This window comes from Garra rufa, chromosome 14, assembly GCF_049309525.1.
Source record: "Garra rufa chromosome 14, GarRuf1.0, whole genome shotgun sequence".
NCBI lineage: Eukaryota > Metazoa > Chordata > Actinopteri > Cypriniformes > Cyprinidae > Garra > Garra rufa.
The window spans coordinates 27,907,832-27,963,562 of record NC_133374.1 but is presented as its reverse complement, the minus strand read 5'-3'; the positions used below and the strand labels follow the sequence as shown (position 1 = coordinate 27,963,562).

The following is a 55,731-nucleotide window of genomic DNA, read 5'->3' as shown; positions in this document are numbered from 1 at the left end:
CAATCAACTATCGTGGGAGCGGCCACTGTCTGTGTTACATCACAACGACCAGAAGCTGAGAATGACCTGATTTTAAAAAGGGGATATTACTTTAAAAATTTAAAAAAAATACCACTGGGTGCATTTTTATCATTGTAGGGTGGTTGTGTGCACAAATTGCCAACACACATTTATGTTCAAACAACATGTAAAAGTTAGTTTTGCATCCGATGACCCCTTTAACCTCAGTTGGTGAAGAAAGCTTTCCGTTTTCATTGTCTCCTCACATCTGTATTGCTTCCTCTCTCCCCTCAGCTCTGGAGTCGCCTTTTTTAGCCTCTCAAGTAACTCCCACAATGACCTATAGTGGTCAGGAGTGAAAAGAAATTGTCATGATCTGGGCTGTGGGGCCTCCCTCAGCCACTTGGGGTCGCTGTTTTCCCTTCCCTACACTGCACTTCCTGATTACATTCACCTGTCTTTGTCATTAGCACTGATTCACTCACAGCTGTTCACTATTATCTGGTCTTTAAAAACTCTCACCTTTCACTCCTGCTTCATGGCTGCATTGTCTTCTGTCTCGTGTCATGTTTGTTTTTCATGCTCCTGAATTCCCGGACTTAAGTTATGTTCTAGATCTTGTTTATTTTGTGTTTTAGTTCTTAGTTTGCCGTGTTGGCCTTTTTGTTTGTTTAATTGTGTTATTATTAAAAATCACTACTTACCTGCATTTGGACCCAGATCTCCTCCCTACTCACCCGTGACAGAATGCAGCCATCACAGATGGGTCCAGCGGGGAGGAATTTTTTTTTCAAGGAGGCGGCGTCCCCCCGTTCTGTTCCCGAGACGGGGGGGATGTCCTTTGAGGCGGCGTCGGCCGCTCGATTTCAATTTATCTACGCCTGCCTGGCTGAGATGGACGCTTGTAGGGCTGAGACTGCGCGGATGCGTCCCTGCTTTGCGTTGGGGGCGGAGAGGCTCTTCCGTGGGGAGACGGCGGCGTCCGCTCACTCTGCGTCCGAGGCGGCGGCGTCCGCTATCTCTGTTCCTGACGCGGCGGTGACCGCTCTCTCTGTTCCTGAGGCGGCGGTGACCGCTCTCGCTGTTCCTGAGGCGGCGGTGACCGCTCTCGCTGTTCCTGACGCGGCGGTGACCGCTCTCGCTGTTCCTGACGCGGCGGTGACCGCTCTCGCTGTTCCTGACGCTGCTCACTCTGTTCCTGATGCGGCGGTGACCTCTCTCGCTGTTCCTGATGCGGCGGTGACCGCTCTCGCTGTTCCTGACGCGGCGGTGACCGCTCACTCTGTGCCTGACGTGGCGTTGACCGCTCACTCTGTGCCTGACGTGGCGTTGACCGCTCACTCTGTGTCTGACGCGGCCATGACCGCTATTTCTGCGCCGGACGCGGAGGCGACTGCGCTCTCTGTTCCGGACGCGGAGGCAACCGCGCTCTCTGTTCCGGACGCGGCGGTGACTGCGCTGCACGGGCCTGGCCCGCCGTCCCTCCCCCTGATTTGCCTTCCCCCGTTCCTCCACCCTCCAGACTTGTGGAACGTCTGAGAGCCGTTCCGTGGGGAGGGGGTAGTATCATGATCTGGGCTGTGGGGCCTCCCTCAGCCACTTGGGGTCGCTGTTTTCCCTTCCCTACACTGCACTTCCTGATTACATTCACCTGTCTTTGTCATTAGCACTGATTCACTCACAGCTGTTCACTATTATCTGGTCTTTAAAAACTCTCACCTTTCACTCCTGCTTCATGGCTGCATTGTCTTCTGTCTCGTGTCATGTTTGTTTTTCATGCTCCTGAATTCCCGGACTTAAGTTATGTTCTAGATCTTGTTTATTTTGTGTTTTAGTTCTTAGTTTGCCGTGTTGGCCTTTTTGTTTGTTTAATTGTGTTATTATTAAAAATCACTACTTACCTGCATTTGGACCCAGATCGCCTCCCTACTCACCCGTGACAGAAATAAGTCTAGTACATGGATCCAGCGTTACAAGTTTGTGCAAACACATTTGCAGTCCTATCTGTTTTGCTTAAGAAAACATGCATTGCGTTCTGAACGTTTTTTTTTTCCAAACATCAACAGTTTTATGGTGTGTGGTGGATTTGAAGAGTTAATTTGTGGTTCATAATGATGTAGAACTCTGCTGTGAGTATATAGCTAAAGATATAAAGTATTTTTTGTTGTGCCACAAAAAGTAGAACTCAAATGTGTTTATTCAAAGTAAATTTAAAATGTATTCAAATTTTGTGTATTCAAAATGCTTATGGATTTCAATTTTTTTTTTTTTCTCAAAACAGAAGTGCTACTTTGGCTGATATGTGGAAATGTTGTGCACAAGATGTCTTAAAATTGGGAAATCTGATTTCATGACCCGGTTGACTAGGTCAGAGAGCTAAACTCACTCCAAGCTACACTAATGAAGTGTCATTATTTGATAATTAAAGATCTGTATTTTCAGAATATCTGTAGTAAGTGTGTTACAGATCATAAGAAGTCAGTTGAAATGCCGGTAAATCATAAAAGAAATAACAAACTGATTTTGCATTTGGAATGAAAAAAGGAACTGTAGAGTCCCAGCCTCTTTTTGTTCCATAATTCTCAGAGGAACCATTTGCTGTTTCCTGAAATCATAGTCACCAGACTGAAACAGTACTGGGAATATTTCAAGCTGCGCTGTTCATTTCTCATTGGCTGGATAAGAAGAGTTAAAGATTACAGTTGGCTGACAGAGGTAATATGTTTTCCTGTATGTAGGAAAGGATGTATCAACAAATTCCACACCATAAAAGGAGGATCAGGGATGACCAGCACGGAGCAAACATCTATCCTGAATGGACACGAATTAAGTGAACTTTATTACAAATTCACAAGAGGAAAACAAAGTATGTTATGTATTGGTATACACTAAACTCTTAAACAGAAATGGAAGACCGTCCAGATCCAGCGCCAGTATGAGAACTTCCACATTTATACGGCGTGACACAGGAGGTAGGAGAAAACTCAACCGCAAATACTTTATTAATTTACTTTCAGTAGAATATGATTGGATAACGTGTTTGCTTTGTGTTATGAAACAATTTCTACAATGTCATCTATAAATTTTAAGCGAATGGTTACATTTTGGACACGTCTAAACTTCATGGTATGGATTTGAAGAGTTCATTTGTGGTTCATAATGATGTAGAACTCTGCTGTGAGTGTATAGCTAAAGATATAAAGTATTTTTTGTTGTGCCACAAAAAGTAGAACTCAAATGTGTTTATTCAAAGTAAATTTAAAATGTATTCTAATTTTGTGTATTCAAAATGCTTATGGATATAAAAAAAAATTCTCTCAAAACAGAAGTGCTACTTTGGCCGATATGTGGAAACGTTGTGCACAAGATGTCTTAAGATTGGGAAATCTGATTTCATGACCCGGTTGACTAGGTCAGAGAGCTAAACTCACTCCAAGCTACACTAATTACAGACATTATTTGATGATTATAGATCTGTATTTTCAGAATATCTGTAGTAAGTGTGTTACAGATCATAAGAAGTCAGTTGAGATGCCAGCAAATCATAAAACAAATAACAAACTGATTTTGCAATTGGTATGAAAAAAGGAACTGTAGAGTCCCAGCCTCTTTTTGTTCTATCATTCTCAGAGGAACCTTTTGCTGTTTACTGAAACCATAGTCACCAAACTGAAACAGTACTGGGAATATTTCAAGCCTCGCTATTAATTTCTCGTCGGCTGGATAAGAAGAGTTAAAGATTACAGCTGGATGATACAGGAAATATTTTTTCGTGTATGTTGGAAAGGATGTATCAACAAATTCCACACCATAAAAAAAGGATCAGGGAAGATCAGCACGGAGCAAACATCTATCCTGAATGGACACGAATTAAGTGAACTTTATTTCAAATTTACAAGAGGAAAACAAATTATGTTATGTATTGGTATACACTAAACTCTTAAACAGAAATGGAAGACCGTCCAGATCCAGCGCCAGAGAACTTCCACATATATACGGCGTGACACAGGAGGTAGGAGTAAACTCAACCGCAAATACTTTAATTTAGTTTCAGTAGAACATGATTGGATAAAATGTATTTGCTTTGTGTTATGAAACTATTTCTACAATGTCATCTGTAAATTTTGAGTGAATGGTTACATTTTTGACACGTCTAAACTTCATGGTATAACGTCATGTTGCACGTGACCTATATACTTCCGCTGCATTGCTGTATCGCAGCATGGCTACTCAAATGGCTGAAGAGGTACAATTTTAATACAACCATGTATTCAATTCAATTCAATTCAAGTTTATTTGTATAGCGCTTTTTACAATACAGATTGTTGCAGAGCAGCTGCACAAAAGTTTTAGGCTACTACAATATATTTAGTAGCTTATTAGTGGTGAATACTGTATGTTGAGTCGATGTACATATGATATAAATATTAAATCAGTAACTGTGTAATTAAACAGATGATGAACACTAATTGCAATGGTTATGTGCTGTAATCAAACTTGTAGGAAAATTATGTAGTGCTGTATGTTGTTTCAAGGCTGGCATCATCTGCGGTCCTCTGAGGGGTTGGCATCATCTCTTCATCTGAATCCGGGCTGAATCTTGTGTAAATCCTAGTTACCACGGGATGGAAATCCCGTGGCAAAGACAGAGAAACAGAGAAATAATTAGCGTAGCTGCTGTTCCAACTTCCGACCAAACAAAAATGATGGTTTAGCCCAAGCTGAAGAATATTAATGTGCATTTGATCAGATGTAACTGAAATTTCAACGTTATGAGATACATTATGTGAATGCTTGGCTAAAGAGATGAGTCTTTAATCTAGATTTAAACATAGAAAGTGTGTCTGAACCCCGAACGTTATCAGGAAGGCTATTCCAGAGTTTGGGAGCCAAATGAGAAAAGGCTCTCCCTCCTTTAGTGGACTTTGCTATCCTAGGTACTACCAAAAGTCCAGAGTTTTGCGACCTTAGGGAGCGTGAGGGATTGTAGCGTAGTAGGAGACTAGTTAGGTATGCAGGAGCTAAACAATTAAGGGCCTTATAGGTAAGAAGTAATATTTTGTAAGTGATACGGAACCTAATAGGTAGCCAGTGTAGAGACTGTAAAATTGGGGTAATATGATCATATTTTCTTGATCTGGTAAGGACTCTAGCAGCTGCATTTTGGACTACCTGTAGCTTATTTATTGAAGAAGCAGGACAACCACCTAGTAGTGCATTACAATAGTCCAGTCTAGACGTCATGAATGCATGAACTAACTTTTCTGCATCAGAGACAGGTAACATGTTCCGTAGCTTAGCAATGTTTCTAAGATGAAAGAATGCTGTTTTTGTAACATAGGAAATATGATTTTCAAAAGACAGGTTGCTGTCTAATATAACACCTAAATTTTTGACTGTAGAGGAAATAACAGTACATCCGTCTAGTTGCAAGTTGCAGTTTAAGAGATTCTGTGTACTGTTTTTTGGTCCAATAAGTAATATCTCAGTCTTATCTGAATTTAACAGTAGAAAATTATTGGTCATCCAGTCTTTCACATTTTTAACACACTCTGTTAACTTTTCTAAGTTAGAAGTTTCATCTGGTCTTGTTGAAATATATAGTTGAGTGTCATCAGCATAACAATGGAAACTAATCCCATATTTCCTAATAATATTACCGAGGGGTAACATGTAAATTGAAAATAGTAGTGGACCTAGGACAGATCCTTGTGGCACTCCATACTTTACTGGTGTTAGCTGCGATGACTCCCCGTTTAAATAAACAAAGTGGTAGCGATCGGACAGGTATGATCTGAACCATCCTAAAGCCTGCCCTTGAATACCTGTATAGTTTTGTAATCGATCTATGAGTATTTCGTGATCTATAGTGTCGAACGCAGCACTAAGATCAAGTAAAACTAGCAATGAGACGCAGCCTTGATCTGACGCAAGTAGCAAGTCGTTTGTGATTTTTACAAGTGCAGTTTCTGTGCTATGGTAGGGCCTGAAACCTGACTGAAATTCTTCAAAGATATTATTATTTTGCAAGAAGGAGCACAATTGAGCAGACACAACTTTTTCTAGGATTTTAGACATAAATGGAAGATTAGAAATGGGTCTGTAATTTGCCAGTTCACTAGGGTCTAGCTGTGGTTTCTTAATTAGAGGTTTAATAACCGCTAGTTTGAATGGTTTTGGGACATGGCCTAAAGATAACGATGAGTTAACAATATTAAGAAGCGGTACTTCTGCTACAGGTAACAACTCTTTTAGTAATTTAGTGGGTACAGGATCTAATAGGCATGTTGTTGGTTTAGATGTGGTGATAAGTTTATTTAATTCTTTCTGTTCTATAGTTGTAAAGCACTGGAGTTTTTCTTTGGCTGTAATGTAGACAAGAAAGTCCTAAAAGAATAACAGTAATGTTGCAAATCTTTGTTTAATAATTTCAGTCCCTGTTTAATGATCAAAGCGATGAAAACGTACTCGGTTACTAACGTAACCTCGGTTCTCTCTAGAGAGGGAACGAGTACTGCGTAAGAAGTATCTTACGCTAGGGGAAAATCCTTTTCTGCGAGATATTGAAGCCAAAAATTATCCTTAATTTTGAAATAATGTAAAGCGCGTTGCAGCAGCATACAGACATAGGCGAAACAGCTTGCGCGCCTATTGGCTGCTCTGCGGCAACTGCAGCAGCCTATTAGAGCGAGGCCTGACGCGACGCCAGATCCAATGGGGGCATTTCGCGCCCTTTGCGTCGCTTCGCGCCCTTTTCGTAGCTTCCCGCCTAAAAGGGCGTGGTCTAGACCTATAAATATCGCTCATAGGCAGCTATTATCTGGTTTTTCATCATCAAAGCAACCAGAGCGTGCGCATGCACGGCAAGATACGCAGTACTCGTTCCCTCTCTAGAGAGAACCGAGGTTACGTTAGTAACCGAGTACGTTCTCTTACAAGAGGGAACGAGTACTGCGTAAGAAGTATCTTACGCTAGGGGACCCAGTGTAAAACGCCGTGCATCGTGAGATCTGACACCAAAGACCCAAGGGCGAAAGCCCGGGGTTCATACAGTTCATAATCACCTATGGAACTCACAGGGAGTCCGGGGAAGAGGGAGGGGCAATGCCGCACTCTTCCACATAGTGCAGCGTCACTCAGACGCTAAGTAAACGTACATACAGGGCGGGGTTACGGCCTGAGCTGACGTAAAAATAAGGGTCTTCACACAGTTTGCTCAGACACATCTTGTGCTATCACTTTCACTGTCGACCCTAGAGCTGTGCTCAGTAGACGCAGCATTCCGAGCTGATAACATCAGGTCAGACAACACTGAACATCTAGACTGACAGCAATCTGGCCTGTAAGGCGGGAACCTCCAGGTTGTAAAACCTTATAAATGTAGACGGAGAGGCCCAGCCCGCCGCCGTACAAATATCTTGCAAGGCAATCCCACTCGACCACGCCCACGATGAGGCCACGCCCCTCGTGGAATGTGCTCTGACACCTAGCGGGCACTGCATGCCCTTGGAAGCATATGCCAACGCAATAGCATCAACTATCCATCTGGATAAGCTCTGTTTCGACGCGGCCAGTCCCTTGGGACGCCCGTAAAACGAAACAAAAAGCTGCTCTGTCTGTCTAAAAGCAGACGAGCGAGACACGTAAGCTCGTAATGCCCTGACTGGGCATAGGAGGCTCGCGTCCGTTTCCTCATCATTGACCGGTAGGGCTGACAGCGCAATGACCTGTGCCCTAAACGGTGTGTTGAGTGATTTTGGAACGTAACCATGTTTGTGTTTGAGTATGACTTTAGAGTCATTAGGTCCAAATTCCATGCACGTCGCGCTCACAGAGAGTGCGTGCAAATCCCCTATGCGCTTCACTGAAGCGAGAGCCAGCAGAAACACGGTCTTAAGAGACAGGTATTTCAAATCAATAGTCTGCAGAGGCTCGAATGGTCCACCTTTCATGGCCTCTAGTACCACAGAAAGGTCCCATACGGGGACTGTGGGAGGTCTGGGGGGATTTAGTCTTCTAGCTCCCCTCAGGAAGCGAATAACTAAATCGTTCCTTCCTATTGACTGACCTAGCGTTGTGCTCGAGAACGCTGTTATGGCCGCCACATAGACTTTGAGCGTGGACGGGGTTCTGCCCTTGTCCAGCAGCTCTTGTAGAAAGGAAAGCACCTCCATCACACCACAGTTAGTGGGTGACGAGCCGCGAGCTGCGCACCAGCCCGAAAACACTGACCATTTTGAGGAATAGAGCCGTCTCGTAGACGGGGCTCTAGCCTGCGTGATCGTGTTTAATACTCCTTTAGGGAGTTCATCATATATTCGCTGGTGGCCCAGACATGAAGGGACCACAGCTCTGGGTGAGGATGCCAAATCGAGCCGCTGGCCTGAGAGAGAAGGACTCTCCTCACTGGTATCGGCCACGGGACAGTGCTCGTCAGCTGCATCAGCGCTGGGAACCAGGGCTGGTTTTCCCAAAACGGCGTTATCAGCAGTATTGAACATCCTTTTTCGCTGACCCTCTCTATCACCTGAGGTAGGAGAGAGACGGGGGGAAAAGCATAGAGATGACGGCGGGGCCATTCGTGGGCCAGCGCGTCTCTGCTTTTTGAGCAAAATTCCAGACAGTGAGCGTTGTTCGGAGACGCAAACAGGTCTACTTCCGCTCTGCCGAATTTCTTCCACAGTAGTTGTACTGTCTGTGGGTGTAGAGACCATTCGCCTGCTGGAACATTGTTCCTGGACAGTCTGTCTGGCCCTATGTTTAGAAGCCCCGGCACATGCGCTGCTTTCAGCGAGCGCAGGTTGCGCTGAGCCCATACCAGGCGGCGTTCTGCAAGTCTGTATAGGTTTTTGGACCTGAGACCGCCCTGGCGATTTATATAGGAAACCACTGACATGTTGTCCGAGCGGACTAATACATGGTTTCCTTTTATTTGGGGACAGAAGCGCATCAGCGCGTTCTGTACTGCCAACATTTCGAGGCAGTTGATATGCAGGAGCTTTTCCCGTTCTGACCACTGGCCAAAAGACGGTCTACCCTCGAGCAGAGCCCCCCATCCCGAGGTGGACGCGTCCGTAGACACCACTTTTATTCTCGAGGAAGTCCCCAGGCTTACACCTAACTGGTACCAGTCGATTGCTCTCCACGGATTCAGGGCTGTGACACATTACTGATTGACCGTGATACGAAGCCGACCGGGCGCCCACGCTTGACGCGGGACGCGCGCTTTCAGCCAGAACTGCAGTGGGCGCATACATAGCAGACCCAGCTGCAGAACTGATGACGCTGAGGCCATGAGACCAGCATTTTCTGAAATTTTTTGAGCGGGACAGACGCGCCGCAGCGGAACGAGCCCGCTGTGCGCTGAATGTCTGCTGCGCGCTGTGGTGACAGCCGCGCTATCATTGACAGCGAGTCCAATTCTGTGCCCAGGAAGGAAGTTTTCTGACTGGGGGATAGTGAGCTCTTCGCCCAATTGACTCTGAGACCCAAATTCTCGAGGTGATCGAGTAACATGGTCGTATGCTGTACAAGCACTGAGCGAGACTGCGCTAGAATCAGCCAATTGTCCAAATAGTTCAGTATGCGCACGCCTTTCAGTCTGAGAGGAACGAGCGCTGAGTCCATGCACTTCGTAATGTACGGGGTGCCTGGGACAAACCGAACGGCAGGACTGTGTACTGATATGCCTGGCCCTCGAAGGCGAGTCTCAAAGATCGCCTGTGACGTGACGCTATCTGTATTTGAAAATACGCGTCTTTCAGATCCACTGACACGAACCAGTCTCCTTGGCGAACTTGCGCGAGGATTTTTCTGGTCGTGAGCATCCTGAACCGACGCTTCACCAACGCTTTGTTCAGTTGCCTTAGATCTAATATGGGTCTGTGACCCCCGTCTTTTTTCGGTACCAGGAAATATCTGCTGTACAGCCTCCCTTCGCTTTGAGCTTGAGAAAGGGGCTCTATGACCCCTTTGCTCAATAGTTTCGCCACTTCGGCTCGAAGCAGGTGTGCTGCTTCTGTCTGCATTGTGGTCTCGACGCGCGCTGTATAGCGGCGCGGACGTCGGTGAAACTGTAGCGAATAGCCTCCTTTTATAATGTCCAGCACCCATTTCGAGACCCCTGGAAGCTTTTCCAATGCGTTTGCATGAATAGCTAGAGGCTGAATACGAAGCGCGCTCCGTTCTTTCATTAACGGAGTGGTTTCGGTATGCTGTGGCACCAGAGACGTGCTCGTGACATTCGGGGCGTGGGGCACGCTGATAGCGGGAACTATTATGTCTGTGTGTGTATGTGGTTGTGTCGCAACAGGCACATTTAACACACTGCAAACACCGTTCGCCTGCATACACGTTAGTTTCGTTTGTACAGAAACCTTTTGACGTGCATAATGTGATGTCTGTGGGCACTGTGAAGCGCAATCGATCTGAGCCGATTTTATGTTCGCAGGGTCTGTATGACAGGTTGTGCTTGTGTGTAGAAATGAGCACTGGAGGAGTGGGCATTTTTGACTACACGTGAAACACCATCGGCCGTGGCCGGGACTCCAGAAAATACACTCTATTGGGGGTTTATCTGGGTAGCCGTGAAAACAACCTTTGTGTGCAGGCAAGCGGGCGACAGAACCGGCTTGTTGGCTGCAGCAAACACTGGAACAGTCACATTTAACACACTCCAAACATCGTTCGCTTGCATGGAGCGAATGCACGCTGATTTCATGCAAAACGTGCTCGTGATATTTGAGGCATGGGGCACGCTGATAGCGGGAACTATTATGTCTGTGTGTGGATGTGGCTGTGGGGCAGCGGGCACATTTAACACACTCCAAACAACGTTCGCCTGCGTAGAGCGAATGCACTTTTGGTTTCGTTTTCACAGAAACCGTTTGACGTGCATAATGTGGTGTCTGTGGCCACTGTGAAGCGGGCATAGTTACCACGTGTGAAGCGCAATCGATCTGAGTCGATTTTATGTGCGCTGTGCTTGTGTGTAGAGATGAGCACTGCTAGTGGGCATTCTTACACGTGAAACACCATCGGCCGTGGCCGGTTGTGAAGCGCAATCGATCTGTGTCGATTTTAAGTGCGCTGTGCTTGTGTGTAGAGATGAGCACTGCAGTGGGCATTCTTACACGTGAAACACCATCGGCCGTGGCCGGTTGTGAAGCGCAATCGATCTGTGTCGATTTTAAGTGCGCTGTGCTTGTGTGTAGAGATGAGCACTGCAGTGGGCATTCTTACACGTGAAACACCATCGGCCGTGGCCGGTTGTGAAGCGCAATCGATCTGTGTCGATTTTATGTGCGCTGTGCTTGTGTGTAACGTTAGAGATGAGCACTGGTTAGTGGGCATTCTTACGACACATGAAACACCATCGGCCGTGGCCGGGACACCAGACAATACACTTTATTGGGGGTTTATCTGTGTAGCCGTGGGAACGACTTTTGTGTGCAGGCAAACGGGCGACGGAGCCGGTTTGTTGGCTGCAGAAAAACTGGAACAGTCACATTTCCTGGAACTGGACGAGCGAATAACTTTGGTGGGGGTCCGGCAACAGCGGGACTCGTACACCGTCGTTTTCCCAGTTGTGCTAGGACGATTTCGGAGGCTCAGGTTTCAACTCAATCCTGGGCCGCGGGCCGCGTCTGGCGGGGCGGCGGCCAGACGAGAAAAACGTCAGAAAGCGTTAACCACGGGTGCCTCTCAGCAACGGTGAGAGACCATGTTACGCAGCGCTGACGCGGCTAGGCGGCGGCGAAAGCGCGGCGAAGCAGGTTTGACGTCTGACGGCAAGCTTTAGAGGGGAGGGCCGAGTTAGCACGCCGTCCAGCGGAGGGCAGACATAAGTGGGCTGCTATCGCCTCTTCTGAGCAGCATGCGCGTTCCTGCTTTGGCGGGAAACGGAAATCAGAATCAGAAACCTCTTCCTCCTTCATGGCCCCCCTCGTCAGCGGCGTCGATGGAAGCGGTGGCAGACAGCGGCCGCTTTACGTCCGGAACAGAGGCTGACGAGGTCGATGAAGCAGGCGGGCGAACCGGCGAGCTTTGTCGGCTGGGGGAAGTGTCCGGGGCCCGCTGGGCACGGCGCTTTTTACGGCGCTACACCGCGGCGGGCGGGGGAGCAGTCTCAGTGAAGAAGGCAAGGCAAGTCCTCAGAGTCACCATTGGCATCTGCACGAGCCGTATGAAGGCATCTTTAAAAAGACGCTTTGCTCTTTTTAGAGAAACAGTGTGTATCGCAGCGGCGACACACACTGTAGATTATAAAGGATATAGGCGCCGGAAAGCGCAGCAGGAATGCACGGAAGGCGGCGTGGCCAGCAGCTTCAGTGGCTCGTCCCGCTGAGATGCTTGCAGTCAAACGGCGGCTTCTTATCCGGCTCCAGCGATGCGTGTGCTTCGCTTGAAGGATGAAAAATCAGATAATAGCTGCCTATGAGCGATATTTATAGGTCTAGACCACGCCCTTTTAGGCGGGAAGCTACGAAAAGGGCGCGAAGCGACGCAAAGGGCGCGAAATGCCCCCATTGGATCTGGCGTCGCGTCAGGCCTCGCTCTAATAGGCTGCTGCAGTTGCCGCAGAGCAGCCAATAGGCGCGCAAGCTGTTTCGCCTATGTCTGTATGCTGCTGCAACGCGCTTTACATTATTTCAAAATTAAGGATAATTTTTGGCTTCAATATCTCGCAGAAAAGGATTTTCCCCTAGCGTAAGATACTTCTTACACAGTACTCGTTCCCTCTTGTAAGAGAACTATTGTGTTATCTGCTTGTTTATTCTACCGCTGATTCTGAGGCCTGATGCAGCCATTTTGCTTAGTTAAGACGATAGGTGTTAGTCATATTACGCTAAATGTCAGTTAGTCATGAGTTTGTCATTCTGGCGAACCACACTATTAACCAACCGTATAAAAAGCTAGTGCATTATTATTATTATTATCAATAATCTTCTTTTTTTCATAGACCGTTCCATTTGGTTCATTTCGTTCTCTTTTTTACTTCTGAAGCAGCTGTGCATACTTCAAAACATAGCATTAGCATTGTAGTAGACATGAAAGAGTTTTGTGTTAGACGTGTTTTGCTTATGTCATGTGATCGTGGTGTAGGGTCATGGGTTTATGTGGGAATGGGAATATCAGTCACCTGTTCAATGAGAGATGCTAGGAGAGGAGGTATTCTTTGTTGACCAAATCAACGTCAATGAAATATCAGCAAAGTTGTAGGAAAGACTTTCTGCCTTTTTTTTCTAAAGTAAAAAATATATATATTTTAAATGTTATTACATAAGTACAGAAAGTAAAAGGTTTGTGTGTTTGCATTTTATTAAAGGTTTCTGTCCAGTGCCAAGACAATCCGTATGGATTTAATGCTGTGATGGTGTTTGGAGTTGAAACCTATGGGATGACCCTGGGATGTATCCCAGAGATGACTGGATACAATCAATACCTCACTAGGTAAGACTATAAAATTAATAGAAAAAGGTGAATCTGATGAAGCCTACACTCGATTAACCACCATAGTACCATCATGCATTGCAAACAGTTTCATGTTTAAAGAAATAGTTCACCTAAAAATACAAATGTGCTGAAAATTTACTCACCCTCAGGCCAACCAAGATGTTGAGGAGTTTTTGAGAAATGTGAGATTAAATGAACAATATTATGGATTGAGTGCTTGTATTTCAGCTGGAAGCAACAGTTGAAGTGCTAATTGTTAATTATTTGATTTCTGTTGTTTTTTTGTTTTTTTTTTGCAACAGAAGTGGAAATGGCTTTCGCTCTGGAGTCATCAATGCAGACAGTTGGAATGATGGTAAGTTTTCATTTACTTAACTGTTCATTTTCTAATGAGCTCTTAGAATGTATGTTTGTTCACTATTTATCTGTAATAAACACTATGGAAACCACATTATCTTTTGCAATTCAGCTCAAGCATCTCATCAAATGCTGCCATTGAATGTTGCAGTGACTGCGTCTGCTATATCGGCCCCAATGAACGCCGGCAACCAACTAGGAGGTCGTCGTATGGACCCACCTTTCACTGGTGGTGAGACATTAGACATATTGCTATTTCTGCAAAGTGCCAAGATTTACAACTACTAAATGCAAACAGTATGGCACATTATCTAATGATGAAACAAATGCACTGATTGGTTCTCCTGGTTGCTGCAGTTTACAACGTACGTTATGGATGGGGAGGAAACGGGTCTCAGTTTTGTGAGAGAGATGAACAACGTGAGGAGGAAGAGAAGGAGGAGAAGAATTTGCGCCTAAAGGAGAAAAAGAAAAAAGCTGGAAACAGGAAGAGGAAAAGATCCCACCATACTTGTCGTTAGAAGACCAAAAGATCTGACCAGCATGTTTAAGAGATCAACTATTTCTCAAAGGCATTTAAAGGAATTCTATGCCTTGTTCTTTTTAGTTTACATATATTCTTAAGGTGCTGTCACATTTTACATTTAGCCAAAAAAAAGTGTTTGTTAACAAAATAGCTGCTATTTTACTAAACTAATCCATAGCTGCAGTGTTACTTTCTGTTCACACCAAGAATGAAGACTATAAATTACTCATACACTTTTGTCTAAAACTTTCTAACTATTTGACACACATTAGCTATTATTGTAGTAAATACTTTTATTCACATTTATCATTCTCCCCCAAAGAGCAATGGGTTGTGGGCAAAATCAGTTATACTATTTCCAGCAGAACTGATAGACCATCTGGAAACCTTTGGGTAACATAATACAATTTGGGACATACAAATTCTTACTTAGTATACAATTTAATACAGATATATGTAACAAGACGCACTTAACATTATAGGTACTGTATCTTTATAGTATTTCTTCTTGGTGTGAACGGGCCTTTAGTATGAATGGGCATTTAGTATTGTGTAAAAAACGGTACAGTCATAAATTTCACATTTGTGTTAATTGAATTTGGGAATTATCTGTTACTAATAAATATTAACAATATGTTACAGTAAAGTGAAGAAAATAATTTGCATGCACCTTGCAGATAAATACGATATTTTACATAAAAGATGTTTACATATAGTCCATGAGAAAAATAATAGTTGAATTTATTAAATAACCCCTTTAAAATGTTTACATACACTTATTTCTTTATACTGTGTTGTTACCTGAATGGTCCACAGCTGCAGCTATTACAGATGGTTCAAACGCTCACTCCAAAAGGAAACACAGAGCATTAAGAGGCAGAGGTATAAACTTTTTAACAGAATGAAGATGTGTACGAATTTTCTTATTTTGCCTGAATATCTTATTTTTTCATTTAGTACTGCCCTTCAGAAGATACAGAAGACACTTACGTCTTTCCCAAAAGACAAAATAAGTTACATTTAGCCTGATTTTTAAATTCAAAAGGTTTTCACCCCCCTTAATGCATCGTGTTTGGAGCATCAGTGAGCGTTTGAACCTACTCTAATAGTTGCATATGAGTCCCTCAGTTGTCCTCAGTGTGAAAAGATGGATCTCAAAATCATACCGTTATTGTTGGAAAGGGTTCAAATACACAAAAATACAGTGGGACCTGAAAGACTTTTCTGAAGAACCATAAACATCTTAAAGACATCTAATAGATGTCTATTTGACACCTGGAGACGTCCTATAGATGTATTGCAGATATGTTTAGCGCAAACACTCCAATAAATACATTTTGCAGATGTAAACACAGACATCAAAAAGACGTCTCCGTGATGTACGTGTGCTTTCAGGGATATAAAGTGCCAGCAAACTATAAAGACTCTGCAAAGTATAAAAACACACTTAAAATCCAGTGGAGGTGATGAGTGATGATCATTTATTAAAAGTGAGGGAAGAAAGCTTTCTGTTTTTATTGTCTCCTCATGTCTGTATGCTTCCTCTCTCCCCTAAGCTCTGGAGTCGGCTGTTTTAACCTCTCAGCTATCTCTCACAATGACCTCAGGAGTAAAAAAATAAATACATCTAATGGACCTTACAAGTCTTACAAGTTTCTGCAAACACATTTGCAGTCCTACAATATGTTTAGCTTAAAATCACATGCATTGACTTCTAAAAGGTTTTTTATTTTTAACATCAACAGTCATAATGCTTTTGGTTTGTGGTGGATTTGAAGAATGTACTGTAGGCCATATTGATGTTGAGTTGGGTGGCATTTGAAATCTAAGTGTAACTAACTAAAAGAACTAAGTGAGCAACACTCACTCCAAGCTACACTAACTAGTTTTTAAATCATTATTTGATGATTATAGGTCTGCATTTTCAAACATTATATAAGAATATTTGTAATAGAGAAGAAATGTCTGTAGTAAATGTGCAAAGATCAGCATGGAGTGTGTTACAGATCATAACAAGTCAGCTGTAATGCCTTCAGTTCATTGGTCATAACCAAAACCATGCCAAAATGGTTTTGACACAGGAACAAAAGCAGGAAGAGTCCTAGCCCTTTTATTTGCAGAAATGACAGTCATCAGACTGAAAGCGTACTGGAAATTTGACTGGGTTTATTTTACACTAGTTGGATATAAGGAGTTAAAGATCACAGCCGGCTGATTGAGGAAATAGTTTTTCCTGTAATTCAGAAAGGATGCATCCACAAACTCTACTCCACAAAAAGAGGAACTGGGAAGACCAGCACAGAACGAGGATCTATTCTAAATAGACATGAATGACTTAAACTTTATAAAAGCGATTGAACTTTTTACAAGTTTACAAGAGAAAAGAAATTCTGTTATGTACAGTTATAAAACAAAACTATTAAACAGGAATTTTCAAAAACAGGAACTTCCAGACGTACGGCGTGACAAAAAAGGTAGGAGAAAAGTCAACTGCAAATACTTCTTAATAATTTTCAGTTAAGTTTCATTAGAATATGAGAAGATAACATGGATTTCCTTTGTGTTGAAAAACAATGAATATAATGTCATCTGTAGACGTAAGTAAAAAGTTAAATTTGGGCGCCCCAATACGTCTGACGTCATGGTGCTAAATGGTGCCATGTAGTCCTAAAGCACTTCCGCATAGTGCAGCGATGGCGTTCGCAAGCGTGCAAACCGACAGGGTAACATTTTATTACAACCATGTAGTCCTAAAAGTTTTTTTTACCAAAATAGGTAGAAGAAGAGTAGGCCTGTTGAAAATCTTTTCTTAAATGCATGTAAAGAAATGAAGTGTCTTTTACTGCCGTTTTTAGTGTCTCACATGGCGTACGGCCATACGCATGGCCATCTGAGTTGATACGTTTTAGTACGTTTGAAATTATTATAGTGATGTCAATTGGTTTATATGCTTGATTTTTCTACTGCTGCTTCTCAGGCCTGATTTTGTGTGTTGTAGTCAAGACGAAAGTCACACTGCATTAAATATCAAATAGCGAGTTGAGTCTTTCCAGATTTACAAAACCAATGTTATGACTGGGGATCCACTCTACTAACCACCTGTATAAAAAGCTAGTGCAAAAGTATTGTTAATAATCATCAAACCTTCACAAAGATCATTCCATCTGTTTAATTTCTTTCTCTTTTTTACTTCTGTACAGTAGTGAAGTATCCCAGTGTACATACTTTTAAAACATAGCATTAGAGTATTTTTAGATGGCAAAACAGGCCTTTTTAAGAAAATGACAATTCAATTTTGTAAGGTTCTAATTTTATTTTTTATTATCCACTCATGATTGTTCGTTTATTTATGCTATGATATCTTGGATGATGTCACTAACATTGCATGCACAAAAATTATCTGTGATAACAGGGCCTCAAATATTAAGAGGTTTTGGCTATACTGTATGTCATTTTTCAGAGCAATTCATTTTTAAATATCTGCCTTTAATCAATCGTTTTAAATATGTCTGTGTTGTTATTATTATGTGTAATACCTTATTACAGAGGTCAAAACTGCTTTATGTAAGTGTATGTAAACTTTTTTAAATTTACTCTTATTTACTCTTGTGGACTATATGTAAACATCTTTTATCTGATATATGTTATTCAGGTCAGTACTAAATAAAAAATAACATGCATTTTGTATGATCCCTTTTATTTTGGTAAAATAATTCACATTTTGCAGATTCTGCAAGGTGTATGTAAACTTTTGACCTCAACTGTATTTGTTGCCATTATAGTCTTAGTGTGTGTTACATTTACCATTGTTTAGCGAATGTTTAGACGCAAAATCCAGTTATTTCAATAGGAATCCAGGCAGATATCACAATGTGTTCAAGTTGGTCATGTGAATTCACTGTGCCAACCAACAAAAACCTGTTTGGCTTTTGTGTGACTGGTGCATCATATGGCGCTTTTCCACTACACTGTACCAGCTCGACTCGGCTCGCCTCGGCTCGACTCGACTCGGCTCGACTCGGCTCTGTTTGGTTTTCCACTGTGTAAAAGTTGTACCTGTACCTCCACAATAGTACCTGGTTGTCATAGCGACGCTGCAAGAAACTGCCGTGATGTAATCTTCTACGCGACACACACCCGCTGTCTGCACCTCCTCGTTTGACCACGGCGTATTCTTCCGAGTTGCCATAATATGTAATGGATTGGATATGTCACGCAATCTCTGGCCAAACTTTTTAAAAATGGCGGGGTTATTCTGGATACTATTGCTGGCGCGTGCAATGATGACGCAGTGAATAGTGACGATTCTCTCTGACCAATCAGCAGTCTGCTGTGTTTTCACGTCACATTTTAGTATCGCCTTAGCTCGCCTCAGCTCGCTTGGAACCTCGCCGGAGGTGGTACGAAAAAAAGTACCTGGAAGCCGGTACAGGTACAACTTTTACACAGTGGAAAACCAAACAGAGCCGAGTCGAGTCGAGCCGAGGCGAGCTGAGGCGAGCTGAGGCGAGCTGAGGCGAGCTGGTACTGTGTAGTGGAAAAGCGCCAATACATAGCTATACTATTGACAACAGCCAAATTTACTTTTTTGCCTGCAAAATTTTGCAGTTAATGTTACTGTGAACATAAAGTCCAAGAGAACACATGTAACATCAATTTAATGACATAGCCATTGCTTTCAATGTGCTACACAGTTATTACATAAGTACTGAAAAACAAACCCAAATTCCATAGGCTGCGAATTTAAAGGCTTTGTGTGTTTGTGTTTTGTTAAAGTTGCCCGTTCAGTGTCAAGACAATCCATATGGATGTAATGGTGTGGTGGTGTTTGGAGACAAAACCTATAGCGTGACCCGAGGAAGTATGCCATCAAGGTAAGTCTATGAAATTATTAGAAAGAAATGTATATGACGCAGGCTACTCTATTAACCACCATAGCACCATCACGCATTGCAAACTGTTCTCAAATTTTTAAGTTGAGTTTGTTTCTTCATCAGAACAGATACTAAGAAATTTATGATGGATTTAATACTTGATAGATTTGTTACTTATAAACTTATAAATAATTACTTGTGGATTATTGTGATGTTTTTATCAGCTGTTTAGACTCTCGTTCTGACGGCACCCATTCACTGCAAAGCATTCATTTGTGACAAACTTATGTTTTTTTTTTCTATTTGCAACAGACATGGAAATGGCTTAAGTGCTGGAGTCCATTGGAATTATAGTAAGATTTTCAATTATTTATCTGTTCATTCTATAATGATTTGAGAAACGTCATCCAATGAACTCTTAAAAAGTCAAGTGTATGTCTAGTCCTTATTTATTTGTAATGAACATTTATTTGTATAGAAACCACATTATCTGTTCTCAGCTTGGGCATCTCGTCAAATGCTGCCAGTGACTGTTGCAGTGACTGTGTCTGTTATACTGGCTCCAGTAAACACCGACAACCAACTAGGAGTCGTCACATGGACCTACCTTTTATTGATGGTGAGACATTGGATGTATTAGTAGTTCTGCAAAGTACTGTACATTATCTAATGATGAAACAAATGCACTGATTGATTCTCCTGGTTGCTGCAGGTTATGTCTTACAACCAGGGGCATCAGACAGGGGGTAATAGTGGAACAGAGTAAAACCCATCGCGAACAAGTCAAGCCCCCCACCCCCCAGACCATGATGTTGCGATTGTGAAATGTCTCGCCTCATCCCCTCCCACCCCAAAAGTATTATTGCGATCGCAAACCCAGTGCACAGGCCCCAGTATTCCCAGCGACGCCCCTCCTTACAATCTGTTTACAGATGGATTAAAGGTTTTTTATGACACAAGGAGTTTTGTTTGTCCACTCATTTTCAATAGGAGATTTCACAAGTGCCTGAGTTGTGATTTTAACATTGTTATATTAATAAAAAATGAGAAATACCTTTTTTAGCCTGCACATTTTCTCTAATGTGACTAATTTTGTGTGTTCGCTAACAAAAAGTTTTTTGTGTGTTTACTAAGAAAATAAGCTGCCTTTTCATGATGCTAACCCTCAGTTGCAGTGTTAAAGCGATAATTCGCCAAAAAATGAAAAGTATCCCATAATTTATTCATCATCAAGCCGTCCTAGGTGTATATGACTTTAATCTTTCAGTCTTTCAGGCGAATACAATCAGAGTTATATTGAAAAATGCCCTGGCTCTTTCAAACTTTATAATGGCAGGGAATGGCTGTTGAGATTTTGAAGCCCAAAAAAGTGACCCCCCCAAAAAACCCACACAGCTCAGGGGGGCCTTCTAAAGCGAGGCAATACGTTTGTGTAAGAAAAATATCCATATTTACAACTTTTTAAACCGCAATCTCTAGCTTCTGATAACTACTATTTCTATGAGAATAGAAAAGATCAAACCACAACTTTGACAATAACGACACAGAAGAAAAATATCATTAGAATCACCTTCAGGGCAATTTTTACCGGTTTTTCCTCCTCAGGACTCGCAACATTTCAAAATCTCTGATAGCCTTTAGGGTAGGTACTCTTCAGATTTTGGTAGCCCGAAAATTTATTTAACTAGCCCAAATAAAAAAGACATTTTTTTTTTTAAATATACAAAATCAGATAGGAGTCTAAATATCAATCAAAAAAATTTTCAATACAGGGCTCGCAAAATCGCTAGCCCGACGTCCCAAGGATATTGCGTTTTCCAGTCGGGCTACCCAAATGTTTTATCTTAAAGTAGAGGGCTTCTTGCAGGTCCTTGAAAAACTCCTCAATTTAGTATTAAATTTAAGGCCATCAAAAAAGGTTTAAATATGTTAAATAGTATAAGAAAAGTCTTAATTATAATTTTAAGGGGTCTACAGTTGGCGACGGAAAGGCGAGAATCAAAACGCGGCACGGATGTCTTTATATGAATGTATTTGAACCGACTGTCCTCAGAAACGTGTCTTTGGCATTTTCATTTCATGTCTGATAAAACAGCGTTAATGCTGCTTTGTGTACAGCCGTTACTAGGGAAACCATAATATTTCAGCGCTTATTATATTTATTTAAAACATAAATATTACTGTCTTAATTGTTTAGATTTTTAGAAGGCACATTAACTTCTTTCACATTTACAACTCTATGTGTTTGTTGCATAAAACAAGTAAAACTTGCATATTTTGCTGATTATTGCTGCTGAAAATGGTCAATTCTTGTCATGTTTTGGGCTGTACTAGTCAGTCGGAACGGGAAAAACATTTGGAGTAATATAGGCTACCAAAAGTTATAACAAATTAAGGAGAAGAATGAAAAAACAGTTTGAGCAACAAAAGGCATTTGTGGTTGGTCAAACTGAACCAGGATTTCCAGGGCAAGAATCTCATTGACAACAATTATGTTTGTTCTTATCATTTCCAGTCAGGTAGGTGAAATATTAGGCTAATATCTTAATTAATACTGCTTGTACGTATCTTTAACACCTATTAACTTCAGTTTGTCAAAATACTGCGGCCTTTCCTGCTTACTTAGTCCTTCTCTATATAATTTAGCAGCGTCCACACATTTTTTCCATGTTTTTTTCCACAGCATAAATTAGCAGGACAATGTATTCAGCAGTACATTAAAGGAGTAGTTCACTTTCAGAACACAAATTTACAGATGATGTGCTCACCCCCTTGTCATCCAAGATGTTCATGTGTTTCTTTCTTCAGTCGTAAGGAAATTTTTGAGGAAAACATTTCAGGATTTCTCTCCATATAATGGACTTCTATGGTGCCCCAGAGTTTGAACTTCCAAAATGCAGCTTCAAAGGACTGTAAACGATCACAGCCGAGGAAAGAAGGGTCTTATCTAGCAAAACAATTGGTTATTTTCTTTAAAAAAAATTACAATTTATATACTTTTTAACCTCAAACGCTCCTCTTGTCTAGCTCTGTGTGTACTCTGTGTACAGATTAAAAAGTATATAAATTGGAAATGTTTTTTAGAAAATATCAATCGTTTTGCTAGATAAGACCCTTCTTTCCTCAGTTGGGATCATTTAGAGCCATTTGAAGCTGCATTTGGGAAGTTCAAACACGGGGGCACCATAGAAGTCCATTATATGGAGAGAAATCCTGAAATGTTTTCCTCAAAAAACTTAATTCCTTACAACTGAAGAAAGAAAGACTTGAACATCTTATATGACCAGGGGGTGAGTACATTATCTGTAAATTTTTGTTCTGAAAGTGAATTATCAACTATTGTTTATATCAGAATATCGCCAATATGGCCATCATCCGGGTAACTGACCAAACCGTGAAGTAATGCTGCGTTCCAGGCAGGTTTTTGAGCTCGTAAATCATGACTTCAAACCACGAGTCACGACTTTGTAGTGTTCCAGGCAAGTCACGCCAAACTACCTGAGCACATTTATTTATTTATATTATTATTAATTTTATTGCAACGTTATATTATCCTAAAGTCTATTTTCCACCGTGTAGCTACTTGCATACAAGTAAAGTAGCCTAAGTATCATATACCTCATCATCAGCAAGAAATCCATCAAAACATCGTACTTACGAACGATGATGATCTGGGTGGGATAATGATGAAACCGAAAGATCTGGGCAGCCAACTCTAAGAATGTACTAGTAGGGGACATGCAACATAAGCTTGATTTGATATACACTTTAGGGGGCTTTATGTATGGTACTGTATGTTCGGATAAAAATGAATTACACTGTCGAGGAGGTCTTAACTCATCTGAATTTACCAATGAACGGCATTACCACGCGGCGGGTGCTGCTAGGGGCGCTGTTTAAAAAATGTCACTTCCCCTCTTCAAGGGATGTTCATTGAACTGCAAGGATCGACGCAGACCTACTGAAGTGTGTTTACATTCTCAGTTATGTGCTAAAGTCAACATAAAATCGTTGTTTTCATTTACTCCTTTTAATGATGAAGATTAATCCGCGTAACCCTGAATCATCATCATTGATCAAACAGCTGTAAAGGTTCAACTGCGTTCAAAACAGTTGCAAAGAAGAGGACGGTTTTGCATTTTTCTTGATTTTTCCAGACATCATCATCTGCAACATGGATCGTCTGGCTTCTTTTGGAAGTAAGTACAACGTTAAGCAAACAACATATCTGATATTCGAGGGCAGGTAACAGTATATGAGAAAAAGGAACGGCTCTGACTTTAGTTACAGAATTTTACCATAGTAAACGGGCACTAAAGAAAATTACTTTGATACAACCACAGGTCCTTTTAAATAGTTTTCTGAGCAAAACATAATGACTACCGTACATTTTTATCATGATTTACAGAAGACATTAATTAAAATGTCATTCAGGCATATTTATAGATTTTTATATATATATATATATATATATATATATATATATATATATATATATATATATATATATATATTCTACAGCAGTTATTAATATTAGTTAATGTAAATTTTAGCATCTACTAATGTATTATTAAAATCACAAGTTGTGTTTATTAACTTTAGTTAATGTATTGTTTTTTTTATTAACTAACATTAACAAAGATGAACAAATATTGTAATAAATCTATTGTTCATTCATGTTAGTTAATGCATTAACTAATGCTAACAAATGACACTTTGTTGTAAAGTGTTACCCATTAAAAGATTATTTAAGGATCACAATGCAGCCCCCAAAAACTAATTCAATGTCGTTTTAAATCTTTACCAATCTTTGCTACTGTACTTCAAGCCACTAGGCTTTACCCATTTATCAGCGAGATACTTTTGATCATTTTTTATTCAAAAAGTTATATTTTTTTTATTTTTAATGTTTTTAAAGAAGTCTTTTCTGCTCCCCAAGCCTGCATTTTTTTCCCCAAGTACAGCAAAATCAGTCAAAACTTGAAATATTTTTACTGTTTAAAATAACTGTTTTCTATTTGAATATATATATATTTTTAATTAAATGTATTCCATTGATTTCAAAGCTGAATTTTAAGCATCATTACTCCAGTCACATGATCCCTCAGAAATCATTTTAATATTCTGATTTGCTGCTCCAAAAATATTTATTAATTTTAGTATGTTGAAAACAGCTGAGTAGATTTTCTTTAATGAATAGAAAATTCAGAAGAACAGCATTTATCTGAAATGGAAATCTTTTGTAAGATTATAAATGTCTTTATCATCACTTTTGATCAATTTAAAGCATCCTTGCTAAATAAATATATTAATTTCTAGAATTTCTTTCCAAAAAAAAAAAAAAATTATACCCACTCCAAGCTTTTAAATGGAATTGGGTATAATGTTACAAAAGCTTTTTATGTCAGATAAATGCTGATCTTTGGATCTTTCTTTTCTTCAAAGAATCTTGAAAAAACTGTTTTAAATATTGATAATAATAATAATAATATTAATACATGTTTCTTGAACAGCAAATCAGCATATTAGAATGATTTCTAAAAGAGATCATGTGACACTGAAGACTGGAGTAATGATGCTGAAAATTTAGCTTTGTAATCACAGGAATTAATTACATTTAAAAATATATTCAAATAGAAAACAGTAAAAATATTTCTAAATTGTACAGTTTTTGCTGTACTTTTAATCAAATAAATGAAGGCTTGGTGAGCAGAATAGTCTTCTTTAAAAAATTAAAAAATCCTACTGTTCAAAAACTTTTGAATGGTAGTGTATATAAACAAATATTGAAAAAAAAATATTTTAAGCAACATATTTTTTTTATTTGGCAGAATAATGTAATTACATTTCTCGTTAATTATGCTTTTCATTAATGTTATTCTTCAGCAATAACTTTAAAGCTATAATGTAGATCTATAATGTAACTTGACCTTGGTGACATATTATAATTGGCCAAATTCAATAGAATGCTTCTGTCATAACTGTGCTTTTTAAGCTGGAAACTATTAGCATGTTTTTGGTGTAGGATATGTGTCTATTGAAATGACAACTTCATTCTGTAAATAAATCTCTATCTCTTCAGATGATCCTTTCGATAAGCCTCCCTGTCGAGGCTGTTCCACGTATCTAGTGGAGCCTTACATTAAATGTGCTGAATGTGGACCGTCACCTTTCCTCCTGTGTCTGCAGGTGAGTCGCTGGATTGAGGGTCTCATTACTATCTGACTGCGTAAATCATACTGGCACGGTTAAGTCAATGTGTACTATATGATTTCATCTTTCCATTGCAGTGTTTTACTAGAGGATACGAGTATAAAAAGCACCAGAGTGACCACAAGTATGAAATCATGGTAAAAAAAACAAAACTTTGTATTTAAAAATTATTTCACCAAACATAAAAGGTTATTAAGTAATGTTTATAACTTTTTTTTTTACAAAAATGTTTGAATAATACAATTGTGTATTTTTTTTAACATGCCCAGTAACTTGTATCATGTCTTACTTTGATCTACTTTCTTTTAGACGTCAGATTTTCCCGTGTTAGAGCCTGGCTGGACTGCGCAGGAGGAGATGGCTCTGTTAGAGGCTGTCATGGACTGTGGTTTTGGTAACTGGTCAGTGTATTTCTTTGCATCTTATCTGCAACTATAGGGCTCATTTAACAGGACTTCTGCTAGTCCCAAAAAAGTTTTGGTAACACTTTAGAACAGGAAACGCATTCACTATTAATTCAATTCAATTCAATTCAAGTTTATTTGTATAGCGCTTTTCACAATACAAATCTTTCAAAGCAGCTGTACAAAAAAAAAAAAAAAATGTAGGCTACTACAATATATTTAGTAGCTTATTAGTGGTGACTACTGTATGTTAAGTCGATGTACATATGGTATAAATATTAAAAACAGTAATGGTGTAATCAAAACAGATGATGAACACTAATAGAAATGATTATGTGTTGCAATCAAACTTGTAGAAAAATGGTGTAGTGCTGTATGTTGTTTCAAGGCTGGCATCATCGGCGGTCCTCTGGGGGGCTGGCATCATCTCTTCATTAACTTAACAACAAACTCCCAATTTGCTGCTTATTAATAGTTAATAAAGTAGTTGTTAAGTTTAGGTATTGGGTCGGGTTAAGGGATCTAAAATATGGTCATGCAAAATAAGGCATTAAAGGAGAAGTTCCCCTCCAGAACAAAAAATTACAGATAATTTACTCACTCCCTTGCCATCCAAGATGTTCATGTCTTTCTTTCTTCAGTTGTAAAAAAAATAGTTTTTTGAGGAAAACATTTTAGGATTTCTCTCCATAAAGTGGACTTCTATGGTGTGCCCGAGATTGAACTTCTAAAATGCAACTTCAAAGGGCTCTAAATTAGGGATGCACCGAATGTTTAGCAACCGAAATAAGCGGAAAAGCTGAATAAATTATACCAAACAATGACATGATGTGATCAAATAGAGGCATGCGCTAATGCAGCAAACATGTCGGCAGTGTGGAAGCATCTAAAACTGTCCTAGAAAGACGTAAAAAGCATTACATGCACCGACAGAACAAGACTGTTTAGTATTGTATTGCATGTCTTCTATGAGAAGAGAAAGGGGTTGTTGTTGCTGGTTACTGCATGGTGACTGAAATCGCAAAATGGCCTTAAACCATTAGTAAATAAACCACAGAACATTATGTTGTCTAATACACGCACAAATTGTATTTATTCTGACAGGGTTCAAAGTCCAAAGCGAGAGGGAAATCTGTGTGATGAAAATCATTCATAAATCTGCTGCTGTCAGCAAAAAGTAGTACTGAAGTCTTCTTTCCGCCAAAATAAAAGTCAAGATTCATAAATGTTAGAATTGTCGCTCTGTAAAATAAAATAAAAAAAGTAACACCAAAATTATGATAACAATCATTACAACAGCAGTTTTTGAAGAAAACATTTTTAGGATTGCTCTCCATCTAATGGACTTCTATGGTGCCCCGAGTTTGAACGTCCAAAATGCAGTTTAAATGCAGCTTCAAAGGGCTCTAAATGATCCCAGTTGAGGATGAAGGGTCTTACCTAGCGAAACGATTGGTTGTTTTCTAAAAACATTTACAATTTATATACTTTTTAATCTCTACTCAGAGTGCACACAGAGCTAGACAAGACGAGCATTTGAGGTTAAAAAGTATATAAAAAAATTTTTTTATTATTTTTTTTTTTTTTTTAGAAAATAACCAATCGTTTTGCTAGATAAGACCCTTCTTTCCTCGGCTGGGATCGTTTAGAGCCATTTGAAGCTGCGGTTTGGAAGTTGAAACTCGGGGGCACCATAGAAGTCCATTATATGGAGAGAAATCCTGAAATGTTTTCCTCAAAAAAAAAAAAAATGCAGAAAATTTCCTTATGACTGAAGAAAGAAAGACATGAACATCTTGGATGAGGGGCTGAGTACATTATCTGTAAGTTTTTGTTCTAAAAATTTATTTATTTTTATTTTAAACTTATTAATTAATTCATTCATTTTAAGTTAAATTGTGCTCTGTTGGTAGGCTATAATGTCTACTAGAATGTTAAAAATGTTAAGTGTTAAATAAATATTTGTAAGTTTTTGTCTTTGAAAAGCAAGACAAAACTGTAAAAAAAACAAAACAAATATTGGCTATTTAATTTGTGCAATGGTAAAAAAAATGGGCAAAATACATGGGGGAAAAACAAAAAGCAGTGTTCGGTAATCGGCCTTCAGCCTAGTGTGAAATTTAGTTCGGCTTCGGCCAAGAATTTTCATTTCTGCACTCTAAATGACCCCAGCCGAGGAAATAAGGATTTTGAAACGTGTGTCCCCAGTGGAAATCACGCCCCTGTGTGAGTGGAACTCTGCCACTGAGTTGTCATTTGATGTCAATGTATGCCGTGTTGTACAGTATGAGACGGAGGCACCAGAATTGCATCTGACAGAATGTGCGTTGTAGCACGAAATATACTATAGTTCTTCAAAAGCAGATTGTGGAGACATTTAAATTGTCCACAATCACAAATCGTCAAATCACACACCCCTAATTGTAATGCAGTTTGTGCAAATTCGGAACAGAGGTTGGTTGAGAGGGGAAAAAAACGGCCGGTTCTGTGTTTCAGCAGAGCGCAATGTCAGTGACAGGGATTGATTGACGGCTAAAATCTAAAATCTGCATTAAAGTTAAGAATGTAAAGATCAAGTTTAATTAGTTATGTAATGTTTGAAAGAACGGCGAAGCTGTCACTGCATCAGCTCACAGCAGTCTGTGCAGTAGTTAAGCTAGCGAAAGTTTTGGAAAGAAATAAAAACAAGTCGCACCACAACAATTTCTCACACTCGCACAAATGCTCCCAAATATATTTTGAGGTTGCACAGATAAAATTTTTGGAGCATATGCAATTAAAACTCAATTTCGAGTCCTGTTATTGCTCATTTTTTTAGTTTTTGATTGCTTCTATTGTCCTCATTTGTATAAAAGCATCTGCTAAATGACCTAATTTAATGTCAATGTAATATCTGTGCTTTTCTTCAGGCAGGACGTGGCTTACCAGATGCGCACCAAGACCAAAGAGGAGTGTGAAGGACACTACATGAAGAACTTCATCAACAATCCTCTGTTCTCCTCCACTCTGCTCAGTCTCAGACAGATGGAAGATCATCTGTCCCGGACAGCAGACACAGCCATTCCCTTTAAGCGTAAGTGAGCTCCAGAAACACTAGCTGCAACTCTAAATGTGCACACACAATGTTTGAACACATTTCTGATCAGTCTAATGAAACATTAATTTGATACTGTAAGAACTGATAATCTTGTGGAGATTTTTAGTGTAATATTTACTCCTGCAATACACTTAATGAGCACTTTGTGCAGTCCCCTGTATTCACTCTGTCTGGGAGTTGAGGTTGAGACAGATTGGATTTGTTGTTATCAGTCAGACCATCTTTTCTGCAGGAAATCTGTTTTTGTTCTAATCTGTCGTTCTTTTAGTGTGGCTGTTTGTGATCGTCTTCATGGACTCAACAGCCCCTGCAGGCGCTGATTTATCACACTTTGGCCAGACAAATAAACAGCATGAACATTAGATGTGATTGTCTGATTTATTTAGTTTTTAAGGCACATAAACACACAGAGGCTGTTCTACAAAATTGAAAATGTGATGATTGATCTTTGCTTCTAGTATATAAATGTCTTTTTAGGCCATAGTAGTTAAGGGCTGTGTCTTGTGTCTCTTTCAGCCACTGATGATCCTCCAAGACCTTCATTTGATTCTCAGCTGTCCAGAGATATGGCTGGATACATGCCGGCTCGAGCAGACTTCATGGAGGTGACGAGCGATCTATGCTTAGTGTACTGTCTGTTGAAAACGTATTCATTTGTGCATTATTCAAATCAACCCCTTTCTCTCTCTTTTTGCCTCTGTGTGAAATTAGGAGTTTGATAATTATGCTGAATGGGATTTGAAAGATATCGACTTTGTTGATGATGACTCTGATATTCTTCATGGTAAGCGGAACAGTGCAGAAATATGACAACGTCTGTTCTCACATTTCACTGAAATGAAAGTGTTTCTTACGGTAATGCTTTGAAACACAGCATCACAGTAGCAAGGACTGCACTGGACAGAAGACATTTTCTTTTTCATTTAAATGATTTTTTTTTTACTTTTTGTTAATCAAAGAATACTGAAAAAAGTATCACAAGTTCCAAAAAAAAAAAAAATCATGTAACACTGAAGACTGGAGTAATAATGCTGAAAATTTAGCTTTGCATCACATGAATAAATTGTATTTTAAAGTATAATAAAATAGAAAACTCTTATTTTAAATTGCAATAATATATCAATATATTACATATGTTTTTTGCAGCCTGAATGTGCATAAGAAGCTTCTTTAAAAAAAAAAAAAAACATTAAAAACCTGTTCAATCTTTCTGAACTTTTGAACAGCAGTTCAAAATTCAGTTTATTCAGTTCACATAAATTAAGAGAATTTGCACGTATTAATGATTTTTTTCTTTGTAAATGTTAATAGAATCACAGTACAATTAATGCTGCTTTGTTTGTTCTTTTTCAGCACTGAAGGTTGCAGTAGTTGACATTTATCACTCCAGACTGAAGGAGAGACAGAGAAGAAAAAAGTAAGTAGCAAAACACACTTTGTACTGCCATAAAACAACCACTAGAGGGCCTTGTTTGACTATTCATTTCAATCTAAAATTGTAGCGCTGGTTTTATTTCCTTTTAAATATGTTTCTCAATAAACAAAATATATACAGTACTGTTCAAATAACTTCTAATTGAAGAATTTAATCAAATGATCACATCCACATGCAACCCACTGACATGATTTACTGGGTTCATCGTCTAGGTGTGTTAAAATGTAACATTATCCATAGCAACTAGTCAGCCAGGCTGACTTTCCCTTGCACAAACACAAACAGCTCTAGTGGTAACAGTAACAGTAACAGTGTGTAAATCAGCATTAATGAGCCCTGGCTGCCCTGTAAAGGACTAGTGGTATGTGTGTGAGCTTGACCTCAGCTCTGTGCTGAAGTGGAGACGCAGCTGTCGTCTGAGATCTCCCGCAGAGCGGCAAACAGACTAGTGACCCGCTGCTTTCACGCAACGTCTGAGACCAGCTCACCAGACGCCACTCTCCCCGAACACACACCATGGATGAGATGCTTTTAATGAAACGTCGCCCTCAGCTCATAATGCCAAGTGTGGTTAAATAAGCAGCAAACCAAGACTGTGCATTACAGTTGTTTTACCACGGTTAAGTCAAGTGTATTGTCTTCTCAATCCAATTGTCTGTGAAATAATAGACTGTATATGAAGGGCAGCTTAGACATAAAATGAACAAAAAATGAATTTATGATTGTTTTCAGGCATAAAGTGTGATGTGTTGCTTTAATAAAATGGTGGTTAAACCAGTATGATAATAATTAATGTTTAAAAAGTTGCGTTTTGTAGTACTGTAATAATCACAATATACAATTCATCTTTTAACAGTGATAAACAGAGGTGCCAAAAACTATAACATTAAATATAAAATATAAAACTGTAACATAAAATAATAAATATTTTTTAGGCGTCATCTTTTCTCTTTTCTATGGAAGCCCGTTTCTGCCACTGAATTAAAAATTTAAAAAGGCAATTTAGAGTTTCTGTCTCACAATTCTGACTTTTTTTTTTTTCAGAGTTGCTTAATAAAAAATTGCAATTCTGACTTTTTCTCGCAATTCCGAGTTTATATCTTGCAATTCTGACTTTGTTCTCACAATTCTGATTTCATATCTTGCAATTCTCACTTTTTGTCTTACAATTCCAAATTTGTATCCCGAAATTCTGACTTTTTTTCACAATTCCGAATTTGTATTCCACCATTCTGGCTTTTTCTCACAATTCCAAGTTTGTATCTCACAAATGTAACTATTTCTCACAATTCTGAGTTTGTATCTCACAATCCTGACTTTTTTCTCACAATTACGAGTTTGTATCCTGCAATTCAGATTTTTCTTGGAATTCCTAGATTATATCTTGCAATTTGGACTTTTTCTCAGAATTCAGAGTTTGTATATCGCAATTCTGACTCTTTTTTTTTTTTGTGCAATTCCAAATTCATATCTTGCCATTCTGAAATTTTCTCGCAATTTCAAGCTTATATCTCGAATTTTGACTTTTTTCTCACAATTCCAAGTTTGTATCCCGTAATTCTGACATTTTCTCACAATTCCGAGTTAGTCTTTTTCTCGCAATTCCAAATTTATCTAGCTATTCAGACTTTTTTTTTTTTTAGAATTGAAAGATAAAAACACACAATTCTGACTTTTTTCTCACAATTCCAAGTTTGTATTTCGCAATTCTACCTTCTTTTTTTTCTCAAATTTGCGAGATAGAATCTCGCAATTCCGAGTCTGTATCCTACAATTCTGACTTCTTGGAATTCCTCATTTATTTATTTATTTATTTATTTATTTTTTGTGAGAAAACTTGCAATTCTGACTGTTTTCCTCACAATTCAGAGTTTGTATCTCACCATTTCTGACTCTTGCTCTGAATTCTGAGTTCATATCTCTCAATTCTGACTTTTTTTTTCTCTGAATTGCTTACTAAAAACTCACAATTCTGACTTTTTTTCTCACAATTCTGAATTTGTATATGCAATTCAGACTTCTCGCAAATTCCGAGTTTATATTTCGCAATTCTGACTTTATCTTACAATTCTGACTTAATAGCTCGTAATTACAAGTTTATATCTCACAATTATGAGAAAAAAAATTTTTTTAATGAGATTAAAAAATTACCTTTTTGCATTTTTTATTCAGAAAATGGGAACGGGCTTCCATACTTCTTTGCATCAAATAAAAATTAAATAATAAATTTAAAGTGTTCTTTTTTTTTTTTTTACATTTAGCAACTTTTTATATAATAATATGATATATTGAGGTCCATATTTTTTTATATAACTTTTTTTTTAATGTCACTTCATCTCACTATGGCTACATTTATTTTAGCAAAAATACAGTGAAATAGAACTGGTTTCTATTTCAATTTTTTAACCATGTTTAACTTGTGTAAACTGTGGTACATTTATAAATGTCTTTACTGTCACTAATTTATTTAATCTAATGTGTACTTGCTAAATAAGGTACTGAACATACTGATCGAACAGTAGTGTGAAAAACTTTTCCAAAAAATTATTGAATTGCATTTTTGTTTTTCTGAGCAAAAAATAAATATCATACATTTTCCCTACTTTACAGAAGACACCCACTAAAATGTCATTCAGTAAAAAAAGTCATAATTACAATAAAAATCAATGTATGACATATTTAAAGACAAATTACTTTAACCTCAAATACTATAAGTCAGAATAAGCATGCTGTTTGAATTTTTACAAAAATATTGTGTTACACTGAATGACAATGTAACATTATTTTAACCAAAGTTTGACGTTTTATTCTCCAAAAACTTATTTGAAACCTTAAAAGTACACACTTACATTTACTGTGGTTTTGTACACACTTTAAGGCTCATAAGTCATGCTTAATATCACTTTTGAGTTGGATTTGCTTCTCACAAAATACAGTGTTAAATGTGTCAATTATTGTCTTTCAGGATCATTCGAGACCACGGCCTCCTCAACCTACGCAAGTTTCAAAGTAAGACCACGTCTTTTTCAAAACCTGTTGTTTTGCATCATATTAGCCGAACGCTCTTGCCATCTCTTGTACTCCGTTGTATATGTGAGGTTGTGAAGTGTGTTCCCCATGCAAGCATTTGCAGGTTGGTTTCAATACACAGGACCAGAAGTTACAACCGCAAGATAACCCTCCCTGACCTCCAATAACACAAGCCATCTGTGCCAAATGTTTACACTGAGCACCAGATCAACACTGATCCCAGAGCTGTTTTCGGCAGCTGTGATTGCCCCCCTATGAATAGTTTGGCAAGAAATGAACATTTCGACTGTAATGACAAAAGAGATTGCATCTTTACGAGCTTTTATTGATCCGCGCCCTCTGGGAACCGTGTCGCTTCTCTCAGTAAATAGAAACCCGTCCCTGTCTATTTCCCCCTGGACATTTCGGTTGGCCAGCCAGGTTTCGATAGGAATACGCTTATCCAATTATTTCCCCTTTGCGTGCAGTGGAAAAAAGCAAGGAAATCCAATCAGGTTTGCGTGTTTTCCTGAGACGTATTGAGTGTTTGTGATGCGAGGAGGGCTTTAAGTCGTTTTTATTTATCTATCGGCTCCCAGCCGCCCTCCTCGTCTCCCTGCACTCTCAAGACAAAAGCGAGGCGATAGTTACCGTGGAACTGCAGCCTTGTTGTCATGGAGACTGCGGGAAAGTATGTGTGTGTTGCGAGTGATAATGGAAGCAGTGGCCAAGACCCGATGGCTCGCAGCGGTGTTGGTTTATCCCCAATTCAAGAGAGCAAGACAGCTTGACCTGGCTGTGCACACACCGGCCGGTCTCATATCCCATCAGCCACTGCTGCACGGAGGGCACTGATATTGTAGTTTGATACATATTGACTGATGTATATACATATATGATTTTGTAGAGTGACAGGGAGAGGTTTGTGTTTCTGGGTAACATCTCGGCAAGCTAGCGGAGGCAGAATATCACACCTCACGCTCACCCACATAGCAGCTTTCTCTTTCTATCTCTCTCGCTCGGTAGCAGCAGGGCTGATGGCTGATAGTGCCGCTCGCTCAACCCTTCCACGCGAGCTGAGCTTCAGTGGTGGGTGAAGAACCATCAGGGAGACTTTCACAGGGCCGCTCGGCACAGCTGGACTCTCGATACTTTGCTGTTGGCATTTGCCTTTCAAACACAGCCAATCAAATATCAAATTAGCTGTGTTCCAAAACCTTGTGAACTCCCTACCTAGACATCATTTTAGGGCCTAAAGAGTATCCTTAAAGGAGAAGTTCACTTGCGGAATAAAAATTTACAGGTAATTTACTCACCCCTTGTCATTCAAGATGTTCATGTTTTTCTTTCTTCAATCGAGAAGAAATTGTTTTTTGAGGAAAACGGTTCAGGATTTCTCTCCATATAGTGGACTACTATGGTGCCCGTGAGGTTGAACTTTCAAAATGCAGTTTAAATGCAGCTTCAAAGGGCTCTAAATGATCCCAGCTGAGGAAAAAGTTCTTATCTAGCGAAACATTCAGTTATTTAAAAAAAAAAAAAAAAATACAATTTATATACTTTTTAACCTCAAGTGCTCACCTTGTCTAGTTCTGCATGTACTCTGTGTATTCCGATGTAGGACGACTTTGATGTTGAAGGATAAAAAAAAAATGAGATTGGAGGAGTTTTTCAAGTTCACACAGAGCTAGACAAGACAAGCATTTGAGGTTAATAAGTATATAAATTGTCATTTTTTTTCGCTAGATAAGACCCTTCTTCCTCAACTAGGATCATTTAGAGCCCTTTGAAGCTGCATTTAAACTGCATTTTGGACGTTTAAACTCGTGGGCACTACAGAAGTCCATTATGTGAAGAGAAATCCTGAATATTTTTTCTCAAAAAACATAATTTCTTTACGACTGAAGAAATAAAGTCATTACCATCTTGGATGACAAGGGGGTGAGTAAATTTAGTTTAGTTATTCAATGTTTAGTTATTTTTGTATATGTCCACAGACAGTTGGATTGACTGCCGATTCTTTCAGTTTTTCCCCTCCGTTTTGCATAATACACTGTTTTGTAGTCTTCAATTTGAGGATATGCTGCTCTGAGACTCACTTTATGAGCATTTTACCATATTATAGAAGAAAATATTTTGTCATATTATGCAGTTGAAGTCAAAAGGTTACATACACCTTGCAGAATTTGCAAAATGTTAATTTTACCAAAACAAGAGGGATCATACAAAATGCATGTTGTTTTTTTTATTTAATACTGACCTAATAAGATATTTCACATAAAAGACATTTCCATGTAGTCCACAAGAGAAAATAATAGTTGAATTTATAAAAATTACCCTGTTCAAAAGTTTACATACGCTTGATTATTAATACTGTGTTGTTACCTGAAAGATCCACTGCATTTTTATGTTTAGTGATGGTTGTTCATGAGTCCCTTGTTTGTCCTGAATAGTTAAACTGCCCGCTGTTCTTCAGAAAATCCTTCAGGTTCAACAGATTCTTTGTTTTGTTTTGTTTTTTAGCATTTTTGTGTATTTGAACCCTTTCCAACAATCTCTGCATGATTTTGAGACCCATCCGTTCACATTGAGAACAACTTAGGGACTCATATGCAACTATTACAGAAGGTTCAAATGCTCACTGATGCTCCAGAAGGAAGAACAATGCATTAAGAGCCAGGGGGTGAAAACTTTTGATCAGATCATGTGTACATTCTTCTTATTTTGCTTAAATATTATAATTTTTGTTTCATTTAGTACTACCCTTCAGGAGCTACAGAAGATAGTTACATGTTTTCCAGAAGACAAAATAAGTTAAATTTACCCTGATCTTCAAATTCAAAATGTTTTCACCCCCCAGCTCTTAATGCATCGTTTTTTTGTTTGTTTTTTCTGACGCATTAGTGAGCATTTGAACCTTTTGTAATAGTTGCATATGAGTCCCTCAGTTGTCCTCAGTGTGAAAAGATGGATCTGAAAATCAAGTCATTGTTGGAGAGGGTTCAAATACACAAAAATGCTGGAAAACCAAAGAATTTGTGGGGTTTGAAGGACTGTTTTTGGAGAACAGCGGGCAGTTTAACTGTTCAGGACACACAAGGGACATGCATTTTGTATGATTCCTCCTATTTTGGTAAAAGAATTGAAATTTTGCAGATTCTGCAAGGTGTATGTAAACTTTTGACTTCACCTGTATATATACACAGAAACTTTAAGAGGGGTAGTTCACCCAAAAATGAAAATTCTGTCATTAATTACTCATCCTCATGTCGTTTTCAAAACTGTAAGACCTTCGTCTCCAACAAATTTATTCTGTTCAACTTGTAAATTGAATGCAGTTGTTATGTTCTTGAATATGTAAGTGTCTACAAAAACAACAAACAAATGGGTTAGCCAAGTGTCTAAAAAAGCTCAAAATATACTTCAGTTTTTACACAATTGCTTTGTGTTCACCGAGCACATTGGCTTTCAAAGTATACTCCATTTTATAGCATTTGTTTGTTTCATTCAGATGTACTCACTCTCAAGCCATCCAAGGTTTATATGACTTAATTCTTTCAGACGTATACAATCAGAGTTATATTAAAAAAACGTCCTGCCTCTTCCAAGCAGTAATAATGGCAGTAAATGGGCATTGAGATTTTGAAGTCCAATAAAGTGCATAATCTATCATAAAAATGCTCCACATGGCTCTGGAGGGTTAATGAAGACCTTTTGAAGGGAATCGACGCATTTGTGTAAGAAAAATATCCATATTTAAAACGATATAAATCACAAGCACTTGCTTCCAAATTGCTGGAATGTTGTTTTCTCATGAACGCACGTACGACAGTTAGCGGAAGCTAGTGATTACCGTTTATAAAGTTTTAAATATGTATATTTTTCTTAAACAACTGCATCGATTCACTTCAGAAGGCCTTTATTAACCCCCCTGAGCCATGTGGAGTACTTTTTATGATGAATGGATGCACTTTATTGCACTTCAAAATCTCAACAGCCATTCACTGCCATTATAAAGCTTTGAAGAGGCAGAACATTTTTTAAAATAACTCTGATTGTATTCGTCTGAAAGAAGAAAGTCATATGCACCTAGGATGGCTTGAAGGTGAGTAAATCATGGGGTAATTTTCATTTTTAGAAGGTAGCTGTATATGTAGACAAGAAGGTTGTCAATGATCAAACTGATTGTGTTTATCTGTTGTGTTGTCAGTTTTGGAGAGGCGTTATCCCAAGGAAGTACAGGACCTTTATGATGTCATGCGCCGCTTTGCACGTGTGGCGGGACCCATAGAGCATGACAAGTTCATCGAGAGTCACGCCTGTAAGTATTTAACTCTCTTTTTGCACACTTGATGTATATGATGGCACAATTTTGGTCTATATATATACTAGACTCTCTAGTTTTCTTCCTCAGCTGACCCAGGATCAGTCTAGCCCTGTGTTTTGTGGTTTAATGAGCGTGTGCAGGACAGTTCGGGTTAGCTGAACAAGCCCCCGTGTCATTCACCAGCGCTGAGTCTGAGTTCAGTCTGTCCGCCCCAGTAGTTTGAATCAGTCAGGGTGAAAAGTTCACCGCTCCATCTGCTCTGTTTCTTTCTCTCTCTCTTTCTCTCACACACTTGTTCACAGTGGAGTTTGAGCTGAGGAGGGAGATCCACAGATTGCAGGAGTACAGGAGAGAGGGAATACAGTCCTTCTGTGGTAAGATGCACCCTCAGGAATGTCTCATGGGAGGTAGCCTAAATCAAAATGAGGTTAAAGGGATGGTTCAGCCAAGAATGAAAATATGCCATTGATTTACTTACTCTCAGGCCATCCAAGATTTGAGAGACCAGAGTTTCAGCTAAAATGTTTCTTTTTAACAGCAAATAAATTGTAAATTAAACACAGTCAGCAAGTGAGCATTTCACTCCGAAAATGACAGATCCATCTGAATATGATTCATACTATCGACCGTCAGCTTTTTGTTATTAAGATGTCACATTTCAAAAGCTTTGTTCAGAGCTGGTCTGGCATCTGTCATCTGGCCTGCAGGTGCTAAAGTGTACGAGAGAGTTAAACGCATTCGAGAGGACGAGCGGAGGAAGAGGAACATGCTGTGTGACGTCCTGCAGTACATTCACGACACTCGTGCCTGCCAGCAGTGGCTACACAAACAGGCTGCCATGTAAGAGCTTTTCCTTAATGCCACCATACTCACCCTCTACAGTGCCTTGCGAAAGTATTCAAACACCTTTATTTTTTTTTCCATTTTGTTATGTTGCAGCCTTATGTTAAACTGCTTTTTTCCCATATCAATCTACACTCTATACACCATAATGACAAAGCAAAAAAAGTTTGCGACAACTTTGCACATTCATTAAAAATAAAACACTGAAATAATTGCATTGCAAAAGTATCCACACCCTTAACTCAGTACTCAGTTGAAGCACCTTTACTGCCTCAAGCCTTTTTGAGTATGATGCAAAAAGCTTTGCACATCAGCATTTGGCAATTATCTGCCACTTTTCTCCTCGCCTCTTCAGCTCTCAAGCTCTGTCAGGTTGGATAGGGACTGGCAGACATTTTCGGGTTTCTCCAGAAATATTTGATTGGGTTTAAGCCCAGGCTCTGGCTGGGCCACTCAAGGACATTCACAGAGTTGTATATAAGCCACTCTTGCTGTGTGCTTAGGGTCATTGTCCTGTTAGAAGGTGAACATTTCACCCAGTCTGAGGTTCTAAATGCTCTGGACTGGGTTTTCATGAGCATGAGGCTGCTACCTCCACACTTTACTTTTAGGAGGGTACTGAGCATCAGCTTATTGGTCACTAGTCTAACCAAAGCCGCCTGGGAGCTCTAGGAGGAGTCCTAGTTGTTCCAAACTTCTTCCATTATGGTAAATGAAGGCTGCAGGCCTCTGTGAACCTTCAATGAAGAAGAATTTGTTCTGAACTCTTCCACAGATCAGGGGCCAGTTGCATAAAAGGTTTAGACAGACTTAAAAGTTAGTCATTCATTTTTTTTTCTTTAAGACTGATCAAATTTTTGAAAATTTAGTTACATAAAAACTTAGATTAGTCTAAGTTGGATCCAAAATATAAGACTGATTACCCCTTAGTTATCTGCTAGCTGGTCAAACGAGTTCTTAAGACACTGTCTTAACATAGAGACTAAGTTTATGCAACTGGCCCCAGTTCTTTTGACTTCAGGGCTTGGTTTTTGCTCTGATATGCCTTTTTAGCTGTTAGACCTTTTATTGAGAGGTGTGTGCCTTTCTAAATCATACCCATTCAAAGGTTAACGTCAGTTGAAATGTAGTAACATCTTCAAGCGATTTGAGTGCTCCTGAGCTAAATTTGTAATAATTAGTCTAGCTTGTTTTCAGTTAATGAATGGAACATCATAGTGTGCCTCCCATCCAATAAATCGCAATAAGCTTTATGCTTTGTTGCTTTTGATAAGTCTTATATTAAATTTTCTCCATTTTATTACAATATTCAAACAATAAATGCCTTTTTGGCACAATTTATGTGAAGTGACAGATCGCTGTAGCGCCTCAGATCAGAGAAGCATCAGTGAAGCGCATGTAAACTGATTGTCTCCTCCTCTTCGTACAGTTTCAGCATGAAATAAACATGAATAAACATCCGAACGTATGTTAAATGAGAGTACAACTTACCAAAATCCATATGCCATATGCTAAACAATGTCATATAACATCCCATTTACCTCAGAAAAACATATTTGGTGACCATAAACTTGTTAGTCAGCTAAAAAAAATGTATTATATATATCGATTTTTATTTGTATTTTTTTTGTTTGTTTGTTTTGTTTACTGTTCTTAAATGTTTAATTTTTATGATAGCCGCCATTTAAATGTTTATATTTCAAAAAACGAATTGGAGTAGAAATATAATTAGAGCAATAAGATAATTACAGCATTAGTTGAGAAGTTTTTTCCTTGAGAAAATTGAGAATGCACTGTACCATATATATGTAAAAAAAATAATCGAAATCAAATCATAAATCAATTCAGAAGCTTGTAAATCGGAATCGAATTGAAGTGTCAAATACCAGCCCTAGAAACCACTATGGCGTTGAACACAAAAATGTTGTAATAAAATTATAATGTAAAAAAAATAAAATAAAGATTTGCTTTACTCTTATATTTTCTGTGGAAGCATTGCTGTTTGGATCATGTGACACTGAAGACTGGAGTAATGATGCTGAAAATTTAGCTTTGATCACAGGAATAAATTACATTTTTTTTATATATTAAAATAGAATATTACTGTATTTACAATATTGCTGCTTTTGCTGTATTTTGGATCAAACAAATGGTTTCTTCTTAGTGAGCAGAAGTGACTTCTTTTTAAAAAAAAAAAAAAACATCAAAAATCTTACTGTTCAAAACCTTTTCTCTGGTAGTGTATGTGATTCAGGATTCTTTCTGTCTAACCAATTTGTGGGTTTTTGGCTGTCAGTGTGCTAACTTGAAACTATATTTGTTATTGGTATTCAGCAAAAGTACACAAAGTAAAAGTGAACGATGAATCAGGCTCTTAATTTATATTTTATTTTGCTGAGAACCCCAAGAGCCCTAGCCAGTCTTTCTGAGACGTTTCAAAAGCATTTGTGTGATGATGTTTTGCTTTGGCTGAAGCGGCTGTTGACTGACTGTGTTTCTCTCTCTCGCAGAGATGCTGGAATCACCCCTGTGGTCACCACTATCACTACCTCAGGTACAGTGCTGCTTATTTCCTCCATTTTTCACGCTACGTCTCCTCTCCTCCACTCAAGTCTCCTTTTGCAATCTCGGTGATGTCCTCTTCAGCCGTGCAGCCGCGGGCTCAAACACATTAATCTATTCTCTGAGATGCACCGCTGTAAATACGCGCAAGAAAAGAAGAAGCCACTCACATCCCTTTGTATTTCTCTCTCTTTTTGTCACTTGACTGCACAACTAGGACATATTTGAATGCATGTGTATCTGATCCAAGTTTTTGGCTTTACGTGAATATTCAAGGGAATTTAGTTTTTGCTGAGACTGGTAAATAAAGAGAGTAGTTTATTTCTATTAATAATTTGTAAATCAATTTATTGAAATCCTGATTTATTGCAAAGCTCCCAAACTCCAATTTCATTATAGATAGATAGATAGATAGATAGATAGATAGATAGATAGATAGATAGATAGATAGATAGATAGATAATAATTATATAATATTATTATTACTAAATTGTCAAGATACAAACATTTTTTATTTATGCATCAAATGCCATAAGATAATTCTTTATATAATCTCTAATAAGAATAAATATAGCTGCAAGCAGCAATTACGGGGCCAAGCACTCAAAGGGGAAAATGAGGAGCTAAGGATGGCAGGAAGAGCAGACCAACTGCAACAATAAGTAAAAGGAAGCAATTTTAAGATGATTTTGGTCAAAACGACAGAAAAATGGCGTAGAACGCCTTCTGATATTATTTAATGGTGGCGCTGTTATCAAATGGATGTGGTGTGTTTAGTGTGAGGTGACAAAGGCACACACAAAGTTTGGTGACATTATGTCAAAGCTTTGCAGAAATAAAGCCTCAGAGTCATTTTGGCCTCAAGCCTAAAGTTTGTAGAGGCGCTGTACGAAAATGGTTTCATCTATCAACATGAAATCCATAACTTATTGACAGCACAGTCTGAAGATGATCTAACTCGATTTTGGTGAAAATCAGACGAAAGGTCTAGGACTAGTTCGAAAAAGTAGGTTTTCAAAATAAACCAAAATGGCGGACAGGAAGTTTCACCAACTGTGGCATAGTTGGTATCTATGTTGTCGGCATGACCCAAGGAATATTTTGAGACTAATTTTATTACAATAGGCTAATGCGATCTACAGATATTAGCATTTTTGTCCATTTTATAATTGATAGTTAATGAATGGTTTATTACTCTTGACCAATAGGGGCGCTGTTACCAAATTGATGTGGTGTAATCAGTGTGAGGTGGTAATGCCACATAAAAAATTTGGTGCAAATATCTCAAAGCTTTGCAGAGATACAGCTTCAGATGCGCTTTGGCATTTTTTTGGCAAATTCGTTGATGCGTTAAATGAAAACGGTTTTGAATACCAACATGAAATCCATAACTTTTTGTCAGCATGGTCTAAAGAGGATCTGAGTCAAATTTGGTGAAAATCCGACTAACGGTCTAGGAGGAGTTCGAAAAAGTAGGTTTTCTACATTCATCAAAATGGCGAACAGGAAGTTAGGCCAATTTTGGCATAATTGGTATCAATGTTCTCGGCCAAGGAATATTTTGAGATCACTTTCATTACAATAAGCCATTTCTCACATAAGTTATTAGCATTTTTCGAAATGTCCTTATAACTTTTGACCACAAGGTGGCGCTGCCACCAAACTTTTTGAGTATTGTCAGGGCATGGTGCTGAAGATACATACTGAGTTTCGTAATGATACGTCAATGCATTCGTGAAATATAGCATTTTATAACAAAATTCAAAATGGCCGACGCCCAAAAAGGCTGACATGGGAAAATTGGATATGGTTCGACTCGACATGCTCCTCCGAATCTAACGGGTATATATATATATATATATATATATATATGAATATGAATGATTTGAGGCTCTAATAATAATAATATAATATAAATAATATAATTATTATATTATATATAATATAAATAATAATATTTATTTATGCATTAAAAGCCAACAATTAATTCTATTTATTTTTATTTGTTGTTGTTGTTGTAATGATTTGGGGCTCTAATAATAATAATAATATAAAAATATTAGTAATAGAATATTATTATTATTATTAATACTAATTAACCTAATGGAAAATATTTTTTAACTTTTAAAAATTGTTTTATTAATGCATTAAAGTTTAGGTATGGAGTAGAATTAAAGGATCTAGAATATACTGACGCAGAGTAAGGCAATAATATGTGCTTTATAAATACTAATAAACAGCCAATATGCCATTAATATACCTGCTAATAAGCAACTAGTTAATAGTGAGAATTGGTCCCTAGACTAAAGTGTTACCAAGTATGTTTACTGAATGCAGCCAGTTCTTATAACATGTAAGACATCTGTTGCCAAGCTCTCTTGATGATGAGAATCTCAATCGTCTGATCCACAGGCAGAAGAAGCGCGCCTCCTCTCAACCTAACAGGACTGCCTGGCACCGAGAAACTCAACGAGAGAGAAAAAGAGGTTTGAAAATCTTGATTTTGCTTCTGGCACCAGCCCATTTTGAAGACATCTGCCTCATTGATGTGATATAATGGATCTTAAACGATTCTCTCATCATCTCCCTCAGTTATGTCAGGTGGTTCGTCTGGTGCCTGGAGCGTATCTGGAGTACAAACAGGCCCTGCTGAACGAGTGCCGGCGGCAGGGGGGTCTACGGCTGGCGCAGGCCCGATCGCTCATCAAGATAGATGTCAACAAGACACGCAAAATCTACGATTTCCTTATCAAAGAGGGCTACATCAATAAGGCTTAGTGTTGATTGAACTGCTGCAAGGACATCTGATAGATGAAGAATCATACTCGTCGTGGATCATTCATGTTGAGAATGAGCAATGAGAGATGACAGGTTCCATGTGCTTACAGATCTGCACCTGTTTGTTTTGAAAGACGGACGGGTGCTTCTTTAAAGCTGTGTTTAGGACTATATAAGTTAATAGTTGTGTACAAAAACTGCTGCTGTTTGCCACTGAGTATCTCTCACTGTAACATTAAAACAGTCATTTTATTTCATTTTTATCTGTCTATGTGCCCTTAACATTGATTCATTTTTTAACTCTGGAATTGGTAGATGAATATCAGTCTTTGAAGAACATTTGAATCACAAAATCAACTTAGAAATAAGAAATATAATGAATATATAATATTATAATATTATATTATAATATATATATATATATATTGTATAATATGCAATTACACTACCTTTTTTTAATCTTTTTTTAAAGAAGTCTCTTCTGCTCACCAAGCCTGCATTTATTTGATCCAAAATATAGCAAAAATATTATTGTATATTATTGTGAAATGGTTTTTATTATTTAAGATAACTGCTTTCTATTTGAAATAATTTTACTCAAAGCTAAATTTCCAAAAGCTTAAATTTAAAGTACTAATAAAACGGGATTCTTTTCATTGTTTTCCTTTTTTTTTTTTAAGGAAATTACAGAAATGAATACTTTTATTTAGCAAGAATGCTTTCAGATGATCAAAAGTGATGATAAAGACATTTATAATATTACGAAAGATTTCTATTTTAGATAAATGTTGTTTTTCTGAAGTTTCTATTCATCAAAGAAACCTAAAAAAATCTACTGTTTTTAACGTAGTAATAATAATAATAATAAATGTTTTTTGAGCAGCAAATCGGCACATTACAATGATTTCTGAAGGATCATGTGAAGAATGACAATGCTAAAAAAATCAGCTTTGAAATCACAGGAATAAATTACATTTTAAAATATATTCAAATAGAAAACAGTTGTTTTAAATAGTAAAAATATTTAGAATTTTTGCTATGCTTTGGACCAAAGAAATGCAGGCTTGGGGAGCAGAAGAAACTGTTCAAAAACTTTTGACTGGTAGTGTATTATATTGTGATTTTATAATCATACTGCAAAATATACAACAGGCAATATTTACTGCACTGCTTTTATATTAAAATTACTTTTACAGTAATGCAAGTTACAAGAATTACAAAACCCAAAAGTATAATGACTTCTAATGTGCAATATCTTATTTTGATTTTTATTTTGAGGTGAAATATGATCCAAACAGGTTTTGTGAGATTCACCCTTAGTGCTGGACGACGCACCAGTTTGAACGAAACCGGTTTGAATTTTAGACATGGGATGAATTTTTAAAAACCTGTATACACCTTATTCTTCAACATAGAAGCCCATACAGGTATGTGCCAAAAAATTAGAATATCAAGGGAAAATCCATTTATTTCTATAATTTTTTCAAAAAGTGAAACTTGTATGTTATATTAGTTCACAAAGTGAAATATTTCAAACCTTTATTTGTTTGACGGGGGTCCTCGCCAGGCATTTACACCAGTGAAGCGCCGGTTGATCCAAAACGGTTACCCGCTGTTACGAGTCATCCAAAGATATTTCTAATGATATTCGGGTCGCGGTCGGTCGGGTCATTTGAAATAAAGATGCCAATTAAACCTGTGTAATTTCTATAATACTAGACACAATTTTCTGTGAAATACATAGACCTACACTTTATTGGCTGAATAATATTTACTTTTTGAATGTTGAGGTTATTAACTGTTGAATAAATGCTGACGCGGGACAAAATGCCCGATTTCCAACACGTTGAACTGAGCAATGCCATTGTACCATTTTAATAGGCTACTTTTAAACGCATATAGCTCAGTAATGTCAGCTTTATGTATTTTCTGAGAGGGGTGGGATTTTTGTTGGGAAAGTCAAGGGAGAGACGCACACTTCGATTAGACTGGATAAACACATGCAGCATCTTAATTGTTAAAAAAAAATGGTATAAATGTCTCGAATATTTTGATTATGTCCAATGCTTCTCTTTCTTTTTGGAATTATTAGACACATTTCACTATGTCTTTTAAAAGGCCTAGGTCTGTTTAATTTTCTTAATTATAAAATGCTTGTTTAAAACCAGGGATTAAAAACGAATTCCAAGTAAAAACTGTATTTTTTCTTTACATTTCCAGAGAGCGAAACGAACAAAATTAAACATTACTTAATAAATTCAAGGCACTATAATTTCCTTATTCATTTGATACAACTATTATAGCTATACAATTTATATATATATAAAATAATATTATTTTGTCATATTCGTGATTCCTGAATTTATATATGAAAACTTCGTTTTGAAGTGCATTCGTTATGTTTGTATAAGAAAATTCGTTAACCTAGTCTATTAAGTTGATTTCATATTCTTGAAAATTTTTAGAAGTTAAAAGTTAAGAAAAAAGGAATTAGCTTGTAGTCTATATATATTTAGGGCTATAGGCTAATCTTTTTCTTAACTTTTATTACACTGTAGATCGAAATAAAATAATTCCTGATCATATTTAACATCGGAGAATCACTGACATAATTTAGAGCAAAGACTATAGAATACCCTTAAAGGGACTTTGTTTAGAGTAGCCCACTTCGAAAACGAAACTATTTAAATCTGTATAAAGGAAAGAAAATACATCACAACAAGAACAATCTGTATTTTTCTTGTAATCAAGAACATTTCTTTTGACAAAATTACCTAATTAATGCCGAATGATGTTTGACAGGGAACACATCTCCACTGCATAGCCTCATATAATCGCTGGTGTCAGTCGCAAATATAAAAAATGCAGGTCAGGAAGCAGGTCGGGTACAATATTTTCTTCTTTTCTTTTTTTTTTTTTTTTTTTGCGGTCCGAGTTGCGGGCGGGTTAGTTGAAAACGTCGGTCAGGTTCGGGTTGTTTATACATTGACCCGTGCATCACTGATTTACATTTGTTAACAACATTTATTGTGATCTTAAAGTTATATTTAAAGGAAAATAAAATTTCACTCCTCAGGGGCCCTCCCCCCCACTTGGGGCCCTGGTAATTTAGGACCCTTTGGGACCCTTTGGGACCCTTTGGGACCCTTTTCACCCAACTACTGCAATGCACTCTGGGAGTCAGTGAGTAGCTATACTAAGTCAAGAGTAAACCTTAAGTAAAGGATCAAGTAGCCCCTACAGTTCTTTTTTAGTTGCTAGAACTCTCATGTAAGTAAACTATACTAACTAAGCATTTGTCAGTACAACATACTATTTCTATTTCACTTTACTTAGGTTTTTTTAAGGCAATCGGTTTGCATGCTTTTTTTAAGTAAGCCCAACTAATTAGATTTTACAGTGTTGTTTAACTTGAAGCGGCAATGTAGACCAATCGGCTGCTTCTATTTGAAGATTAATGACACATGAACTATTAAGGCTTCAGTAGCCTGCTGTGACCTGGTGCAGTTGGTGGTCATTCTTGGCGCGAGTTTGAAATCAAGTTACGCAAACCAGTAAATGAGATATGAATTATGAAACAAAAACAGATTTGAATTACACTCTTTTCAGTGTTTTTACAAGCCTGTCCGTCTCAGTATACTGTACAACGCGGCATACATTCACGTCAAATGATAACTCAGCGGCAGGGTTCCACTCACGCAAAGATGTAATTTCCACTGGGGACACACTTTTCAAAATCCCGTTTGTGTCCTCCCACTTTCGAAAGGTTTTGTTAAAGTAATCTCTTGTATTGTAGAATGCACGCTCAGCACCGCCGAGTTTCGCTTGATCGTTAAAACGAAACCAAAAGTGAAACGCACACGCGCATTCAAAAGCAATTTTAATACCCCACGTTTAGAGAGCGACTCCCCAATGCGCGAAAATTAGGCTACATAAAATATCGAAGCTGTTATTAGTATGTGGGCTATTATAGGTTGTGTAATTGTCTATAGCTCTAGATCATGCTTGAAAAATTCGGTCTCTGTTTGCACTTTGAATATTGAAGATGGTTTAAAAATGCAGTGGTTGTCCGTTGCTTAAGGCGTAAAATAATTTAAAAAAAGGCTTTCAAAATCAGCCAATTTGCTAGTAAAGCATCAGCAATAAGAATCGGCCATGAAGAATCAAGATTGGCACATTACTAAAAAGAAATTGGGTGCTCCTAAATTTTTTCCAAGTTCCAACTTGCACCCCTAAATGTGCATTGAAAATTGACAGCTCATAAAACTTGCTAAAAAAATCAAAATGTTGATAACACATAAGCAGTCTTTCAGAATGCTCTCAATTACATATAGATGCATCCTGTATGCATTAATGAGTGTGGTGGCGTTTGGGGTGTTGCTCTGGGATTGGTGAATATGGGGCTGGGAGGGAAAAATGACAGTATACTCACTACAAAAAACTAGACTACACCACTGGAGCAAACCGTTCACAATGCTTTAAATACTGAAAGAAAATCCTAAACACTGAATTGAGGGTAAGGTTTTATATTAATGTATCTCTGAGGGGAACTGTCTTCAGAAAAGTTTAGATACTGTAGTATTTTCCTTTTCATCTTACCTCCATATATTGCATAGTAAGAGCCGCTCTCCTTTGTTTACAGAAAACGTTGTATCGCTGCTTGTCCCACAAGCGCCACCTTCTGTCAGAGAATACATTTGCGTCTCATTCAGTCAGTCTGCTTGTGGGTTTTTTCATGCAGGTATGTTTCATGTATTATAATTTCTGTCTGAATAATTTCAGACCATTCTGTTTTGCTTTAAATTTTGAAATTATACCATCAAAAACTACTCTTACTATGCATGTTTGTTTGTATAAGCAGTGGCCGTGAAACCACTACTAACCCTTCTTCTGATTACTAATGTCAGAAGAATATGTTGTATTACAACTTACTGATGCATAATTATAAATGACAATTTTTTTGCAACAGTTGTTTCAGACCTACTATAATAATCAAACATAAGTATGTTTTCAAACTGGCTAGTTTGAATGTGAAGGCTGAAAAAGTGTCAAACCTCAGGTGACAAAATTTACACCGGTTGAGTGTGAAATCTATTACCGTCGCCTCTCGCTCTGGTGAAGCGGCGTGACGAGCGAGAACCGTGACTGACGCTAGCAGCATTAGCGCACATGGACGGCAGCAGCAGCAAACATCAGGCTTTAGCAAGCTTATCACACGTCAGCGACCTGATTAACGCTCCAGATCCCACCTTTGATGATAAGCCCCTGCCCAAATGAGAATAAGCCCCATGGAGAAATGAAGGCCCGTTTGATGGCTAAAAGGCGTGGAGTTTGGTCCTCATTCCTCTAGGTGATGTCTTCATGAAGCGTGGAGGTCTTACATTATGTAGTTTCTGAACCTGAACTGCACAGTGTTCGTGAAAGCGTGATGGGGCACAACAGATTGTTGAATTCTGTGTCTTAAATTTCGACTTCAGTCTCATTTGGCAGGCCAGGATGATATACTGGCAACGTACAAGAGCGTAGCATCAGATTGGGATGGCAAACTGTAATGTCTTTGATCCGTAAAGCGATTGGCGTGTGAGCGAACGGACGTTGACTGGCAGCAGAGCGGAAAGCCGGCAGATTCAAGTGTGTGGGAGGCAGATCTGCTGTTTTGCATGCTCATTCCCTCATCAAACCACACAGCCTGTCTTAAAATGAGATCTGATGCCTCCTCATGCACTCCATTTTCACCCACAGTTCACAGTCTTCTGCCTTTTAGTTCAATGCCCTTCTTAAAAGAATAATTTACCTACTGAATCAGGACTGATGCTTTGAAATCTCCACAGAAGTGCTATAAAAGTACTGACGCAGGAGCCGGTGTTCTACGAAGAGAAGAAATTGTTAAACAAAGTCGTTTTTTTTTCTTTGCACACAAAAAGTATTCTCGTAGCTTCATGTCATTATGGTTGAACCACTGATGTCAAATGAACTTTATCGATGTCCTTACTACCTTTTTGAGCTTTGAACGTGTCAGTTGCGTTTCTGTCTATTCAGGGTCAGAAATCTCTCGGATTTCATCAAAAATATCTTAATTTGTGTTCCGAAGATGAACAAAGGTCTTACAGGTTTGGAAGGACATGAGGGTGAGTAATTATTTGAGAATTTTCACTTTTGGGTGAACTGTCCCTTTAATCTGTAACAACAGGTTCATGCTTGGTTTACATGACTGCTGAGGTTTGTGGAGATGTGTGTTTCTGGCAGATTTGTCTTCTTTTCCACAGCCCTCAGTGCTTGTTTTATAATGTTCTCTCACCACTTCCTAATCGTCTCATTTTTATGGAAATTACATCAGTGCTCTGAGGGAAATGCTCCCAGCGCCGTTTACCTCCCTTTTTCTCTTCTGTTCTATTGATTTGAGGCTATAAGCAAAGCATTGTGTTCTGTCCAAAGAACTGCTCTGATCACTGGAACAGCGGTTTCCTACCTCAACAGATTTCTACAAGCCGGTTCTTCTGGAGGTCAGAGGCGAAAACTCACTCTGTTGTACTGTGGTGAAACGCTACCTGATCTCATGACGAAAACGTACCTGTGGGAACTTTTTCGCAAGATGTTAAATATGTACAAATAAGTACATATCACTACAGTTTAAAACAGAAATGAACACTAGAGGTGGTAAACAGCGAGCACCTGTAATCGTTTTCATACGCAGTTATGATTACAGCTCTATATGTTTCACTTTAGGCTTAGGTTTGGGGGAGGGATTATACAGTCATGTAGCAATTTCAAGACCACTGGGGTTTTAGGGTGTGTTCACACTTGTAGTTTGGTTCGTTGGTCATGGTCCACTTAGTGTTCACACTGGCATTTTTGACAGCGAAGCTAAAGATACCAAACTTAAAGACATAGTGATGTGTTCACAACCTGATTGTTCGGGTTAAATGAAGTATGTAACGGAACTCACCGAACACTCCAAACAAAATGAAAATGTGTGTTTGACTTAAAGCAGTGCTGCAGGTGTATGACATCAAAGTAACTGTGTCAAGTAACTGGCAAAATAATGGAAGTGGCTCATACCACAGACGAGACCATGGACGAAAATTCATGAAACGCTTTATTAGACTGTTTTTCAAGACTGCATGATATAAGAAACTCATTTAAAAATCATAATGAAGCACAATGCTATTGTGAATTCACAAACGTTATGATTTAATTAAATGCATAAGTAAATAAATTAATATGTGCTTTTATTATTTACATGCATGTAGGTTACATACGTGCATCTCAGAGTGGCTCCACAGTAAATGCTGCTCCACACAAACTGTTATCATTATCATAACTCCATCTCTGCATGTTGTTGTGAGTTTGGGTTTATTATAATGTTCATCTGGGAATGCAACATGCGCCATTTCATCAAATTTGAAAGGTAAATTACTTATAAACCTAGTCAAACAGGAGAATACATAAATGTCTTTCTCAATATGCTAACTGTTCATCGCGATTTCAAAATAAAAGCCCTCACTCTGAGTTAACATGTTTAGATGTCCACGTTCAAGACATTACAGTGGCTGTAGCTTTCTGTCGTAAAGAAATAGCCTAATATTAAAGATTAAGTGAACATTTGACTTAGATGTTGTTTAGTCAATATTAAACATGGGGGGAGTAAACTGTAAAAACATTCTGCAGTCATTTGTTATAATGCGTAATGCACATTGTCTCTATTTTTTGTAATATATTATGTATTTTAACAGTTTTGTTCAATAAAACCTGATTACTTGCTTTGGAAACTTCATTTAAACTAATTATTATTGCCTCATTGCTATTGAATATTTTTTTAAGTCATTTTATAAGCTATTGTTCACTTATGTCTATTTTTATCACTACAAAAATTTTTATTATCATTATTGATTACTCGATTACTTGACCAATTACTCAATTATATCCATTATAAAAAGCTACCCCCTGGGGTCCTAGATGGATTCAACTTTCCTGCATTTTACTTATGCTCTAGCTTCTGCACTACTCACTTACTCTTGAAACTTGAGAGTGAGGTACTGCAAGTATTGTTGGTTCTCACAAAATATATTTCTTATGAAGCTGCTATGGGTAAAATTCTCTGAAAAATGTCTAAATGTAACCAACTAAGTGTCATGAAAATGTAGGTCAGATTAAGCGGGAAGAACAGCTGGGATCCAGCTAAACAGGTTAAACAACAGTTTGGCAGCTCTGGGAAACCAGACTGGTTTAAACGGCTCTTTCCTCATCCCTGCTGAAAAAACTGACTGTATTTTGAATAGAGTTTGGTGAGAGTTATTAGAAGAGGGAAACGTCTTTTTAATATAAAGCTAGTAAATTTAATTTTGATTTTGAGTAATCAATTACCGTAAGCAAGTTTATATCTCACAGTTCAGACTTTTTTTCTAACAAGTCTAAGAATTGTAAGGTTTAAAATCAGAATTGTGAGATAAATGCAGAATTGTGAGATATAGGCTAAGAAGAAAAGACAGAATTGTGAAAAAAAAAATAGTGATATTCATTTAGAATTCAAAGAAGAATCAATTGTGATATAAACTTGATATTGCAAGAAAGTTAAAGTGTGAAAAAGATATAAACTTAGAATTGTCTAATATAAATTTGCATTAAATAATCCCAGCTGTTCTTCCCGTTTAATAATATAAAGTTTATATTGCAATTCTGATATATAAATTATGTTTATATTTTGAGAAAAACATGAACTCAGAATTGTGAAACATATGCAGAATTTCACGATGTAAACTTGCAGTTGTGAGAAGAAAAGTCTGAACTGTGAAATATAAACTAATAATTGCAACAAAAAAAAGTTGCAATTACCTTTTTTTGTTATGGAATCAAAAACAACTGAATTATGAGATGTAAACTCAGAACTGTGTGATATAAATGTGCACAAAATAATATAAAGTTTCTGAGATTAATATAATATACTACAATATAACAATATGAAGTCAATTTTGAGATATAAATTGGGTTTGTATCACAATTCTAAGTTTCTATTTTTCATTTCAGAGAAAGCAAAATATGAACTCAGATGTGAAATACAAATGCAGAAGATGTAAACTTGCAGTTATGAGAAGAAAAGTCTGAACTGTAAAATATGAACTCATAGTTGCAAAAAAAATTGCAAATACCTTTTTTTATTTTGTAGCAGAACCAAAACAACTGAATTGTGAGATGTAAACAGAATTCAGAGAAAACATGAAAAACATCATAATTTTGAGATATAAACTCAGAATTGTGTGATATATATTTGCATTAAATAATATAAAGTTTATATCCCAATTCTGAGATATAAATGGAGTTTATATCACAATTCTGAGTTTCTATCTCCCAATTCTGAGAAAAAAAGTCATAATTGCAAAAAATGTACTCAGAATTGTGATATGTCTGAGATGATATGTCTGAACTGTAAAATATAAACTCATGATTGAAAAAAGTCACAATTACCTTTTTTTATTTTGTTACAAAAAAACAACTGAATTGTAAGTTTATTTCGCAATTCTGATATATAAATTTAGTTCATATCACAATTCTGAGTTTATATCTCACAATTCAGAGGAAAATAGTCTTGCAAAATGCAAAAAAAAAAATGTCGATATGCAAGATACAAACTTATAATTCTGAGAGGGAAAAAAAACAGAATTGCATAATGTAAACTGCCAATTGTAAAAAGAAAAGTCTAAACTGTGAAATATAAACTCATAATTGCAACAACAAAAAAAATCGCATTTTTTTTTTTATTTTGTTGTTTTACCCACCAACTGGCGACTGTTACATATACTCGCCAACGCCAATTTTTACTCGCATTTGGTGCTTGGCGAGTGTTAATTTTAGGCCCTGGGCATAACCGTAGCAAAAGTTATGCATTTTAAAACAAAAAAGCACTAGTGTAAACAGGGCCTGAGATTTTACCTCGGAATTGCGAGATACAAAGTCAGAATTCCAAATTCAGATTCTGATTCCATTTGGCCTTCTAAGGAAGTGTCAGTGCCACTGGCAACCCTTCGCCTTATTGCAAGGCAGGGATGTAAACTTGTCTTCCATTGGCAACACTCATGGTTTCCTTAGCAACCAGGTTGGTGGCATTCTAGAGCTGTAGTCTGAGAGAAGATCAGCTCAGCGGAGGAGGGGCAGCGCCAGAGTGGACACACACTCACACACACTCTTTACACATGCTCATCTGTAAGAATTCATGACTGAGCTCAGCACTGAAGCTCTACATCTCTCCTCAACGTGTTTCACCTGCCAAGTCCTTCTTTAAGACGAGAATAAGCAGCTTAATCCTCATTCAGACTGGGTTTGTTTTGATGTTTTCAGTTTGTTCAATGTGAAACGAAAAAAACGGGTTGTTGTAACTCTGAGGTCTTAACATCACACTTCAGTCTGCTGTTTGTTGAACTGGTGCGTGTTAACCTGCTGTACGCACGCAGCCCTGTATAAATCCGCTTGCTAATTCGTTACGTGGAGGCGGAGATGTCTGACATGCAGGGACAGCTGCACTCGTGTCAGCGTACAGATCTGGAGTCTGTTCACTGCTGCCATCACAGCTGGAGAGACACAGGTGCCTTCGGGATCAGACACCGGACTGCATTAGCAGCTCTCTGTGAGGGAGGAATTGCGTCAGTAGCCAAAAATAGGTTTCATGTCTATTCATTGTTAATCCAATTCTGCTAGAATGAATATTTGTACTAACAGAAGGAATGTTGCAATTTTGGCATTGTAAAATAGCCTCTGGACATCGTAATTGTTTGCTGGGCAAAGGCCTGCATTAGAATTTGCACTTGAAGTGACATTCGCAGGCCATTTTACTTTGGTAATGCGACGTCAAGAAGAAAATGTAGAGAGGGATTTAATTCTGTTCATTATGGAATTGATTGGATTGTGAAAAATTTCCATTACGTACCAGACGCTGCTGTCGCTTGTCGTCGGCACCCTTCAGTTGAAACTTAAGCTACCCTGGTGACGTCAATGGAAATGGAAAGTCATTTCAGAGGGGTTTGGATGAATAATTATGCAGATTATAAAGATTTGTTTCTTTGGAATAACATTTACTCATGAACCTTAGACAATAAGACCATGGATGTATTAGAAAGTAATTACTGAAGGGATAGTTTAGCCAAAAATGAAAATTCTGTCATTAATTACTCACCCTCATGTCGTTCCAAACCCATAAGACTTTCGTTCATCTTTTGGGCACAAATTAAGATATTTTTTAAATTTTTGCAGTCTTTATAAACATGTCTGATGAGATTTCAACAGAGATGATGACTTGCCCAGCCCTACTTATCTGAACTAGAATATAAAGACGATGAACATGCATCAAAGACTTACACGGAAGAGAAGAAACTGTTTTATATTCTTGTAGCTTTATAAAGTTACAGTTGAACCACTGATGTCACATGGACTATTTTATTAATGTCCTTACTACCTTTCTGGGCCTTGAACGTGTCAGTTGTGGGTCAGAAAGCTCTCAGATTTCATTAAAAATCTTCATTTGTGTTCTGAAGATGAACGTCTTACGGGTTTGGAACATCATGAAGGTGAGTAATTAATGACAGAAATTTCATTTTTGGGTGAACTCTCTTGGGTAAATCTCTTTAAAGCCCCTTGTTGTCTCCTATTGGGGATACAAGATTTTATTATTTTACATTACTTTTCCAGTTATAAAAATCACAATTTTAAAATCACTCTTTCTCAACCATTCAGATTTATTCACTGTACTTCAAGATCTTCTTGTAAAGATGTTCTTCTTCAAAGATCTTGATTTCTAGTGTTGTCTTATAATAAATACTTAATCTTTAAACCTAGTTGGAAGTTTTTTCAGGGCCCCTGATTG

At 38.1% G+C, this 55,731-nt stretch overlaps 1 protein-coding gene and 1 long non-coding RNA gene across 2 annotated transcripts; both read left to right on the top strand.

Annotated features, from left to right (window-relative positions):
- Nucleotides 1-19,522: 19,522 nt before the first annotated feature.
- LOC141284283 (uncharacterized) lies at nucleotides 19,523-20,266 on the top strand. Its single transcript, XR_012338399.1, has 3 exons — nucleotides 19,523-19,565; nucleotides 19,713-19,831; nucleotides 19,925-20,266. It is a non-coding gene; the product is annotated as an uncharacterized lncRNA (long non-coding RNA).
- A 2,884-nt stretch (nucleotides 20,267-23,150) lies between these two features.
- On the top strand, nucleotides 23,151-44,137 carry tada2a (transcriptional adaptor 2A). The gene is made up of 15 exons (XM_073817983.1): nucleotides 23,151-23,411; nucleotides 25,295-25,401; nucleotides 25,503-25,562; nucleotides 25,735-25,826; nucleotides 28,739-28,902; nucleotides 29,443-29,531; nucleotides 29,638-29,710; nucleotides 30,280-30,343; nucleotides 33,327-33,370; nucleotides 37,581-37,691; nucleotides 38,000-38,071; nucleotides 38,405-38,537; nucleotides 41,051-41,094; nucleotides 43,515-43,588; nucleotides 43,695-44,137. The coding sequence occupies exons 1-15, from the start codon at nucleotides 23,387-23,389 to the stop codon at nucleotides 43,878-43,880; spliced, it is 1,338 nt and encodes a 445-aa protein (XP_073674084.1). The 5' UTR covers nucleotides 23,151-23,386; the 3' UTR covers nucleotides 43,881-44,137.
- The last annotated feature ends 11,594 nt before the right edge of the window (nucleotides 44,138-55,731 follow it).

Coding starts and splice junctions, on each gene's coding strand:
- tada2a (XM_073817983.1), top strand. CDS start 23,387: ATGGATCGTCTGGCTTCTTTTGGAA. Junction 23,412..25,294: donor TCGTCTGGCTTCTTTTGGAA/GTAAGTACAACG, acceptor CTATCTCTTCAG/ATGATCCTTTCGATAAGCCT. Junction 38,538..41,050: donor CTACACAAACAGGCTGCCAT/GTAAGAGCTTTT, acceptor TCTCTCTCGCAG/AGATGCTGGAATCACCCCTG.